General features: G+C 36.4%; 1 protein-coding gene across 1 annotated transcript; it reads left to right on the plus strand.

Annotated features, from left to right (window-relative positions):
- Positions 1 to 15394: 15394 nt before the first annotated feature.
- Positions 15395 to 34426, plus strand: LOC311086234 (5-hydroxytryptamine receptor 3A-like). Its single transcript, XM_084119016.1, has 8 exons — positions 15395 to 16291; positions 16386 to 16430; positions 16578 to 16687; positions 20181 to 20353; positions 23784 to 23950; positions 24253 to 24463; positions 32004 to 32135; positions 32609 to 34426. Exons 1-8 carry the CDS (start codon positions 16193 to 16195, stop codon positions 32824 to 32826), a joined length of 1155 nt encoding a protein of 384 aa, XP_083975142.1. The 5' UTR covers positions 15395 to 16192; the 3' UTR covers positions 32827 to 34426.
- Positions 34427 to 72089: the final 37663 nt, after the last annotated feature.

Genomic DNA, 72089 nt, shown 5'->3' on the forward strand with positions numbered 1-72089 from the left:
TTGTAATAAAATGTCCCAAAATCACTTGACCAGTGTTATATATTTCCTGCAGTTGTGTACTTACAATATCCCAAAAGTTCCCAAAGATTTTTAATTTAAGAGAAATTAAAATTTAAAATAATTGTCCGTCCCGGAAAAAATGTTCACTTGTCGCCTGTCACTGACGTACACAGCAAAAACTCCAGTGTTAAATTAACACTCCTGGGAGTGTATATGAGTCCACACTCAAGAGTGTAAAGTGTTCAAATATGAGTGTTAAATTAACACTCAAGAGTGTTAAAGTTAATGAGATAATTAAGTGATTAATTGAGTGATGATTGAGCATTATTGAAGACACCTGATGTTAACAAGCAGAATCACTGAAGGAGAAAATCTCAAATTGTAAGTTACCATTATGGTGATCAGTGTTTGTTTTAGTTGGGCTCTTGACCCTTATATGATTACTTTAATTTTTGTTTGGCTGTTGTATCTGAGTTATAACTGCCAGATGAACAAAGAAAAAAAGTGATTTGATGGTGTTGGTTATATTATGACAATCATCATTTGAACTTTATCACTGAACTCATTAAGATCCTTATTTCTGACGTAGATTTCTGTTGTTGGTTATACAGCATAACTGTGAATCTGCATAAATACCCAGAATTTTAGATATAATACAAAGGATTTCTTAAAAGTTGTTTTGAAAAAAAAAAAAAATCTTTCTTTTAGGCACACACAGACATCAAGATTCAGACTATGCATCTCAACAATGGTGACGAGCAGAATATTCAATTAGGAAAAGTAAATTACATAGACAATTCAGATCATAATTTATTCATACCGCAATGCATGATGGGAGCCATTAATGAGTTGTGATTGGTGGCAGCCACTGCAACATGCTTTATTATTGTCACCATTGTTGAGATTCACAGGCTGATTATTGATGTCTGTGTTTCTAAATAAATTATTTTGATAGTATTTTAATCAGAACAATGTTTATTAAATATTTTGCATTATATGAAAAATACTGAAAATCATATGCTGTAGAATCACAGAGCTGCTGTAATTGACACCTTAAACCAAACTATCTCAGTAAGTTTTGTTTTTCGGATCTCAACATGATTATGTCAAAACATAACCAACAACATCAGATCACATTTTTTCTTTGTTCATCTGACTGTTATAAATCAATAACAGCAGACAAGCAAAAATTAAAGTAAACATATAAGGGTCAAGAGCCCAACCAAAGCAAACACCCATCGCCATAACGGTGACTTACAATTTGTGATTTTCTCCTTCAGTGATTCTGCTTGTTAACATCAGGTGTCTTCAATAATGCTCAATCATCACTAAATTAATCACTTAATTATCTCATTAACTTTAACACTCTTGAGTGTTAATTTAACACTCATATTTTAACACTTTACACTCTTGAGTGTGGACTCATATACACTCCCAGGAGTGTTAATTTAACACTGGAGTTTTTGCTGTGTAATATCCTCCCTGGTTCCCGCTCATACTGCCATAGTAACCATGGCGACAGACGTGGACAACTGCGTAGTTCATAATGTCTATCTGTTGTTGTTTCGTTCAAACATTATGGACCATGGCAAGCAGACTTTGGAGAAAAAATGAGAACTAAAATGAGGATCAATATCAGCGCGGCGTTTTCGAGATGCTGAGAGCTCCACGTCCTTGACAAACTTCGACTTGACAGAGACGCCGCTCCTACATGTACACAGTAAATTCCCCAGTGTTAAATTAACACTGCTCAGAGCACATATGGTCCCACTCTACATGGTGTTAAAGTAACACTGAAGCAGTGTTAAAGTTAATGAGACAATTAAGTGATCAATTGAGTGATGATTGAGCATTAGTGATGAACACCTGTTGTTGTTAACAAGCAGAATCACTGAAGGAAAGAGAAACAGTAGAACTACACTCAAGATTGTTGAAGTTAATGAGATAATTAAGTGATTAGTTTAGTGATGATTGATCATTATTGAAGACACCTGATGTTAACAAGCAGAATCACTGAAGGAGAAAATCTCAAATTGTAAGCCACCGTTATGGTGATCAGTGTTTGCTTTAGTTGGGCTCTTGACCCTTACATTATTAACTTTAATTTTTGTTTGGCTGCTGTATCTGACTTAAAAAATACTCCATAAAAAAAACTTTTAAGAAATCCTTTCTATTATATCTAAAAATCTGGATATTTATGCAGAATCACAGTTATGCTGTAACCAACAACATAAATCAAAAACATAAAGTTCAAATGATGATTGTCATAACATAACCAACACCATCAGATCACTTTTTTTCTTTGTTCATCTGGCAAGGAATTAAAACGAACCTAACTAAATTGGATTCTATATGAGTTCATTGATTCAGGTCAAATGATTGTGAAATAATGATTATGTTAAAACACAACCAACACCATAAGATCACCTTTTCTATTTGTTCAGCTGGCTGTTATAACTCATGTACAGCAGCCAAACAAAACTTAAAGTTAATAATTTAAGGGTCAAGAGCCCAACTAAAACACACACTGATCTCCACAATGGTGACTTTAATTATGGTTTTCTCCTTCAGTGATTCTGCTTGTTAACACCAGGTGTCTTCAATGTTGGCAATAAAAGATATTTTGTAAATTTTACTCATTTTAAATGGTTAACTTTTAAGGAATTAATTTGATTAATTATTACTCAATTCTAATTTGTTAAATTTAATTAATAATATTGCTTGTAAAATGTTGCCACAATTTTATTGAGTAAATATCAATAAAATCAATGTATTCTTTTTGACAGTGTACTGTACCCCTATTTCTGACAGTGTACATCTCTCAAGATCTCAGCGGAAGGTCTTTTTGACAATTAACAGAGTTTTAGATGTTGATGTTTTATTGAAGTGATCAGTGTTTCTTTAAGTTGGGCAGTTTGACTCTTGGCTTTTTATGTGAGTTTGTGGTTTTAGTAACAGTGATTACCAAAAAACATAATTTGTTGCGAAGAAAGACAGAAACAAAGACAATCAGCTGATTTAGATTTAAGCATCCAAAAGTGTTTATTTGTTATTAACCTTTTGCAGTCTGAGGTGTTTTCTGGGCTCTGGAGGTGTTCTGACATGCTGACATTTGTGCTTATTTCTACATGACTAAAGTCTGATTACACTGTATTCAACACAAACTCTGCTTCAATAATATGTGAGCAGCATGTATGTAAATGTTTGTAGTTTTGAAAAAATGATGTTTATGCATGGTTTATAAAATAAAAATAAATAAAAAAATTAGGGCATAAAACCTATACTGATTATTTGTTCACAAGACTTTTGAAAATTGTATCATGTAGCCTAGAATTTTTGTTTCAAAACGATGTGAAAATCATGCTGCCCACTCATAAATCATTGTGAATATTGATGTGTTTCACACCTGGCTAGACAAAGACCCTCCCCTAATGGCCCTATCAGGTGGGACTGTGAGGGAACTTTAAACAAAGAATGTGAGGAGAATAAACGCTTTTTGATTGTTTGGATTTATTTACAACACAACATAATCCAAAGATACATAACGAAGGAGAAAGACCTGAACAGTCACACACCTTTGTGCCATTCCTGAAACAGTTCCTGTTCAACATAACTGGCGGCCTATAACTATAAATCATTAAAAAGTAACACTTCAATACACTACACTAGAGACAAATATATGGATTATCATATTTTACTTCAAATATTTTCACTCGTTATGACATTATGAAATGAGATTGGAGTAAAAATATGTAGCAGGCACTGTTTTGTGCGGATGGGCGGCTGGAGCGCATTGAGGGTTTTCTATTAGAACGGTGTCGTGTTAGCGGCCCCTAAGTCAATAATTAATGATCTTCGCAACAGAAGTGAATCAATCAATCAAAACTAACTTTAGCTGGACAATGACTTTATCCTAGAGCTGCTGTAAAGCCAAAACAATCTATTTTACTGTATTTCCTACATGGACTTGTTTCAATTGAACTATTATCAATGTAAAGCTGCTTTGAAACCATTCATATTGTTAAAAGCGCTATATAAATGAAGGTGACTTGACTTGACTATAATCAGTTTATAATGCTGGGTGAGATCAGTGAATCAGGCCACTACAGGATTGTAATTTCATCACTGAAACATAACCATCATGGGCTGCGTTTACCAAAAGCATCTTAAGCCTAACTTAATCGTAGAACAATCGCAACAAATGGTCTGCACGATCAAATTAGGCTTACGATGCTTTCGGGAAACACAGCCCAGGTCATAGATTCTCTTGCCACAACAAATGTGCTTTATAAATGCACACAGCAAAAACTCCAGTGTTAGATGAACTCTCCTGGGAGTTTATATGGCTCCAGACTCAAGAGTGTTAAAGTGTTAAAATATGAGTGTTAAAGTTAATGAGCTAATTAAGTAATTCATTGAGTGATGATTGATCATTATTGAAGACACCTGATGTTAACAAGCAGAATCACTGAAGGAGAAAGACGTTTTTAAGACACCGTTATGGTGATCAGTGTTTGCTTTAGTTGGGCTCTTGACCCTTAAATCATTAACTTTAGATTTTGTTTGGCTGATGTATCTGAGTTGTAACTGCCAGATGAACAAACAGAAAAGTTGATCAGGTGGTGTTAGTTATGTTTTGACATAATCATAATTTGATCTGAATTTGACAAATCTCATTTAGAGAGTTATGTCTACTAGGGATGGGCATTCTATTAAATTTTCTTATTATATCAATTAGATCTTATATCAATTAATCATTAATGTTTTTATAATAAAATTAAATATTTAACTTTTAGAATTCAAAACTGCAATGAATACAAAAATACAGCGTGTTTTTCCTCGATGAGACCTTTATTACAAGATCAACTTGTGGCAGACAGTTAAACTACGTTCACTTAGGCAAACCGAACATATATGCGCGTGCATATGCGGTGCTCTAAAGCAGCGGAACCTGCAGCTGCGAGCCGGCGTTCTTAAACAGAGACCTCATTTGTTCCAAAATAATAATAATAATAATAAACAATGTTAAACAATAACTTAAACAAAAAACATAATAATACTTAGATCTGACAGGTTTTGTGAAAATGTAACGCAAAACTATCCAAGCCAGAAGAAAGAGGGTGAGAGATATTAGCCTTCCTAACAATTAGGCTAACTTAAATTAGGCTACTTAAAGCCTCGTGAAAAATAACTAACTTTAGTAACTCGCATACAACTTCTGCACCAGTCTACTGATTTTTGTTGAGAAAGATAAGATCATGTTGACGTAATCTGGGGTCAGACGCGACCGCAACCTGGTGACTGTCAGTCCAGCCGCCGAAAACACCCGCTCTGAGGGGACTGACGTTACCGGGATGCACAGGTACCTCCGCGCTAACTTGGCCAGCCCGGGGAACCTTATTCTGTTCACTTTCCACCAGTCTGTAGGTGTGCAATTCAGGGGTGGGGGAGTCTCCCTCAGAAAGTTCTGGAGTTCTGCTTCGATGCCAGCCTTGCATTGAGTGGTATAGTGATCCCCAAGGAGTTGTGCCATAGCAGATGACTGGGAGGTCGCGACTTCAGTGTTTGCGCTCCTCTCGTCCGTGTCAGACAACGCAGCCTCGACTCCCCCAGCCTGTTGGATAGCCGCCCTATCAGTCCCCACCGCCTCTCCCAGTTCAACCAGTTTCACATTAGCAGCCAGTCTCCGTGTTGGTGTAAGAAAGCACAGGTGCTTGTGACGAGGGTCCAGCATTGATGAGATCATGGGGGCGAATGACACAAACTCACCAGACTCAATCTTTATAAATGTATGATGGGGAATCAATAATCAGAAAACGTTGTATTTTTTTGTTGTTTATTTTATGAATAAAATAAATATTAAAATTAATATTTTTATGGAGTAAGAGTAACAGTTTTATTCTTCACGGGGCTTATTGCTTAAATCTAAATAGGTAACGAATAAACGAATACATGTGTTATAATAATGTTATATTTTTTATTGTTTATTTTATGAATAAAATAAATATTAAAGGTCCCGTAATATGCCCCTTTTCACAAGATTTAAAATAAGTTTCTGATGTCCCCAGAGTGTGTATGTGAAGTTTCAGCTCAAAATACCCAACAGATCATTTTTTACAGCATGTTTAAATTGTCATTTTTTGGGGCTCAGAAAAACGAGCTGTTTTAGTGTGTGCCCTTTAAATGCAAATGAGGTGCTGCTGGACGACCCAGGGGGCGGAGCTTCATGAGCTCGCGCTCAGTCTGTCAGGACAAATTCATCTCACGGAATGATGATAATATCAGAAACTCTCAGTAACGGTGTTCATTTCGAGTCGGACAATAATGCCTACAGAGTCAGAGTGCTGTATAGAGATGAAACAGGTATAGTTTAGTAGTTTAATTACGGTTATTATAACGTATTTGTCATCTGCTTGTATGTATCCATTATTTATTAATAGCCTAGCTGCTACAAGTCTGCTGTCTGAATGATGATCAAACATATACTGATGAGTTTAATAAAGTTTATTGTACATCACACAAAAGATGAAGCGTCAGTTTTACTTCAGAAAATCACCGTAAGAGCTGAGTAAACACAGTAGGCTAAGTTATAAGAAGTGCGCAAGTAGCCAGTAGAGTTGAGGGAGCATTCCTGTGGGCGGAGGTTAGTCAAGAAACGGTTCTAGTGACATCACTAAAGAAGGAAGTAGAGGGATGTAGTCAACTTCTGTTAAATAAAATATCTCGCTTGGCATTGAACTTTGAGCTTTATCATTTTACAGATATTATTTATACTCTAACAGCAACATTACACACTAACTAAAGTTTGAAACATGGGATCACGAAGAACGGGACCTTTAAAATGAATATTTTTATGGAGTAACAGTTTTATTCTTCGCGGGGCTTATTGCTTAAATCTAAAAAGGTAACATGCAGATAACAGGAAAGTATCCATGTAATTATGTATATGTAAACTAAGATAAAAAAGTTTAGCTTACATTGATTCGTTGGATGAGAGAGAAACGCACTTTTGTCTTGAATTCGATGAGTGTGGGCCCATCTCCTTCACTAAGCATGAGGTGGATATTGATGAGGCCGAAGGTGACGGGATAAGTGTTCGAGATGGAGACGTCTTTCTCTGCAGACATAACCGTGGTGGCACATTTAAGTGCTGACAGCACGGGCTGTGTGTCCTCCATCAGCTGCCAGTACTCATCCTTCAACTCCAGGATCCTGGCATCTTGAAGCTTGGTCACGGTTCGGTCCGACAGCACAGCAACAACAGCCCACCGCTGCTCCACCAGCCGATCAAACATCTTGCACACGGAGTTCCACCGTGTTTTACACAACTGGGTAAGCTGGTAAGTTGTGAGGCCCATTTGCTCCTGGTTTTTTGCAGCGCTTTGGTTGCTGTAGTGCTGTGATTAAAGTGGCTAACGAGTTTACTAGCCGCTGATATTACCCGATAAAGATACAGTGCAAATCCGTCATTTATGGCCAACTGGAGGGTGTGTGCAAAGCAGGCAACGGAAATCCAGGGCACTCTGGTGGAACTGTTGGCAGCTACAATATTGGCCGCGTTGTCATGAACGCATGCAATAACTCGGCCTTCAAGTCCCCACTGCTCTACAGCTCCATTCATTTTCTCAGCGAGGTGGTCAGCTGTATGCCGGCCTAGCAGGCTATCTGTGAGCAGGACCGCTGAGTTCATTTGCCAGTCATCACTGATGTAGTGGCAGGTTATGGTGATGTAGCTCTCAGCTGTTAAAGCGGCCCAGCAGTCTGTAGTTAGAGCAACTCTCTCAGCTTTGCTCAATTCTTTTAACAGCTGCTGCTTTCGTTCTTCATAGTGAGTTTCTACGAGTCTGGTGATGGTACGTCATGATGGAATTTGATATGCTGGTTCCAATAAATGTATCAGTTCTCGAAAACCATTGCCCTCAACAATACTTAAGGGCAGAATATCCATCTCAATGAACTTGCAGATCCCTTGGGTAATTTTCTCTGCTCGTTGTGCATCACAGCTCCGAGTCCGTGCTAACGCCGACTTGATGCTAGGTTGAGACTGAGAGCAGGATGCACCGCCACCGACATTAACCAGGGACGGATGCACTTTGTTTAAGTGGTACATCATTTGAGTCGTGGCCATGTTGTACTTATACACGGCATCGCAATGTTTGCAGTGAACTATTTCGCTTTTTAAATCAAAATGGTCCCACGCCACACTTCGCCATGACCTCTTCATGATTATTCTTTTGATATCAAAACGGAACATCACAGATAACCAAGTATAGTGTCAAATATTGCCCCCAGGTGGTAAAATGTTTAATTGCTGCCACACAGTGAAATTCATTTAATTGCTTCAAGACTCACACTACGCAACCTGCATTAGATTAAAAAAAAATGCATTAGATTAATCGAAAACAAATTAACATGATCAACGTAATTCTTAACAATCAATTATTGATTAATAATGCCCATCCCTAATGTCTACCTTGTTGATAACAGCAGCCTGTGATTCTGCAGCAAGATTCTGTATCTTATATTGTAGAAGCAATGTGATGCTGTAATCAACAATACACATTTAAGTCAGAGATTAGACTCTAAATGAGTTCAGTGATTCAGGTCAAATTATGATTATGTCAAAACACAACCAACACCACCTGATCAACTTTTCTCTTCTCAACTGTTCATCTGAGAGTTATAACTCAGATACAACAGCCAAACAAAATCTAATCTTAACAGTTTAAGGGTCAAGAGCCCAACTAAAGCAAACACTGATCACCATAACGGTGTCTTAAAAAAATATTTTCTCCTTCAGTGATTCTGCTTGTTAACATCAGGTGTCTTCAATATTGGTCAATCATCACTCAATTAATCACTTAATTAGGTCATTAACTTTAACACTCTTGAGTGTTAATTTAAAACTCATGTTTTTATAGAAAAATGTGTGCATCAGTGTACATATGTGTCCACACTACAGAGTGTTAAAATTAACACTGAAGCAGTGTTGAAGTTAATGAGATAATTAAGTTAACACTGAAGCAGTGTTGAAGTTAATGAGATAATTAAGTGATTAATTAAGTGATGATTGGCCATTAGTGGTGACACCTGATGTTAATAAGCAGACTCACTGAAGGAAAGAGAAACAAGAACAGAAAAAAGAGAAACACAAGAACTACTGACTTCGAGCCATTATTGCACATGTTATTTTACCAGTTTGACTTTATTTCTGTCATACATCTACACACGGTCTTATTTAGATTTAACCGACGTTTAGATATTAATATTTTATGGAATGTTTCATTTCATGTCACCATTATGGTGACCAGTGGTTGCTTTAGTTGGGCTGCTCTTGACCCTTTACTTTTTAACATTAGCATTTCTCTGGCTGCTCCAACTCTGTGTTTATAAAGCACATTTGTTGTGACAAGAGAAACTATGACCTGGGCTGTGTTTCCTGAAAGCATCGCAAGTCTAATTTGATCGTATAGACCATTTGTTGCAGTTGGTCTGCGATCAAGTTAGGCTTAAGATGCTTTTGGAAATGCAGCCCTGGTTATGTTTTGATGATGAAATTACTAGTGACCTGATTCAATGATGTCACCCAGCATTAGAAACTGATTATCTAAATGTTTTAATAATTTTTCACTACAGTAGTTATTTCCTGCAATGTTTTAATGATCTGAAAGTTTTAAAATCACACACAGACATCAAGAATCTACATATGAATCTCAACAATGGTGGCAATCACACAAATGCTTAATGTTGCAGTGCATGATGGGAGCCACCAATCAGAACGCATCAATGGCTGACATCATGCATTGCAGCATGAATAAATTATGCAGCTGAATTGTCCTGTAATTTTCATTGTTTTTTTTCTGTTTGCTTTTATTTTGCTATTGTTTTGTTCTGACTTTAGTAGCTTGTTTTGTGATGTTCAGAGTTGATCTGTTTGTCACTAGTTTGTTTATTGTCACCATTGTTGAGATTCATATGCTGATTCTTGATGTCTGTGTGTTTAAACACAATAACTTCATTGCACAAAGTATTTTCAAAATTTTTCATATTGCTGTTGGATCTCAAACTGTAGAATCTCAGAGCTACAATCACCAATACTAAAACGAGACATCAAGCATATAGTAAAATATTTAGACTCTGAATGACATCAGTGAATCAGGTCATTACATGATGATAATGTCATTATCATCAAAACATATTGTGAGCAGGTCATGTTTTCTCTTGCAGTAACAAATGTGCCTTATAAACACAATGTTGGAACAGTCAGAGAAAAACTAATATTAACAAAATGAAAAGGGTCAAGAGCCCAACTAAAGCAAACACTGACCACCATAATGGTGACTTGAAAAGAAAAAATCCATAAAACATTGCCGTCTAAATTTCTGTTGAATCTCAAGAACTTTTGTCGATGTATGACAGAAATAAAGTCAAACTGGTAATAATAAGTGCAATAATGTGTAATGGCTCGAAGTCAGTTGGTGTTTCTCTTTTCTCTGTTCTTCTTGTTTCGCTTTCCTTCAATGATTCTGCTTATTAACATCAGGTGTCACCACTAATGGCCAATCATCACTTAATTAATCACTTAATTATCTCATTAACTTCAACACTGCTTCAGTGTTAACTTAATTATCTCATTAACTTCAACACTGCTTCAGTGTTAATTTTAACACTCTGTAGTGTGGACACATATGTACACTGAGGAGTGTTAATTTAACACTGGGGATTTTGCTGTGTACATATGTGCACTTTAAGGTGTTTGAAGGCCAAAAAATTGGATAACAATAGCTTTAAAAGCATGTTAGTGGGCAGTAGCATAAATTATTTGTCATGATGATAACAGATTCTTAAACATGAGAATGAGGATAAATGATGAAATGAATGATCCACAGTACAAAAATGAAATGCAGAATGTTTCTGCTTATTGTTGACAATCACATAGCCTATTCCAAACAGGAATGGCCTTAAATGAGAAATCTTTCAAGGATTATTTTGCATAGATGTTACATTTCAATCAAACAGCAGTGCAATCTTGTCCAAAGACAAATGAGCAATTTATATATTAGCATTAAAGATTGGTTTCAGCAACTTGTTCCTTTCTTGAGTTAATCAATGTTTTTGGCACTAATCAGTTCAATTAAAGTTCAATTATTCATTCATAAAGACAGTCAATTGTCACCACCTACTGGCTTAATGATGCAGGTTGCGCAAACAGACAAGCGGAGTGATACAATCGGTGAAAAGGCTGATACTGGTGAAATATTCCAACACATTCGAGGACCATATATATATATATATATATATATATGGTAATAATTATATATATAATGTATTTTTCACATTCAACATAAAAACAAAATGATCCATCTATCCATCCATCTTCTTCCGCTTATCCGGGGCCGGGTCGCGGGGGCAGCAGTCTAAGCAGGGATGCCCAGACTTCCCTCTCCCTAGACACTTCCTCCAGCTCTTCCTGGGGGACACCGAGGCGTTCCCAGGCCAGCCGGGAGACATAGTCCCTCCAGCGTGTCCTAGGTCTTCCCCGGGAAATCGCGTGGTCCCCAAACCTGACACCCTCCGGCCCCTGGCTGCACCTAGAAATTCTGTCCATAAAAATTATGAACAGAACCGGCGACAAAGGGCAGCCCTGCCGGAGTCCAACATGCACCGGGAACAGGTCTGACTTACTGCCGGCAATGCAAACCAAGCTCCTGCTCCGGTCGTACAGGGACCGGATAGCCCTTAGCAAAGGGCCCCGAACCCCATACTCCCAGAGCACCCTCCACAAGATGCCTTGAGGGACACAGTCGAATGCCTTCTCCAAATCCACAAAACACATGTGGATTGGTTGGGCAAACTCCCATGAACCCTCCAGCACCCTGGACAGGGTATAGAGCTGGTCCAGTGTTCCACGACCGGGACAAAAACCCTGTTCCTGCTGAATCCGAGGTTCTACTATCGGCCGTATTCTTCTCTCCAGTACCCTGGCATAGACTTTCCCGGGGAGGCTGAGAAGTGTGATCCCCCTATAGTTGGAGCACACTCTCCGGTCCCCCTTCTTAAAAAGAGGGACCACCACCCCGGTCTGCCAGTCCAAAGGTACTGTCCCTGACAGCCACGCGATGCTGCAGAGGCGTGTCAGCCAAGACAGCCCCACAACATCCAGAGACTTGAGGTACTCAGGGCGGATCTCATCCACCCCCGGTGCCTTGCCACCGAGGAGTTTCTTGACTACCTCGGTGACTTCAGCCCGGGTGATGGACGAGTCCGCCTCTGAGCCCTCAGCCTCTGCTTCCTCAATGGAAGACGTGACGGCGGGATTGAGGAGATCCTCAAAGTATTCCTTCCACCGTCCGATGACATCTCCAGTCGAGGTCAACAGCTGCCCACCTCCACTGTAAACAGCGTTGGTAGGGCACTGCTTCCCCCTCCTGAGGCGCCGGACGGTTTGCCAGAATCTCTTCGAGGCCGACCGATAGTCCTTCTCCATGGCCTCACCAAACTCCTCCCAAGCCTGATTTTTTGCCTCCACAACCACCCGGGCTGCAGTCCGCTTTGCCTGTCGGTACCCGTCAGCTGCCTCAGGAGTCCCACAAGCCAGCCAGGCCACAATGGAGGTGGAGAACATGGTCCACTTAGACTCAATATCTCCAGACTCCCTCGGGATCTGGTCGAAGCTCTGCCAGAGGTGGAAGTTGAAGATCTCTCTGACAGGGGATTCGGCCAAACGTTCCCAACAGACCCTCACAGTACGTTTGGGTCTGCCGAGTCTGTCCAGCTTCCTCCCCCGCCATCGGATCCAACTCACCACCAGGTGGTGATCAGTTGACAGCTCCGCCCCTCTCTTCACCCGAGTGTCCAAGACATACGGCATTTGGCCCATAGGCGCACACGACAGTGAGAAACCTATCCCCGACCCGAAGGCGCAGGGAAGCGACCCTCTCGTTCACTGGGGTGAACTTCAACACATGGCGGCTGAGCTGGGGGGCTATAAGCAAACCCACACCAGCCTGCCGCCTCTCACCATGGGCAACTCCAGAGTGGTGAAGAGTCCATCCTCTCTCAAGGAGTGTGGTTCCAGAGCCCAAGCCGTGCGTGGAGGTGATCCCAACTATCTCTAGTCGGAATCTCTGAACCTCACGCACAATCTCAGGCTCCTTCCCCGCCAGAGAGGTGACATTCCATGTCCCTAGAACTAGATTCCGTGTCCAGGGATCGGGTTAGCCCCAGACAACATAGCTCCTAGGGTCATTTAAGTACTCAAACCCCTCCACCACGGTAAGTTCAAGGAGGGGATGTGTTTTTCACATTTTTGGTCACAACATAAAAAAAAAAAATAATGACACGAGTCAGTTTTGATGACTTTGCAATATTGATAAAATGTTAGAATATTAATAATGAAAAATGAGTAGGGCTACGCCAAAATGTGTAACATTTATGTAGTCTACAAAGGAATACAAAAGCCCCAACATAGAGTTTTGACGCAGCTTTAATCTCCCTTTTGGTTATTTCAATACTTAATTGACGACAGAACACAATGTTAGGCTCATAGTTTCTTTTGCATGATACAGGGCGCACCGCATTTGCGCCGCGAGCAAACGGCTGACATGACAGGAAAGTTAGTTTTTCTGAGTTTTACTGACATATAGCCTGACAACATCTGGTCTGACAGAGGACTGTGCGGCGGTGCTGTCTGCGTTTTTTTTTTGTTTTTTTTTTAATTACTGTGAGATTGTTTGCTGTTGCGCAAATCCTGGATATATTCTAGGATAGGCTTTAATCACTCAAGTGGTGCATCTCTGTGTGAGACAGATTTCAACAATCACCAGTCAAAGACAGCAGCAAAGCCAAAGCACAATGAAATAAGGCAACTTATGATTTTGGGGGTTTACACAGGCTACTGTCCGGTTTCATATTTGTCAGTCAACTTTTCAAAAAACATTCGGGGCTGAAACCCCAGCAAGATCGTCTGACGCCGCCTCTGCTTAATTTGACTCAATACTTGAATAGATAATTACACTGTAACAGTGACACATTAAAATAAAGTGTAACCCTACACAGTTACTGCTCTCAAATAAAGCAACAGGCAGCATAACATCAGTATTTCTCTGCTCATCATTGACTGAAGCACAGACTCTACTCTCCAGCACAATGGTGACCCACTAAACAAATTAATTAAACTCATCTTGTGAAAAAAAAAACCCACATAAAACACTTCAAATTAATATTTACTCGCCTTATCAGTTATTGACTTCGCATAACTTTTTTCTATGAACTTTCACTAATATTTCAGTTAAATTAACTTCTTTCATTTATTAAATCGGACTGTTACATTTTACAGTATATTACTGTTTTTCCTTGACTTTACGGTAATCTACTGGCAGCTGTGGTTCCCAGTAAATTGCTGTGCTAAAGTGCGGGCGAAACACTGAAGCAGTGTTGAAGTTAATGATATAATTCAGTGATTAATTAACTGATGATTGAGCATTAGTGATGAACACCTGATGTTAACAAGCAGAATCACTGAAGGACAGAGGAACAACAAGAAGATAAAAAAGCGAAACACAAGCACTACAACTGACTTCAGCCACAGAAGACATTAAATCTCTCAAGATCTCAGCAGAGGAGGATTAAACAACTCCAAAAAATATCATTATTAATAATAATATAATTTGATGTTACCATTATGGAGATCAGTGTTTGCTTTAGTTAGGCTCCTGACCCTTGTATTTAACATACATTTTTAAGTGGCAGCTGTAACTGTGCTTTTAAAACATATTTGTTTACTGTTAAATCTCACAATCAAAATTACTAAACAAAAAAATTACTTTATGTGTTTTTGCACATAATAATATAGTGGAGATATGTTGGTGTGTAATGTTCTGATGGGATTTAAAGGGTTTCTGTTTAGTTTAGTGGGTCACCATTGTGCTGAATAGTAGAGCCTGTGCTTCAGTTCAGGATGAGAAGAGAAACACTGATTTTATGCAGCATGTTTCTTTATTTAAAGGCAGTGACTGTGTAGTTGCTGATGCATTGATTTAACTAGCAGGATTTAGGGGAGGGGATACACCGCTCTACAGTAATTTGAAAGTGATTGCAGTACCAGATTTGGCCACAATCTTACATACGGTTCCTTTAAAATAATGTTTCCAAAATCGTTTCAGTGATTCATCAAGTCGTAACAGGGTGAAAGGCACTTCTGGATTTGCTTTGCAGCCCTATATCTGCTATAACCACACTATACAAGTTTGCCAAACCAGGTCGCGTTTCTGTAGTTCGAATGAGACATAAGAAAACTACAAATTTGACTTGCTTTACGTCAAGCGTTACAAGTCATTATTTATGTTTTTCTTCATTTCTGATGTCGCAATACATAATACTTTCATGGAATCATGCAACATACTCTACCTTGTCTGTGGACATCGTTCATTCAAAGCCGGTGCTGGATAAACAGCGAGCGTGCATGCGACAGTAGACTGCGGGCAGCAAAATGATTTACGAAAGCGGTAATGGACAATTCCGCTTTTAACCTGTAAGGCGACCGAAGAGAAAAAGTTCCTTAGTGTTGCTTTAAATTGATGTTTCTAGGTAACTCATTTAAGCCTTTTTCTTAGAGGACTCAAATGAAATAGCTCACAGTATAAATATTTAATGGCAATTAACCAATCGATTTCCTCAAATGAAATGAGTTATGAGTTGTAAATTCACAGCTGCTATTGTTTTGCTGCTTTTACAGGTGTGCTGTATAATTTTACAGTATAATTGTAGTTTATCATTTACAGTACTCTTGTAAATTTACAGGCTTATTGGCAACCACAATTGCCAGTAAGTTGCTGTAAATTTTACAACAATTTTTTTTTACAATGTGGGGTTTTTGCTGTGTACAGTCACTTCTTATTTGTGTAAATATCAAGAACATTTCGATGACTCCCTAAGAGCAATAGTCGACGTTTGATTTACTTTGTGTTTGTGTATGTCTGACAAGAGTATGAAATGAAGAAGGATAAATGTTTAAACATGAAATTCTCTTTCATGCGTGCTTGGAGAATATATTCTCGGTGTTTCTGAATGTCTAATACACACAGGGCGGAGGTCAGATGCTGAAGCCTGCAATTCAAAACAAAATGCTGAAGCTAAAATTAAACTTTGGAAACGTCTTGGCTTAGAAGACAATAACTCTCAGAATGACAGAATGTGGCCCCTAATGTACAACTACAATTATGACCCCGACTTTGCCGACCAGCCTGCAGACACTTATGTGGACATATATGTGACCTCCATCACCAATGTGGTATGAGTCCAGCATGATTTATCTTCTCATTCAAGTCATCATGGGATGTCAAGCAGTTGTAGTATCATCTCTCAACACATCTTTTTATCTACAGAATGAAAAAGCCCAGAGTCTCACAACACTGGTCAAAATGATAACTGTAAGTGTTTAAAAAACCTATTTCATTCTTATTTCACAAAGTTGTACTCAAATTACAGAATATTGTAACATGATCAGAGGTTTTATTTAATTTTCAAGCATACATTATCTGTCTTATAATCATTCTGAACTTCATTTAACTTTCCAGGCATGGCCAAATTTTAATATGACGTGGGAGCCAGACGAGTTTTGTCAAATTGAAACATTTGCAGCCCCCAAAAATATGTTTTGGACTCCAGACATTGGCATTATGGAAAGGTATATATAAAAAAATAAAAAAATAAATAATGAAGGATTGAAAGGCTTTGTTTATACACTTAATCCTTGCTGTAAAAAAAAAAAAGCATGATAGCATGATATCCAGCAATGTTTCTGTAATCAGTTATTCTGAAGGATATTGAATTCATATAGGGAATTAACACATTTTGATTTTCTGATTGACTCAGACACACACAGACATCAACAATCAGCATATTAATCTCAACAATGGTGACAATCAAACGTTTCATGTTGCAATGTATGCTGGTTTCCAGGATTGTATAAAACTCCTAGCATGCAATGTAGCATAAATATATATTTTTTTAATTGCCACCATTGTTGGCTAGATAGTGGACAGGAGGCTTTAAGACGAGTGAAATACATCTAGTGCCTTTTCCCCATCATAGATAAAAGTTTAAAGCATTGCCAACTCTTTAGTACCACATTCATGCGGTATTTTGTTTACTTTATTTGACAATGTTTAAAAGAAATTAAGTACAAATAGGGATCATACTTCATTTCAAGAAAACTGTTGAGGATAATATACACAAAAAAGCCCAAGGATTATTTCCATTGTGGTCCTCTAAGTTTACAAAATGTAAGAACAGATCATATATGAGGGAAAACCCCCATCAAGTTCAGCATCTCACTCTACAACACTTTTAAATTAATGATAAATAAGCCATTTTTAAACTTCCTTTCTAAAAACACTTTGGACTTTTATCTGCTTTATACAAGGTAAATTGTTCCAGGCTATAGCACTAGTATATAGAAAGAAATTCATCCCTATTAAACTCTTAAATCTACAAGGATAGATGTCAGCGCTACTTCCTCTTATGGAATGACTATGCACTTTATTTACATGTACATTCTAATATATCAGGTACCTTGACACACTTTTCTTTATTATTTTAAACGGCAACACCAATTTAAGAAATGTTACCCTACACTGAAAAAAATGATACTTTGGATTAATTTTAAAAAATTGATGTAATTTGTTACAGCTAATATTTTTAGATTTTCTCAAATTGTATTTATGATTTAGTTAAAACCATAAATTTTGATTTAATGTCAAACTAAAATTTTTATTTTTTCCAACTCAACTCAACTCAACTCAACTCAACTCAAGAGTGTTAAAGTTAATGAGATAATTAAGTGATTAATTGAGTGATGATTGAGCATTATTGAAGACACCTGATATTAACAAGCAGAATCACTGAAGGAGAAAATCACAAATTGTAAGTTACCATTATGGTGATCAGTGTTTGCTTTAGTTGGGCTATTGACCCTTATATGTTTACTTTAGATTTTGCTTGTCTGCTCTTATTGATTTATAACAGTCAGATGAACAAAGAGTCAATATGATCTGATGGTGTTGGTTATATTATGACATAATCATGTTGTGATCCAAAAAATGAAATTTATTGAGATAGTTTGGTTTAACTTGTTAATTACAGCAGCTCTGTGATTCTACAGCATATGATTTTCAGTATTTTTCATATAGCCTAATCCAAAATATTTAATAAACATTGTTCTGATCAAAAGTCTTTCAAATGAATTTATTTAGAAACACAGACATCAATAATCAGCCTGTGAATCTCAACAATGGTGACAATAATAAAGCATGTTGCAGTGGCTGCCACCAATCACAACTCATTAATGGCTCCCATCATGCATTGCGGTATGAATAAATTATGATCTGAATTTTCTATGTAATTTACTTTTCCTAATTGAATATTCTGCTCGTCACCATTGTTGAGATGCATAGACTGAATCTTGATGTCTGTGTGTGCCTAAAAGAATGATTTTTTTTTTTTTTCAAAACAACTTTTAAGAAATCCTTTATATTATATCAAAAATTCTGGATATTTATGCAGAATCACAGCTATTCTGTGATCAACAACATAAATCTACGTCAAATAAGGGTCTTAATGAGTTCAGTGATCAAGTTCAAATGATGATGTCATCATATAACCAACACCATCAGATCACATTGTCTCTTTGTTCATCTATCAGTTATAACTCAGATACAACAGCCAAACAAAATTTTAAGTGAACATATAAGGGTCAAGAGCCCAACTAAAGCAAACACCCATCACCATAATGGTAACTTACAATTTGAGATTTTCTCCTTCAGTAATTCTGCTTGTTAACATCAGGTGTCTTCAATAATAGTCAATCATCACTCAATTAATCACTTAATTATCTCATTAACTTTAACACTCTTGAGTGTTAATTTAACACTGGAGTTTTTGCTGTGTACTTTGGGTTTTGGTAAAACGTTGAGTTGGAAAAAATTAAAATTTTGGTTTGACATTAAATCAAAATTTATGGTTTTAACTAAATCATAAATTTGAGAAAATCTAAAAAAAAAATAGCTGTAACAAAATTACATCAATTGTTTTAAGTTAATCCAAAGTATAATTTTTTTCAGTGATACACTATAAACTGAAAATCACAATTTTCCATTGGACCAATGGAAATATATGAATGAATTGCACTGATGTTTCACTTTTTTCAGTGTATTTTCAACTTTTAAAAAACAAGCTCTCTAAAATGTTCGTCATTTAGATGCAACTGTGGATGTGCTTTCAATATTACTGTATAACTTGGAAAATAACCATATTATGACAGATATTCTAAAAATTATAAATTGTAAGAAATAAAAAAAGCTATAATTTGAGACCAAAAACACAGCATGTAATCATAAAAATAAATAAAAAATAATAATTCAACATTATTTGCGGGTGTTAAAGTGATGTTGATTCAATGCAGTTAACATTGACACATTAACACTGATTTAAAGGGGTTATGAACTGGATTATTTTATTATTTTATAATGTTTCATGGGGTGCCCTTATAATGTTAGTATGATTTTTACATCAAAATTGTCATAATTTAGAAATAAGAACTTATGTAGACGTCTGACAGAAATAAAGTCAGTCTGGTTAGTAATAAGTGAAGCTGGTAATGCTGTTTGTGGAGTTGTTTAATCCTCCTCTGCTGAGATCTTCACAGATTTAATGTCTTCTTTTCTCTTCAGTTGATTTCATCTAAGGCTGTGTCTGAAGTCAGTTGCAGTTCTTGTGTTTCTGCTCGTCTCTTTTTTCTGTTCTCTTCTTTCCTTCAGTGATTCTGCTTGTTAACAGGCTTATTAAGGCTGAGATGACTCCATATTTAACATAAACAGATTTTGTGGCTCAGATAAGGTCCAGTTCTGGTTTATTTCTTTGCTCTTGGCTGAGATGTGGCATTGCTATGGCCTGCTTGTGGCCAGATCTGGCAAACAGGAGCGGTCCGCCCAAGGGCCGTCATTCCACGCTGCATGTGGGCCAGATCATCTTTCCATGTGTGCCAGATGTGGGCCGGATCTGGGCCGAAACAATGTTGCTATGTGGGAAATACTTTTGCATTTACATTTGATTCGAATAATTGCTTTCTCCAATCATCATGTCTTTAATAATCAGTGCTAATTTATATTTTATCAATTTAGCATCAAGACAGAGTTTGGAACAAAGGAGTCTCCATATGTGCTGTTGCTCTCTTCCGGCTATACAGTCTCAACTGATGTTTTAGCTCTGACCACGGCCTGTAAGATGGATCTCTACAGATTTCCCTTCGACACCCAAATCTGCAGTATAACACTTCAGTCTACAGCGTATTCAGGTACATCTGAAACACATGAATCAGTTTAGACAAACAAACACAAGATAACATGGACAGCAAAATCCCCAGTGTTAAATTCACACTGCTCAGTGTTTATATAATCCACACTCAGAGTGTTATAAGTAACACTGAAGCAGCGTTAAAGTTAATGAGATAATTGAGTGATTAATTGAGTGATTATTTAGCATTATTTAATACTACCTGATGTTAACAAGCAGAATCACTGAAGGAGAAAAATTGACCCTTACTTTTTTAACTTTAGATTTAGTTTGGCTGCTGTAACTGAGTTATAACTGCTCAGATGAACAAATAGAAAATGTGATCTGATGGTGTTGGTTATGTTTTAACATAATCATTTTTTGACCTGAATCACTGATCTCATTTAGAGTCTAATCTCTGAGTTAGATTAACTTCATTGATTAGAGCAGCACTGGTCTTGTACAGCATAATATTTTTTTAGCATTTTCAATGTAATCCAAAGGATTTCTCAAGTTATTCTGATAAAATAAAATAAAATAAAATAAAATAAAATAAAATAAAATAAAATAAAATAAAATAAAATAAAATAAAATAAAAATAATAATAATAAAAACTTTTTATTCATGCACACACAGACATCATGAATCAGCGTATGATTCTCACCAATGGTGATAAACAGCATATTCAGATAAACAGATCAACTCTGAACATTAGAAAACAAGCAACTAAAAAGTCACATAAAAACAGTAGAAATAAAATAAACCTCATTATTTATTCATGCAGCAATGCATGATGGGAGCCATGAATGAGTTTTGATTGGTGGCACCCAGAATGCACTGCATCATGCTTTATAATTGTCACCATTGTTGAGATTCAAAGGCTGATTCTTTATGTCTATGTGGCTAAATGAAGAAAAACAAAATTGAATTCAGAACAACTTTAAGAAATCTATTGGATTACTTTGAAATATAATATATTCAATGAAATGAACTTATCTCAGATAATAGGATTCTAAATGAGTTTAGTGATTTAAGTTAAAGGGATGGTTCGGAGTAAAATCAACCTAGGGTCCTTTGCACCATGACCTCGAGCCAAACACCCCCCAGAAGCTTTTTTCTCTTGGTTGAACATTATTAAAGTTAGAGCTTATTTAGAGATATCAGCCGAATGGCTTAGTGCAGGCGCTAATGGATCCTATTGTGACACTGCCACAGTAAAGCCCTGCACTATGCTCACTTAATTAAAAAAATAAAATAAAAAATGTGTGAGATATATGTATGTATGTGCCATGCTAATATGTTTATTGTTTATTTATTTTTTGGCGTGTATGTTGATTTTGAGCATTTGCCTATGCTTATTTTTGAGGGGGACTTTTGTTCGGCTCTAAGGACTCTTATTAGGATGAGCTGAGGGATAAAGGAAAAAGGGGGGCGGCCATTTTGAGGTGTGTGTTTGGTGAGGTGGCATGGTTCTTTTGGCTAACCTAGCTCTGAGTAAATTGTCCAAAATGATCTCTGGGAAGACTTGGGACTTGGTTTTTGAGACTTGGTGTATTAGACGTTGGAGCCATTTCATATGTGCACGCTCTGGTCTGGGATATACCTGGTGGACTATACCCTGGGGCCTATTTTTCAGCTGGAGGATAACCTGTTTTTGTGGGGCCTTGAACCAGTGGATTTATATTTTTTCTCTTTTTGGGGACATTGTTTTTTCATCAGGACTTTAAATTGCCTACATACACTGTAAAAAATGATCGTAATTTTAACGGTAAAAGACTGTAAAAATGCTACAGTGAAAAACTGTTAATTGGTTAACAGAAAGTTTCCGTACTATATACGGTAAATAACTGTGATAGATCTAACGGTACATTTAATGTAATTTTACTGTAACATATCGTTAAATTTACAGTTTTTGAAAGTGAAAAAACAACTCATTGTATAATTTACAGTGAAAAAACGTAAATTGACATTCCCACAATTCCCTGTGACACTTCACATTTGATGTATTTTTGTTGAAATAACTATGTTTGTTTCTTCATAGTTTTCTTCGTTTTTTCTAATCAGTTATGTACATTAGGGGTTTATGTTACATTTAATGTTGTTAAATTAATGTTTATTGCATTTTAAAATTTCATGTGTTACCATGATGGTGTTTAATGTTTGTGTGAATGACACTGTGCAGCTTCTATATATATTAGTATTAACTTTCTTGTGGAAGAACTGCTTGTGTTGAGCTTTGATTGATCATGTGACTCTCATCACTGCTATGATTGGTGGTTATCAGTGAACAAAACAGATATTAATACTTCAATAGGACGGTAAATTAACTTTATATCATATTACTGAAATTTACTGTTATATTTACTGGATTATACTGTAAAATTGACATGTTGTTCAGAATAGCACGTACATTTTACAGTTTAAACCAGTAAATATAACAGAACTCCAGTGTGTTATATGCTGGTTTAAACTGTAAAATGTACATGTTATTCGGTAAAAGCAATTACTGTTTTGTTGTATATTTTACGGAATTGTTCTGGTAACTCCAGCTGCCAGTTTTTTTCCGTAAAAACTACGGGATTTTTTTTACAGTGTACCTCAAAGCAGAAAAGGACTGAGACAGGACTGTTGAGTATTATTTTTGTTATTTATATTTTGCTTGCATGGACTTACTACTCTTGAACTTTATCTATTTGGACTATTTTGTTTGAGTTTTATACAAAGAGTCAACAGATTTATGTTATGTTTGCGTGTGCTTTACAATGGTCTAAGTTGCCTTTATATTTTCAAAACAATATTGTTTGGGGGTCTTTGATGTCTTTACAATCATGCTGTTCTGTGTAGTACCTTTGACAAAGAGTAAAAGGAAACAATAGTCAACTCCCTTTGTGATAATTATTCAACCTTTTATGAAGAGTTGTTATACTATGATGTATCTTAGTATCTTATCTCAAACTTCTACAGTCGTACAAATAGGTTCTGTACTCATAAAACGAGGCATTGGAAAGTTTGTAAGTACATCAGGAGTTAATTTAAATAACACTTGCCTGACGGCTCATGCTACCGCTAACCTGGACGTCGAGGTCACTTCTGTTATTTCGTTAGCCTCATAGCATAATTGCCTAAGAAATAATTAATAAAAAAATGACTTGTGGTTAGGGTTAGCATGTAAAAGTCCTGACAGAAAGCGATGCATAAGGATGTAGTGTAAATTTGTGATTCTCTCATTTAGTGATTCTGTTTGTTAACATAGTCTTCAATAATGCTCAATCATCACTCAATTAATCAATTAATTATCTCATTAACTTTAACACTGCTTCAGTGTTACTTATAACACTCTGAGTGTGGATTATATAAACACTGAGCAGGATTTTGCTGTGTGGTTTATTCTTCTAAACCATTTGGCTATATTAAAATATAAAATAATAAAATATTGATGTCTGTTCCCACAGATCAGGAGATTAAAATGGATACCTTTTCTAATGCTAATCATATTATTAACAAGTCAAAGGAGATCTTTCAGAGCCAGGGAGAGTGGGATCTCATCGATATAATTAACAGTGATCATACCATTTATGATGATATTGAATGGCGTAACATGTCTCAGCTGATCTATAAGGTACAGCACTCTGCCCAAATGAATATGGGATAGGCATTATGACCAAATTCATATACTGTATCACCAAATACGTTTTATTTCACAATATATCACATTATATGAAGCTCTTTAATTAAATTCTTACTAGTAAGAATTATGATTAGAAATGTATCTTATTCAGTTATTGCTTAAGAGACCCAACTGGTTTTTCTTTTAAACTGGTAGATGACGCACCCCCATTTAATTCATGTATTTAATTTATATTTCTCTTATTAAGTCCATTGTGATGCTAATGTCTCTCTCCCTCTCTCTCTTCATTGCAGATCACCATAAAAAGAAGACCTCTACTGTATGTCATCAACATTATAATACCAGTATTTTTCTTCCTTGCGCTGGATTTGATCTCCTTTTTTGTTGACTCAAGTGCAGCAGAAAAGCTGAGCTTTAAAGTGACTTTGCTGCTGTCTATTTCTGTGATGCTGCTGATTCTAAACAACACACTGCCCTCTACAGGGACAGACATCCCTCTGATTGGTGAGTCTAAAATTGACCTGATTATTTAATATTACTTAATTTTTAAGAATACAATTCAGTATTTGAATCTCAAATGAAGTTACAACAATCAAACAAAAAGGATTTAAACCTACAGTATTCCCTTAAAATTAAGTATAGTTGAGAATTTAAGGATTTAAGGTAGGGCTGGGCGATATATCGCATGACATTGTTAGGCACATCTCGTCAGTAAAGCCGGTTCCTTGATTAGTAGTAAATCGCCATCACCTGCTTTCAGATGGAGCGGCATTTACTACAAAGAGCCGTAGATCACTGACAAGCTGAGCCATATCGCATTAATATCGCGGACGTATCGGAGACAGGCTTGCCCTTGTACAGCGCCCCCCAACCTAGGTTGGAGGTGTCTGTGAAAATCACCATCCTCCTGGAGGCCACACCCATGGTCACGCCCGACTGGTAACCGTCTCGGGCTTTCCAGGGAACCAGGGCTCGTAAACAGCCATATGTGCAGGAGACCTGATCTCCACGCAGGGTCTGGCCCACGGCGCTTAAGCCAGTGCTGAAGAGGGCGCATGTACAGTAATTATAGGCGGAGTACTGAATATGCCGCGGCCATGAGACCGAGAAGCCTCCGAAACTTCCTGAGGGGCGCGCGCACACACCTACCCTGAAGGAGGCTATCAGCTACTGGATAGAGAGAGCGCACTCTGATGTGAGCTGCGTCGAGATAGTTCAGCACACGCTGTTGTCTCAGGGGAGAGAGCGCTGTGTCCATGCACTTCGTAAATGTACAGGGTGCCAGGGACAGAACCAAAAAAAACAAGTAAAAACCTTGGTAAAAATACAAGGGGGCCTAGTGAAGGGGGACCGATAACCTGTGTGTTGTGTGCTTAAAATATACTCTTTATATGCTTTATTTGGGTCGCTGTAAAAACAGCCTGGTGTGCAGGGCCGATGCCACCTGACTGGAAGCAGAAAACGCACAATGGCGATGTCAAATCGAGCCTGAGGTCTGAAACGGCCGCGGTGAGGATGTGCAGCAACTCAGCGTCTGAATTAGTCCTTGTAGCAGTAGAGCTAGCACCAGACTTTGAGAGGAGGGCAGGGTCCACTGAGCCCGACCACTCTTCTTAAGACACAGCAATGGAATCTGCCGAAGGAGACGAGACCCGCCGCTCGACGAGAGGGACGTTGGTCTGCCTTTAGTGAACAGGACTGGTGAAGGAGAAAGCGAAGCACACGGGGACGCGGCCAGCATGGGTTCGCTTAACTACATGTGTTCGGGCTGCCACTGGCTGTGGCGCTTCTTCTTCCACAGTTGAAGTAGTGCAGGAAAAAGAAGAGCAGGGAGAGTGGTGTCGCCGTCTTTAAAGAGAGCTAACCGCATCCGCAGCGTCGAGATCGGTAAACTCTCGCAGTGAGAGCAAACTCCGGCAGAGAGTGCAGCTTCAGCGTGGGCGGCTACCAGGCACGTGGCGCACTCTGTGTGTCCATCGGGCACATGCAGACAGCATCCCCACGAGGTGCATGAAGACCGAGGCATTTGCAAAAATGCCTCGCAAATTTGCTCTTTTAGAAACTGTAGTGTCGCAGCGGCGAGCACATAGTAGCAGTGAAAGTATATAGCGTTGTTCGCCAGATGGCCACAGGAGAACGGCGACAGAAGAGAAGCAGCTTCTAGGTGAGTGAAGAAGGCGCTGTCCGCTGTATGCAAAGCTCGTTCTGGCTGTAAAAGGCTTGTTTCCACAGCAAAGGCTTCAGAGGAGACAGAGACATGAAGTGTCGCTGAAGGAGATAAAATCTGGATATTTGGCGAAATCGGAGCCTATTTATAGACATAGGCCCCGCCCATTCTGGCGGGCTATGACGCGCTGATTGGGTCAAGCGTCAGAGGCGCTTCGCCATAGGGTGTGCAGTTGCCGCAGCACACCCAATAGGCGAGCTAGACGCTCTGCTGTGTTCGCTATGCAGCTGCACTGCGTTTTTAATATTGGCTCAATATTTCTTGAGGAAAGGAGTTTCCCCACTGCGTATTAGCTACGCAATACTTTGTTTTATTTGAACATACATTTTTATACATTTATCAGTGTTTACTTTAGTTGAGCTCTTGACCCTTTATTTTTAATGCTAGTTTTTCTGTGGCTTCTTCAACTTTGTGGTTGTGAAGCACATTTGTTATGGCAAGAGAAAACATGACCTGTATACCATAGAAAAAAATGCATTCTGGGTGATATTTGTTGTTTTCGAGAAAGTAGCCTACAGGAATATACTGTGAATTAACACTACTCAAAGTCGACACTAAGAGGCTGTGTTCCAAATCACACCCTATAACCTCATTCACTATTCCCTACATTAGCTCACTAATATAGTCCACTTGACAGAGTGAATAATGTCAATGTTAATTCAATTAATTTTCGAAGTTAATTTAGACACTGATGAAAACCTGCTGTTAACAAGCAGAATCACTGAAGGAAAGAGGAACAAGAAGAGCAGAAAAAAGCGAGGATTAAACAAATCCACAAACAGCATTAACAGCTTCACTTATTACTAATCAGATTTACTTTATTTCTGTCAGACGTCTATAGAAGTTCTTATTAAAAGGTGACAGAGGTTTAGATGTAATTTTATTTTCATTTGATGTCACCATGATGGTGATCAGTGTTTGCTTTAGTTGGGCTCTTGAGCCTTGACTTTTGAACATTAGTTTTTCTTTGGCTGTAATAGCTGTGTTTTTAAAATACATTTGCTAAAAAAGCTGAAAGAAAACAGGTTCCTGATGAGTTTCATGAAAATCATGAAAGATCATGCTGCAATGCATGTTGGGTACCAGCATAATACAATAAAATCATCCATGACTATATCCATTGCTTTCAGCCCCACAGCCTTGGGTGCTCCCCGTATCTGTAAATATATTTTTTTTGGCAACAAACTGTTGGATTTGGAAACTGTTGGAAAAGCATGCATTGCAGCATGAATAAATTATGCAGCTGAGTTCTCTGGCTATTTTCTTTAATTTGTACTTTTTGCTTTTATTTTTGCTGTTGACTTTTAGTGGAGTATTTTGTGATGTTCAAATTTGATGTTATATTTTTGTTGATTGTCACCATTGTTGAGATTCATTGGCTGATTCTTTATGTCTGTGTGTGTATAAGTGTAGCTGTAGATCACATTTTTTTAGTGAATGATGAGTTTATAAAATGCTTCACAACTGATTGCACAGCACTGTTTGATCTTTTTCTGTAGTTTCACAGTGTAGTAATATACAATAAAGCTGAAATAAAACAACACATTTTTGATAAGGGATTAGACACAGACTGAGATCAGTGATCCAAACATTATGTGATGACATCATAATCAGCAACACCTGATTTCATTTTTGTTTACTTCGTTTCTGCCACAACACTTATGTATTAAAAACCCACAGTTAGAGCAGCCAAAGAAAATCTAATGTTGAAGTCAAGGGTCAAGAGCCCAACTAAAGCAAACACCGATCACCATAATGGTAACGTCAAATGAAACAAAACAACATCTAAACCTCTGTTAATTCTCAGTAGGAATTTCTGTAGACGAATGAAAAAAATAGTCAATGTGGTTAATAATGAGTGAAGCTGGTAAAGCTATTTTTTTGAGTTGTTTAATCCTCCTCTGCTGAGATCTTCACAGATTTAATGTCTTCTGTGGCTGAAGTCAGTTGTAGTTCTTGTTTCGCTTTTTTATCTTCTTGTTGTTCCTCTGTCCTTCAGTGATTCTGCTTGTTAACATCAGGTGTTCATCACTAATGATCATCAGTTAATTAATCACTGAATTATATCATGAACTTCAACACTGCTTCAGTGTTACTCCAACACTCTGTAGTGTGGACACACAAGTGTTCATTTAAAACTGAAGATTTTGCAGTGGGATTAAAAGGGTTAAATGTTCAAATAAAAAAAAAAATAAAAAAACAGAGTGAAGCTTATTTTAACAGTAATCAACTGTAAATTAATTTACGGCAATTTACTGGGAACCACAGCTGTCAGTAGATTACTGTAAAATCAAGGAAAAACAGTAATATACTGTAAAATGTAACAGTCAGATTTATTAAACGAAAGAAGTTAATTTCACTGAAATATTAGTGAAAGTTCATAGAAAAAAGTTATGCAAAGTCAATAACTGATCAGGAGAGTAAATATTAAACTGAAGTGTTTTTGCACAAGATGATATAGGAGAGATCTGTTAATTTAATTCATTTGTTTTTTGGGTCACCATTGTGCTGGAGAATAGAGTGTGTAGTATAGTCAATGATAAGCAGAGATATACTGATGATATGCTGCTGGTTGCTTTATTTAAAAGTAGTAACTGTGTAGTTGCTGATGCAGTGACAATCTCCTTGCTAAGTAATTTAGCACGTGTGGTAAAGACTGTACCACACATGGGCTAAAGACTTTAGTTAATGTTTTTAAATAATTCACTATTACTCATTAGGTGTTTGCTGTTTAATATTAAGAGATATTCATTTTCAGTGGACTCAAATTAAGTAAGTTCACAGTACTATCAGTATAAATACTAGTTTTTGAACTCGAACTGTTTAAAGCAATCGGTTTCCCAAATTATATGAGTTACCTTCCATGGTATTTTTACGGTAACATACTGTAAAAAAGGAAAGCTGTAAATTAACGGTACATTGCTGGCAACCACAGCTGCCAGTAGATTACCGTTATTTTTCAGCATACTTTTTTACAGTGACTGGCAACACAATTTTTTACAGTGACTGTTGCCAGTAGTTTACAATAAAACGTTTTTTGTTTTGTTTTTTTGAAAAAAGAGAAACACAAGAACTACAACTAACATCCAGCCACACCGAGTGTGAAAACATTTTACAAACCAATTTAAAATGATTTCTTTCATTCAAGTATAAAAGTTCTTGTTGAGAATTAACAGATATTTAGTTGTTGATGTTTTATTGAATATAATGAAGTTTTTAGTCACCATGATGGAGATCAGTGTTTGCTTTAGTTGGTCTCTTGACACTTGACATTTTACATTTAGTGTCTCTCTGGTTGCTGTAACTGAGTTTATAAAATAAATTTTTTATGGCAAGAAAAAGTCAAGAGGAAGTTGATCATGTGTTTTTGGCTGTTGTGATGATGCCATAATCATGTCGTCTTCTCTGATCTCATCTTGTGTACAAGATTTTAACTTTTGGTTATTTAACCATATATCTGTGAATCTACAACATGAAATTCAGTAATGATTCTGTAATCAGTTATTCTGAAGAATATTGAAGTCCATTAAAACATTTTGATCTACTTTCATCAGACGCACACAGACATCAACAATCAGCAGATGAATCTCAACAATGGTGACAATCAAAAGTTTCATGTTGCAATGCATGCTGGGTTCCAGTATAAAACTCCCAGCCAGAGCATGTGAGCGGGGAGCGGGAGCGGGCGGATCTTGGACAGAGCGCAGAGCGGCATTTTTAAAAGGACGGCGCGACGCCTTATTTCCTGCTCCAATTTCGCTCCGCTCACACCACGAGTCTGAAGCATGCTCAGTCAAACCTAAACCAGGATCCATCTGTCTTGCACAGTCATCAACAGTAGACTATTTTCAGTCAAAACTCGGCTCAATAATGGAGTTCAAAAAGTAGGCTACACAGGTCAGGTGTACTATTAATATAACTAACTAACAATGATAATGTGGTACAAGAAAACGAATGTGGAGACATCGTTTCAGTCAGCAAAGATTCATTTTGGAATCTCAAAAGACACATGGGAACGCTGGGAAGAAAACAAAAGGTTAGCAAATTGAATACAGTAACTTGTAACAAAGTGTAAATTAAATATAGCGTAATATTCAAACAAATTCGTTTTTTCATTCAAGTAGACCTAATGGTTCGTTTTATTTAGCCGAATTTGTGTCGTCCGTAATAATATTTATATTATTAGGCCCATTTATTTGTTTAATTTTACAGCAGTTTGTGTGTATGGAAGCCAATTTAAATTTTAATCGTGCGCGTTGCGCAGAAGTTCACTTATCAAAATTCTGGCCTTATAGTTAATTTACTTTTAAAAAATGTATCATATTTTTGTTTATATCATTTTTATTTAGATTATTAGGCCCATTTATTCGTTTCATTTTACAGGACTTTTTGTGTAGGCTATATTCCTTCTTACATAGGCCTGTAATTTGAAATAAAACATTTATATTTGAAAAATGTTGTTGTTACTCATTAGTTCTTTAGGAGGTAAGGCTGTGGTCTAAGCTAAAAGTGATATACATGTAGATTTTTTTCCTTTTTTGGAGCGAGCGGGGGGCGATTTGAGTGGAGCGCGAAGCAAACCTCGTTGAGCGCTGAGCGATAATGAGCGGAGCAGCCTGATGTAGCTTTGAGCGGGGGAGCGGCGGGGTGAACAGTTCCGTGAGCGATGAGCAGAGATTTTCACCGCTCCACTCCGCTCACATGCTCTGCTCCCAGCATGCACTGCTGCATGAATATATATATATATATATATATATATATATATATATATATATATATATATATATATATATATATATATATATATATATATATATATATTGCCACCATTTCTAAGAGACTCTCTGTATTTCTACAAGAAAGTGTAGCTCTGTTTCTTTGGTTGTGCATGATGTGTTAAAATAAAATTGACACTCTAACTCATTGCTGTAGTTTCACAGTGGTGGTAATGTAACACTTTTGATACAGGATTAAACTCTGAATGAGATCAATGAATGAACAGGCTTTATGATAGTGGTGGGCAGATCGAGGCTTTGTGGAACACGGAACTTTTGAAGTAAATGTGCAGTATCGTGTCGAGTCTTCGAAACAATCTGACACCCATCTCCATGGTGACCCCTAGTGATCAGAACAGTATAAATGCAACAAAAACCTGGGCCAAACATGCATAAAACACCTTTTTCAAATTTATTGCAATTTTTTTTATTGAAAGTAAAATATTTTTAAATGCAATTATCTAATCATCTAATGAGATTATCAAGTGTCCTTTATTAGTTGTCAAGGTTTGTTCTATGAATGGCTCTAAACAGGCCAATAAGAGACTATTAACTACCATTATTCATTTTAATTAAACTAATGTCTAACTGAAATGTCCACAAATGCATAAAACTGATCAGAGATCAGATAAAACCCACAGACACTTGACAGAGATTATCACCCCCAGTGGTGAACCATTGAAATTTCGAAGTGTTTCAAAACAGTTATGACATAATGAAGCCTCATTTACTGAAATCACGTGAGTCTGGCAGTTTGATACACACTCCGAACCATTGATTCGGAACCAAAGATTCGTAAAGGTTTCAGAGCTTCATGAAGAAGTATTTTGAAATGGCCATCACTACAATTAACATTAAATTACTGGCAACAGTGGGGGTTTTTTTACAGTAATTTACTGTAAAAAAAAAAGAAAAAAAAAAAAAAGCTTGGTACAGTCTAACAGTGTTACGTCTAGAAATCTGTGGATGTTTTGCGTTCTCAGAACCAACACTGAATATTTGGAGTACGTTCTTGTAACAAAACTGTTTTTTTTTTTCACAGGGGTTTTCTGTGGTGCGATCTTCTGTCTAATTGGCATCAGCATTTTGGAGACCATCTTTGTGAATTATCTGAAGATTAAAGGAGCTAAGAAGAGATCAGTGGAAACTACAGCTGCTGTTACTGGACAAGATTGTAAGAATCGACACAACATCAGATTATGAGGAACTTTTTCGTGTATTTTATACTTTTACTTCACAAATTAAGGTTTATTAGTGAAATTCAATTTAAGATTTGTTTGCTTTATAGCTTTGATACATATAAAAAGAAAACCTAATAAAATTAATCTTTGAGTAAATTATATTCAGTGGAAAAAAGAGAAAATATATACATGTTCCAGCATGCTTGTGCCTCTAAAATTCGACAACTGGTTTAGATTGATGGATGGATGGATGAAAATAGCATTTGAAGTCTGCACTTAGCAAATGTAAAACCAAATGTATTAAATGTGCATTATCACATATTTGAACAAGCCACCCCAAAACCACATGTGAAATTCATTTGTTTTTCTATAATAGTGTATCAGCAAAGATTCCCCATCGAAAAATCGTATGTGAGATTATGCAGACAAAACATTTATACAGAGCTATGCTTTTTTCCTCTCACAGATAGTGTAATAGACCAGCAGAACCCTCCAGACTCAGTTAGAGATCAGAATGAAGAGCAGTATTGTACTCCCGACAAGATCCTCACTGGGTGCCGTCAGAAGACACCTCTGTCCTGGACCAGAGTGACAAGAATCATAGATGTGACCTTCTTGGTTCTTTACATGATCACTATTATTGTGTTTCTGTCTATGCTTTGGAAGGATTGGTATTATCCATAATGCTTAAAATACTTAATTCGTCTGAGTAGGGTAAACTAAAGTTAAAGGTCCCATTGCATGAAAATTTCACTTTATGAGGTTTTTTAACCTTAATATGAGTTCCCATAGCCTGCCTATGGTCCCCCAGTGGCTAGACGTTTTGATGGGTGTAAACCAAGCCCTGGATATTTTTGAGAAAATGAAAGCTCAGACAGGCGAATCTAGAAATCTTCCCCTTATGTTATCATAAGGGGAAAGGTTACCTCCCCTTTCTCTTCTTTTCCCGCAAAGAGAATTTGGCCCGCCCATGAGAAAATGAGCTGCGCGAGCGCGATATTGGTTTTTCCTTGAGAGACATCATGGCTTGCAAACGAGCGAAGCATGGCAGTAGCTCAGTACGTGTTTGGATGTAGCCTACAAATGAGCACAAAAATATTTTTTTTGTTCCTTCATCCGAGCCTCTGAAGAACCAGTGGGTTATGTGAATTTCTGATGTGTAATTGTTCAAGTTCAGACAGATATTCTTTCTCTCAAAGTCGTTCAATACTGTTTATGCATCAGTAAATCAAGCCAGTGACTAAACGATCAACTTCACGTTGTTTCTCTTAGTAGGATGAAAATAATCTTACTTAAACTGTGATTAAAATATATACAGAATGCGATCAAAGAACAATCCCTTTCCAATCGCCCAAGCTGTCAATCACACAGCGCAAGTTTATCTGGACACTTGCCAAAACTCGTTATGAAATCACTGATGCTGTTACACTGCACAACGAAGTTCTTACTGTACTTACCTCATGTTTGCATTGGTGAAATCATTAGTGAGAGTGCAGAAACTGCGTTGCAATAAGATCTTCATTCACACGATTAAAAGGCTGTCATCTGCTCAGTGCTCATCACTGCAACCTTTTATGTGATGGGAATAGATCTAAATACTTAAAAACTTCTCACGATTCGTTAATCCCGATAGCTGTAATAGTAAAAACGTATAATAGCTGTAATAGTAAAAGTTTTTGAGAGAGTTCCACATGTAATGATAGCTATTTCATATGCAAGCATGTCAGCCAATCACAGCAGTGGCCGTTTACACTGAAGTCTCACAGCAGACACGCCCCTTCAAACAGAGCGTTCAAATCAGAGGCTAAAATCAGGCTAGGAAAAGGTGCCTTTTATTTCTAAATTATAACAACTTTTGATTTAAAAAACATATTAACATTATAAGGGCACCCCAGGAAACATTCTAAAATAAAATAATCCATGCAATGGGACCTTTAAATAAGTAGTTCAATCAAATTAACTTTTATGAGTATTTAGAACTTACTTTTTAGAACTTTAGTTCACAGAACTAACACATTTTAAGTAATCTGAATTGTTTCATTTAATTTAGACAAACTTAAATTTAACTAAATCTGTGCTGGGATTATATAATGTGTTATAAGTAATGTATTATGTTATGCAAGATTAATGTTAAGTGGGAAATGTTTAATGTTTTGCTAATTTAATATAATTTCTGTTATGTTGGAATTTTGGTTACCATTATGGTGAAGAGTGGAGCATGAGCTTGGTTTGAGAACAAGTATATGTAACCCATGCTAATAAATTCTTGTAATTTTCACTTTCTCCATTAAAAAAAAAAAAAAAAAAAAAAAAAAAAAAAACTATTCAAACTGAAAAAAATATTGATCTACACCTACCTGAAGTCAGCAGAGTCAGCAAAGTAAATTTTGAGAAAGATCTAGTTGAAGTTTCCTGAAGGTTCCAAAACATAATCATTTTGCAACCAAACCTTAAAACATACGCTGATAATAACACCAAATTTGGCACACACCAAGTAAAAAACAAACAAACAAAAAAACATGTCTAAAGGGGAAATATATGTTCAACTTTATTGAAAATATTTATATAACGAATATTCAACATTGTTACTGATTTTTCTGCTAAGCAGTCAGTTTGAGAAGCGTGTCATTGGTTAAAGGGATAGTTCACCCAAAAATGAAAATTAGCCTATGATTTACTCACCCTGGAACCATCCTAGATGTATATGACATTCTTATTTCAGACGAATACAATCAGAGTTATATATAAAAAAAATGCCCTGGCTCTTCCAAGCTTTATAATGGGAGCGATTGGGTATATTTTTTGGAAGTCCATCAAAGTGCATCCATCCATGATAAAATTTACTCTTTTGGCATAAGTCGACTTGCGTACGGCCGTCTGCAGGAAGCTAGTTATTTTAGTTTGCTAAAGTTTTAAATATGGATATTTTTTCTTACACAAACGCATCGCTTCACTTCAGAAGGCCTTTATTTAACCTACCAGAGCCGTGTGGATCACTTTAATCATGGATGGATGCGCTTTGATGGACTTCCAAAATTCACTGCCATTATAAAGCTTGGAAGAGCCAGGACATTTTTAATATAACTCCAATTGTATTTGTCTGAAATAAGAATGTCATATCATCTAGGATAGCCTCATGGTGAGTAAATCATGGGCTAATTTTCATTTTTGATTGAACTGTCCCTTTAAACTTTAAAGGCTACCCATGTAGCAATCAATATACAACATTATGCAACAGAATATCAATAACAACAATAAAATATAGCTGCAAGCAGCAATTATCGGGGTTCAAGTGGTTTAAGGCCTTTAAGCCCATGCATAAAAAGATAATGTTTTATTTAGCAAGCCTGTTACCATCTCAATCATAGACAGAAATGACCATTTACAGCCAATACAGTAAATTTAACATAGAAAATATATGGATTTAAAGTTTTTTAACAGTTAACGATAAATAATTGGCCCATGGCGGACATGTTTTTTGAGATACGTCAAACAACATTACCAGCTTCACTTATTACTAACCAGACTGACTTTATTTCTGTCACACGTCTACAGAAGTTCTTATTGAGAATTAACAGAGGTTTAGATGTTGATGTCTTATTGAAAATGTTTCATTTGAGGTCACCATCATGGAGATCAGTGTTTGCTTTAGTTGGGCTCTTGACCCATGACTTTCATTTAATTGATGCTTTATCAGCAATTGCAGGTGTTTATGGATAACATTTCTGCATTGATAAAGCAGATCAATATGGCTGTTATAATAACATCTAAACCTCTGTTAATTCTCAATAAGAACTTCTGTAGACGTGTGACAGAAATAAAATCAGTCTGGTTAGTAATAAGTGAAGCTGGTAATGCTGTTTGTGGAGTTGTTTAATCAGATCTTGAGAGAGTTAATGTCTTTTATCTTCAGTTCAAGGCTGTGTCTGAATAAAGTTGTAGTTTGTGTTCTTATTACTCTTTCGAAAGATGATTGAAAGAATGTTTCAGGAACATCACACTAACCTTTAAATAACATTCTAGTAACATTCAGGAAACTGGATATTTTTATGTTCTTTGAATGTTAGAAATCAACGTTGCTAGAATGTTGAATTTTAAATCAAAATTAAGTTGAAAGAACATTTGAGGAACATTATACCTTTTAAAACACATTCCTCTAACATCAAGAAAACTGAACATTTTTCACGTTCCCAGAACCAACACTGAATATTTGGAGAACGTTCTTATAACAAAAGTCTGTTAGCTGGGTTGCAGAATTTCCACTACTAAATCCTGTCTCGTGTCTGATTGTTGTGCTTCAATGCTCATAAGAGCAGAACTGGAGTCTGAACAAACCAACAAATCTTTTAATTCTGTCTCACTTATCCATCTTAATGCCATCATTACTGCAATTAACTCCCCTGAAAAAACGGATAATTTATTTGAGATCCTTACTTTTTTGGATATTTCAATTTTTGGAATGACAAACGCTACCCCTACGTGTTCATTATCTGGGTTTTTTGATGCATCTGTATTGTAGCATCTGGGCTATGAATCATTCTTACATTTGTTATGAATTAACAAATTCTGACTCTGTGTTTCTGGACACATTCTTTCATTCCGGACTAGATCTTGATAACATGTGCTTTCTCTCAGGAGAGCTTTTAGACCGGTGATACATTCATTGTAACTCACAGCTTTGGTGCCTCGAGGTCTGCCCTTGTGACACCTTTAGGGGATCCTTGAGACACTCCAGGACTTAAAACTAACTTTCCTGCGGTGAGCTTCAAAAGAATTCCAAACCCCCTCTCTCTCAGCCAGAGAGATAACGAACTTTCTACGTGACATTCCAGACACACACACACATACACACCAATGCACACACACATACACGAACTTTGGACATTAAACTTAGAATATAAGCATGTCATATGTATATCATATACTCCTGTGTGTTTCCCAGTTTATATTCGCTTTGTTTATGATCTTCTAGGTGAAGGAATGAACTCATAAGTGCTCATATTTATGCATAAATAATGTAACTTTGTATTCCCACGGGTTTTTCTTGCTGTTCTTGGTATCCATGTAACCGTCTCAGTTTGACTGAGCCACTCATACATAGGAGATTACAGTAAAATGCATTATTCTGTGTGTACCATCTTTCTGGGTAGAAATGACGAATTCTAAACACCGTCATAAACTATGCAGATGTACCTTCCTGACAGGACAAAGGAACTTTTCCCGCTTCAGATTCTCGGACGGTCATTGGTTGTTCGCGCGAACAGAGGCGTGAACCCATCCTCTCTATAAGAGACTGACACAGTAAGTTTCTCCAGAGCACTTCGGCTGTGAGAGTTGTCCCACGACTCCTTAGGGAGTTTTCTCCGTTTTTCTTTTCTTTAATCTGTGTCTTTATTTTCGTCTTCGGACTTTTCCTACGTTCAGTGAAGTGAACAGCCGGCAACTTTAACTTTGAGTAGACTTAAACTTCCCGCAAACTCCGTTTACTCCGGAAGCCCGAGAAGGACGCCCAGCTCCAAAAGGACACATACACGCGCCTTCTTGCCTCAGCCACACAACAGACTATATGCAAGTATAAGCTTAATCGAGCTTTTAATGCGTTTAAGGTTGTCTGCCCCTGCTTAAGGTGATTTGATTTCTTGTTGTCTCTCTCAAAGGTTACCTTGTCTGTGATTTTGCCATACTGTGATCATTCTGTGATCTCTCCCTATTCCTCTCTCACTCGCTCTCTCTCTCGTTCCCTCTCAATCTCTCTCTCTCTCTCTCTCTCTCTCTCATCTGTTATTCGTCATCTCGTATTGTTTTCGTTTGTTTTCTCTGGTTGTATATACATATATTCCGTGTGTAAATGTAGAATTCTGTATTCGTAGTTTCATTTTATTAAAACCATTATATTATTGATTGCTTCTTTCTGCTGCTCACATTGCGAAGTCCCTTAAATGTTTGATCCAAGCTACAAAGCTTTACAATTTGTTACTATTTCAGTAACCTAATTTTTTATAAGAACAAGAAGGTGATTTTCGTGGCCAGAAAATAACTTTCTTCGAATTATAAGAAAGAGATCATTTTTGTTGAAGAATTGATGAGTTAATCTAACGGGCGTTTGCTGGACAAACAACTGTTTGATAATTACATTAATTTCCATTAAGGGTTATCTCATATAATCGATCTGAAATAAGACTATTGATATATGAATGAGGAATTATAATTCGTTGTGATTGATTATTCATATATACAATCGATCTATTTTCAACTTCGATAATTTAATGTAACTGTATATGCGATACATGAATCATACCCCTGATTATTGATTCCCTATATCATTTGAGCTAAATTCGTTAAGTATATACTTGTGTTTTATGCCCATTCTTCAACCACAGGTATTCTCTTTCCTGGATTTCTTCGAGTTCACTCTTATTGTCTCAGTTCCAGCATCCGAAAATCAACTGAAGGCTGTGGCAAAATCCACAAAGGGACTGCTGGTAAAGCCACTCTTGGAGTAAAGCTCAACTCTTTTATAGCCAACTCCTTTACTTAATCTCCAACCCTCCATCCAAAACTGTCACACTCTCTTTTTCCATACTCCCAATACTGCTCTAGTACCCTTAATGTAGGATGAGATTTGTCCTGTCCCATTAGATTTGCCCAATATACTGCAGTTAACTGTTGTCTTCTTAATTCGAGGGGCATGTCCCCTACTTCTACCTGTAACGCTGATACAGGTGATGACAGATACGCCCCACAACAAATCCTTAATCCCTTTGCTTGAATTCGCTCTAATATATCTAAATGAGTTTTTGCCGCTGATCCATATACTATGCTTCCATAGTCAATTACTTATCTGATTAATATTATGTAAATAGTTTTTAATGCCAGCATGTATGCCCCCTGAGCTACGACATCATTTAGACACACAGATATATAAAAAAAAATCAGCACATGAATCTCAACAATGGTGGGAATAAAAAAAGACCATTTGGCTGCATAAGTTATTCATGCTTCAGTGCATGCTGGGAGTTTTGTGCTCTGCTGGCTAGTGATGGCAGTCTGACTCTGAAGCTTTGATACGTGCTTCAAACCATTAACTAGAACCACTGTTTCAAAGGTTGCTTTGGTGCAGAAAACTCACGTGATATATGACGTCCAAAGCAGCAACTGCTTCATTCTCTGAATGAATCACCTGAATGGTTCACAGCGTCACCCCCACACGTTCGTTCCCTCTGAACAAATTTTCTCTAAATGTTGAGAGGTTGTAAGCAAAAAAAGAAACAGGCTCAGTCCAGAAAGTGTGCAAAAAATATTGTTCCTTAATAAAAATCTTTGAGTGTTCCCTATACCACATACCCCCTGGCCATCGTTACACGAGCACACCTATAACTGTCCCAACTATTTCAAACCAGCCCTGCTACAGAAGAATGAGGGGGGGAATCAATCTTGCACTCTACCCTACCGGATACTGTGTTCAGGGTATGCATGAATCGACAAAAGACAACAAAGAAAAAAAAAATTCTTTTCTCGGCATATATTGAATTTTTACAAAAAACAATTCACCATAAACACCAAACTCAAACATTAAATAAATCACACAAAAAGTAATGGTGTGAGTGGATGAGTGTGACACGTCCCATAAAGATGTTGACGAATAATGGTAGTTGATAAAGTGAGCAGTCTTTAGAATGAAATGAACTCTTATCTGCAAATGGTAGGGATTGATGAAAGGAAGTATTTGTCCTTCTGGCTGTAGCCTGGGAGTCTTTGAATAAAATCCTTGGGCAGTTGCACCCATGCACCCAAGCAAACTCACAATCCAGCACTCAAGGGCAATGTAAGTCACGTGTCATACAAAAATCCTCTACAAAAGAAAACAACTCATTAACATTTTTATAAATTCTTCACCAAAGCATACACAAAAGATGAAATATAAGAAGAACTACAAACTCACGACTGAGCAGCAAACTAAACGTTTCTCAAGCCAGGATTATTAGTGAGAACAACAGATACCATGTGGTTACTCAAACTGAATCTACCTTTTACTCTTCTACTTCCTCTTTTATCCATAAGGTATAGGTGCTACTGTTGTCCCCTAGTGGATGGGATGAACATAGCACTGACAATAAGAACAAGTAAACCATGTGACAGACAGTGACTGTTACACACCCAACTTGTGCTATATTTTCCCAGCGCATCCTCTGTTTCCCCAAGCACTCTCTCCCCAATACCCAATAACACAATACACAAATTCATTAATCTTTATTTGTAAAAATAGTGATATCCCATTCTTAGTATACATGTGCACTGTGCACAGTAAATTTCCCAATGTTAAATTAATACCGCTCTGTCTTTATATGGGAACCACCAGCAGGGTGTTAAAAGTAACACTGGAGCAGGGTTAGAGTTAATGAGATAACTAAGTGATTGATTGAGTGATGATTGTTCGATTATTGAAGACACCTGATGATAACAAGCAGATTAGCAGTTTGACTCGATATATTTTTTTATGTTAGTGGTTGTGTTTGAAACAGTGTTTACTAAAACACATAATTTGTTGTAAAGGAAACCATAAAGAAATATGATCAGGTGATATATATTTAATCATCATAAAGATGAAAGTGTTTAATAATGTCATTGCTGACCAAAAGAGATCAATACTTTTACCATCAATACATTTTTTTCCACAGATCAAACGTTCAGAATTTTAATTTCTAAATACATTGCGAGAAAAGAAAACGTAGAGACCAGTGATGGGAAATAACGGCGTTACTTTTTTCAGTTACGAGTAATCTAATTGATTACTCTTCCCATCTTAATAACGCCGTTACCGTTACAGTAACGGTAAGTACAGTAGTTTTTCATCAGACCAACTAGATCTCTGATGCCGGTTTTGGCTTGAAATGATCGCGGCACTGCTGCTTCTGCTCCTGCTACGTGCTGCCGTGCCGCCTCTGCGTGCGGTGTGAATGCTCTAATCTGTTAACATGGGTGCCGAAAAAAAAATGTGCTGCTTATGCTCTGCTAACGCGTGCAGTGTGAAACCGGCGTGAGCCGAGAGGCAAATACTTTTTTTTACTGTCCTTCCTTGGTTAGTGGGCAGTGCACGAGACAAGCGCATAAATGCTGACGATTGGCTGAGGTTGAGTAAAAACTTTTTATGGAGATGTTTGATGTATTACCTGTTTATATTTGGATTCCTTAGTTTTGCTATACATTGCACTTTTCAGTTACATTGAAAGCACCTCATATTGTTACACTCTTCTACTTTTTCAAGGAAGAAAATACTTGAAGTACAGTATATCTACCAATTATCTGAAGTTTTTTTGTTTTTGTTTTTTGCACTACAAAGAGTGTATATATTTGTTATTTCTTTTTGGTATAGTGCTTAACAAGCATAATTTAATTTTGCCCAGTTGTGGCCTGTTGAGGGGCAATAAATATAAAAAGTTCCAAAACATCTATTGTGTTATTTGTATCGATCCACTATAATATCTACATACATGGCATTTGATTGGAGGCTAGTCTCACTTTGTCCCACAGCAACATTAAAATAGTTTAGATTTTTGTACATTGTTCCTGTTAGTAATGTATTGTATTAGGTGTCCATTTCATTATAATATTCAGATTTATCATAAATAATTGAACATGCACATGTATTTTAAGTTCTGTTAAAGAGGAGTGGAGGTGGGGTAACATTTGAGCATTTAATTGAAAGCAATGCAATCATTACTTTCTGAAATAACTAAAATAAGTTACTTTTATAATTTGTAACTGAGTAATTAATTTAGTTACTTTTTGGGAAAAGTAGTTGGCAACTGGAACAAATTACTTTTTAAAAATAACTTGCCCAACACTAGTAGAGACACAGAATAACATCAAGAATCAGCTTATGTTTCTCAATAATGGTGACATGCTTCATGCTGCAATGCATACTGGGAGCCATTAGTATGGTGGCTCCCAGCATGCATTGCTGCTTGAAGCATGTCACAGTTGTTGAGATTCATATGCTAAATCTTGATGTCTGTGTGTCTACAATAATTTGCCCCACAATTTATTTGAAAAATAACAATTTAGAATGTCTGATATGTGGTATAAAATTATTGTTGGAGAAAATAATCTATTAATAACAAATAACCATTTTTGATGTTGATCTTGAGAGATTTTTTGTCGTTTTCTATCTTAGTCTTCTATCTTTGTCGTTAGTTGTAGTTCTTGTGTTTCTCTTTTCTTCATTTCTTCTGTTATTATTAGGTGTCTTCAGTGCTCAATCATCACTCAATTAATCATTGAATTATCTCATTAACTTTATCACTGCATCAGTGTTACTTTTAACACCCTGCTGGTGGTTCCCATATAAACACAGAGCGGTGTTAAATGTAACACCAGGGATTTTACTGTGTGGTAATCCCGCAGAGCTAAAGTCTTTCCAACTGGATGAAGATGCTATCTTGAAATGGTGGCGTCTGAGTGTGACTGGTTGGAGGAGGTGGTGGCGGCGCTGAGCAGAGAGAAACCGCTGTGACTCGACTCCAGGCTGCTCATGGAGCCTCTGATGGAAACACACATACACACACCTTTAAAGAGACCATTGGGCTTTCCAAAAGATAGTTTATCATTTCCTCAGAATGGAGCCATGCAGTGACAACCTTCATCCCAAAAGAACAAAATTCCTGCAACATCAACCAGTTTAGAGGCATTGCACTTCTAAAAGTGGAAGGGAAAATATTTATTTTTTCTGTGGTGGCCAAGCGTTTAACCAACTACCTCCTGAACAACTGCTACATCGAAACCAGTTGCCAGAAGGCAGGCGTCCCAGGGCTGAGGGACTCGTCGGATCCATCTGTGCAGAACAGCAAAGCCCCAGTCCGAACAGGTCGCAAGTGGAGGGCAGAACTAGCAGTCGACCAGGCTATCAGCAGGCTAAAACACCAAGAGATTGTTGGCAGGACACAGTCAGGGAGAACTGGCCTGGGGTGGGGGACTGTTCTGAAGATGTGGTCCAAAGCCACAAGGAAGGAGAGGAAAGAACTAGTGATTTTCGAGGTGGTCAGGACAGAGGAGGAGAACTATCAGATCACAAACCCTTAGCCAATGCCAGCAAGGACGCTGGACAACCTGGGAAGGAGTAATAAGCAGGACCGCAGGTTAGGCCGACATGTGGAAGATCCCCCAAGCCAGTCTGAGTTTCCTCATAAGGTCCACCTACGACACCCTCCCAAGCCCCAGCAATCTCTGTCTGGGGTATGGCTCAGAGGAAAGTTGCCAACTTTGCAATGCCCCAAATCCGAGGGCAGAATCAGTAGGGAGCGCCTACCACTGACTTCAAGGTGGCCGATCCACTTCGTCAGAGAGGGAGGAGGGGCCCCTAACATCATGCAGCCACAGAGATCGGCAGCTCAGGTTTCCAACAGAGATCACCACAATCAACCTTCGACCGGACATCATTCTCTGGTCTCCCACAGCCCGGGCAGTAATCTTGGCAGAGCATACTGTCCCCTGGGAGGGAGGAATGGAGGCAGCCTTTGAGAGGAAAAAAGACCGGTACCTCGACCTCACAGCCGAATGCAAAGAGGCTACCCGGTGGAAGTCGGCTGTAGGGGGTTCGTGGGAGCATCCACCCAGCGCTTCCTGAAGAGCATGGGAATCACCAGGCCCAAACTGACAAAGACCTGGCCAAGGAGACCGAGCAGGGAAGCTTTTAGCTTTGGTTCAGAAGGAAGGACCAGGCGTGGGGGAAGCAAGGGTCAGCTGCAGAGGTGGAAAGTCCAGGGGTCAGAAAATAAAAGTCCTGCCATATGTTTATTCTACCCATGAACTCACACAGCAAAAACTCCAGTGTTAAATGAACTCTCCTGGGAGTTTATTTGGCTCCAGACTCAAGAGTGTTAAAGTTTATGATATAATTAAGTGATTGAGTGAGTGATGACTGACCATTATTGAAGACACCTGATGTTAACAAGCATGAAATACATGACTTTGCATTTGTGTGAGGAGACCTGCAGAAAGGCCAGAACATCATCGATACGCGGCCGACTGGATGAAGTGCATGTTGGAGTGCTGTAAAGACGCCACTGCAGGATGTAGAATCCAGGCCAGCGCGTCACATGAGAGCCCTGATGGGAAATGAAAGTAGAAATAAGTTTGTCTCTGAAGACTAAAAAAATACTGTTTAATGTTATTTTTTTATTTATTATTTTTCTTTATTTATTTTCATAATTATTTTATAATGTATTTTGTCAAGTCAGAGTATGTTTGTACACAGCAGAATCTCCAATGTTAAATTAACATTTCTCAGTGTTTGTATAATCCACACTCTCAGAATGTTATAAGTAACACTGAAGCAGTGTTAAAGTTAATGAGATAATTAAGTGATTAATTGAGTGATGTGATTGAGCATTATTGAAGACACCTGATGTTAACAAGCAGAATCACTGAAAGAAAAAAATCATAAATTTTAAGTCACCATTATGGTTAGCAGTGTCTGCATTAGTTGGGCTCTTGACCCTTACATTTTTAACTCTGGATTTTCTCTATAATTCAGTTATAACAACCAGATAAACAAAGAGAAAAAGTGATATGATGGTGTTGGTTGTGTTTTAACAATCATTTTTTATCATTTAGAGCCTAATCTCTGAGTTAGGTTTACTTTATTGATTATAATAGCACTGCTCTTGTATTGCTCTCCCTCATGATCAATCATCACTCAGTTAATCACTTAATTATCTCATTAACTTTAACGCTGCTTCAGTGTTACTTATAACACTCTGAGAGTGGATTATATAAACACTGAGCAGTGTTAATTTAACGCTGTGGATTTTGTTGTGTATAAGATGGAAATAAGTACAGATGTGCACTTTAAACAGAACTAGACTAACAGTATTTGTCTTCCACACTGCATGTCTTCATAAAACCAACAGATGGCACCACTTATTAACTCACTGTATATGAAAGTGAACTTTGCCCATCTGAAGTAACCAGTTTGTTGAGTGTTGTGAGTGTATGAGCTGTACCTCATGTGGAGATCCCTTCAACACACTAGCACTCTTGTAGATAGATTCATTCCCCAGTTTAACCTCCTCGTTTTCCAGATCCTCAGCCGTACGGTACAGAGACTTGGGAACCAGACCTTCCTCAGAACATCACACTGAATTAAACATGAGAAACACAGACATTCAGATTAGATTAGAGTCATATTTTTGATAATTTCAAACATATATCACAACAGCATGGTCTCATGTCATGATGCTATTACGTTATTTTAGTCTCACATTCCAGGAGAAAAACAACACATCACAATATTGCTATTTTTGTTATAAGTACTCTTTTGCTCAAGTATGCTGAAACATACTACTGTTTACAAGGGTATAATGCCTGTTAAAGTGCCTTAGAGGAGCATATTTTTGTCTCAAACCAATGACTTTTTGCGATAAATATATACACAAAGCAATATTTAAATAGAAGCATGCAAATTAATATCTGGGAATGAGTTGTTGGCCTAGGGAAGGTGAGTGACATGTCCTGTCACTTCTAAACAGAGTTCAAGCTCAATGATCCCATATGTATCAAAAAAATAGGGAAAAAATACTTTCATAGAGTGAAATCTCACTCAGTGCTCGCTCGGCACGATGGGTGTGTTCCTATGGAAATGCTGGCATTTTAATCTCATAAATGTTGACTGCTTTGGTAAACAGAATTAATAATTAAAGACTTTTTTTTTTTTTTTACATGTATGCTGTATTTGGGAGTTTTCAGAAGGTTATGTACAAAAATTAACTGTATCTTTTGTTGTTTAAATAGCAACATTGTCACGTCCCAGATCCAGCCCACATCTGGCACTTGAGGAATACTAAGGAATACCGGCCCACATCTGGCACACATGGAATGATGATCTTGCCCACATGCAGTGTGGAATGATGACACTTGGGCGGACCGCTCCTGTTTGTACACTATTTTATACTGTAAATATATATATATATATATATATATATATATATATATATATATATATATATATATATATATATATATATATATATATATATTACAGTTGTGGAAACTGTTTAGCTTTAAATTTCTCAAGCAACTATATTATATTATATTATATTATATTATATTATATTATATTATATTATATTATATTATATTATATTATTATACACACATTATATATATATCAGTGTGTGCTTCAGTCCAGGATAAGCAGAGAAACACTGATGATATGTTGCGTGTTGCTTTATTTAACAGACAGTGACTGTGTAGTTGCTGATGCAGTGACGTGTAGTCACAGTAAATCATACATGTAGTTCACTGTAAGAGGTTAACTTTTTACAGTGAATGTGTTTGTTAGTAACAATTCAGGAAATTTATGTGAAATAACTACTTTTATTAAAAAGTTTAATGACGATTTCTGCAGAAGTCTTTTGCACTTTCTTTAAATTGGGATATTTTACATTAATTTTACGTTTTTTGTATGGCAGCCATTGTTGACAGTCATTTGACCGTTCTTTTATGGGTTTTGTGTTTGATTGTAATAATTCAGGAAATAGCTGTAAAATAACAGTATGTTTCTGTAAAACATTTAAGGACAATTTCTGTAAAAGTTACTTTATTTAAATTAGGAGATTTTACTTTATTTTTATGGTTTTTGTTTGGCATCCCGTTGCTGACAGTCATTGACCGTTTAAAAAAAAAAAAAGATTTGATTTTTTACAGTGTAGGTCAACACAATTTAGTTGGTTTAGGTCAAATTAATTCACAAAAAAATAATTCACAAAATATTTTTTAACTTAATTTCATTTAGTCAAACTAAATTGCTACTTAGGCTCAAGATGCTCTTGAGCCCTGTGGATCTGTAGTTCCCACACAGTAAATTCCCCAGTGTTAAATTAACACTGCTCAGAGCACATATGGTCCCACTCTACATGGTGTTAAAGTAACACTGAAGCAGTGTTAAAGTTAATGAGATAATTAAGTGATTAATTGAGTGATGATTGAGCATTATTGAAGACACCTGATGATAACAAGCAGAATCACTGAAGGAGAAAATCTCAAATTGTAAGACACCGTTATGGTGATGGGTGTTTGCTTTAGTTGGGCTCTTGACCCTTAAATTATTCACTTTATTTTTTGTTTGATTGCTGTATCTGACTTACAACTGTCAGATGAACAAAGAAAAAAGTGATCTGATGGTGTTGGTTATATTATGACAATCATCATTTGAACTTTATCACTGAACTCATTAAGATCTTTATTTCTGACGTAGATTTCTGTTGTTGGTTATACAGCATAACTGTGATTCTGCATAAATACCCAGAATTTTAGATATAATACAAAGGATTTCTTAAAAGTTGTTTTGAAAAAAAAAAAAATCTTTCTTTTAGGCACACACAGACATCAAGATTCAGACTATGCATCTCAACAATGGTGAGGAGCAGAATATTCAATTAGGAAAAGTAAATTACATAGACAATTCAGATCATAATTTATTCATACCGCAATGCATGATGGGAGCCATTAATGAGTTGTGATTGGTGGCAGCCACTGCAACATGCTTTATTATTGTCACCATTGTTGAGATTCACAGGCTGATTATTGATGTCTATGTTTCTAAATAAATTATTTTGATAGTATTTTAATCAGAACAATGTTTATTAAATATTTTGCATTATATGAAAAATACTGAAAATCATATGCTGTAGAATCACAGAGCTGCTGTAATTGACACCTTAAACCAAACTATCTCAATAAGTTTTGTTTTTCGGATCTCAACATGATTATGTCAAAACATAACCAACACCATCAGATCACATTTTTTCTTTGTTCATCTGACTGTTATAAATCAATAACAGCAGACAAGCAAAAATTAAAGTAAACATATAAGGGTCAAGAGTCCAACCAAAGCAAACACCCATCGCCATAATGGTAACTTACAATTTGTGATTTTCTCCTTCAGTGATTCTGCTTGTTAACATCAGGTGTCTTCAGTAATGCTCAATCATCACTAAATTAATCACTTAATTAGCTCATTAACTTTAACACTCTTGAGTGTTAATTTAACACTCATATTTTAACACTTTACACTCTTGAGTGTGGACTCATATACACTCCCAGGAGTGTTAATTTAACACTGGAGTTTTTGCTGTGCAGCATGCTTTGCAAAGGAATGCATTAGGTGTGTATATTTAGGGATTGAGTGTTATTTAATGTGTTTTTCAGTAAAGGGAAAGATGTTGGTTAATGTTTAATATTCAGTTTTGTTGAACATTTAGAGCAGTTTCTGTTACTGAATGTTGTGGTTACTATTGTGCTGAAGAGTATAGCGCTGTCAATTGATTTTCACTTTTATGCAACATAATGTGTTTAATAACTTCAAATCGTAATTTACCATTTTACTATGTAAAAAAACAACTTGCATCACAATAGGTGTAATTGTGATTGTCAAAACATTTGGTAACTAAACAGAATTGTATAGGCTACTGTTTTTGTTATTGCTTTATACAATTTTCACGATTTCAAATTCATTTCTTGGGATTTGATTTCAATCTTGATTCAATATTGACTCATTTGGATAAATATTAGGTAGATAGCCTACATGTAAATTTTTCTCAAGAACAAATATATCTCACATAGACATACTAATACTCACTAATACAACATACAGAGAGGCCTATCAGCTGGTATTATTAAAGGTTAAAAATAACAAATTAAAATAAATATAATGCGATTTTCATTATAATAACAATTATTTAATGACACAAGTAAAAATATAATAAATATGTAATATAGTGCACCTATTTAGCAAAATACTCCTCTCTATAGCTAACTATGGTCATTATGACTTTCCTGAGGTAAATCGTAAATGTAACGTTCCGTGCCATAATTGCTAATTTATTTACCTCTCTCCGCGGTTGAAAAACACTGATTGATCGATATTATGTATGAGGCATTAATACCTTTCGGTAAGTTGTACTGTATCTTTAAATATAAAGAAACAGATGATCGGTTTACTTGAACTGAGGCACTACAGCGATCTGTCACGTCACATTTACAAGCGCCAAAACGGTATTTATTGTCTGAATTTCGTAATAAAATGGACAGAACCCGAGAGTTGAGAATTAGTTTAATTTCAAAAGTAACCTACTCTTTCTAGTCTGTCGGTGTCAGTGTCCTCTTTGCTCCATGATTTTTCTCTCACGCCGTGAAAATGGATGTGTGGGTGTGGCGTATAAGAGCGTGTGAAAAGTGTCTCGCGCTGAATGAGTGAAAGTTGGCAGCCCTGCATGTTGTGTCCAAAAACAGTGTTCAAACAAATATGCAGAGACTTCCATGGCAGCTTTAGTGAAACTCTGGCACTGTGCCTGGCAGGTAAACAGAAAAAAAAATAATCAAACATCGGTCAGATGAAGACATTCAGAGGGAAAAAGAAACCAGAGAGACAGAGAGAGTTTAATCATCTAAAACTTTGTTTTGAACTTTTTGACTCAAAAGTGTAACTTCCCACATAGCAACATTGTTTCAGCCCACATCTGGCCCACATGCAGCGTGGAATGACAGCCCTTGGGTGGCTCGGATTCTTTACTCATCCAGGGCTTTATCTTTGAACATATAATGAGGTGTTGTTCATTTTTTATTACTTTTTATAGAAGCCTTGTGATTCTACAACATGGAACATTAGTGCATTATGATAACTAGTTTTTATGAATTAACTTAAAGATTCATAAACCATATTGAGCTGATGCATTATTAGGACACACAGACATCAATAACTAGCACATGAATCCCAGCAATGGTGGCAATCAACAAAAATCTTGTGCCACAATGCATGCTGGGTGCCAGCAGAGAACAGAACCCATCATAGACTCCCAGCATGCATTGCAGTATGAATAAATTATGCAGCTGAATGGTCTTAGTACTTTCTTTATTTGCTTTTATTTTTTCTGTTGTTTTTGGTGTGATTTTTTTTGTAGCCTGTTTTGAGATGTTCAGAGTTGATTTGGTTTTCTGAATATTTATTAAGTCAAAGCGGACGCGCATGGACAATTTCACTGGCGTGGAAATAAAGCAAGATTAGATTTATTCGATTTATTTAAGATTTAATTAAGATCCTGCTGTACATAAAGAAGTATTTGTTATAGATTTGATATTGTTCCAATGTTGATTCAATGTAAATAAGTGATTTAATTTAAGTTGAACAAATATAAGTTTTATGTCCATCTTGATTTTTCATAATTGAAATAACATTATTTCATCTGATGCAATTATCACAAAGCATTTAAAATGTTGCTAATATGTGCATATAACAATATTAATGCATATTCTGATGGTCTATTTATCTTAACATTACTGTTGGATTATTTTAATTACAGGTTTAAACGAGCGCAAAAAGTTCTTATGCTCTTCAGTTGACATAGCCTACACATAAGAACATTTTGAATTTATAAATCCGGACTTGTTACTCATTATTGACTGTTACGACCCGTGAGGTCTGTGTGCATGTTTTGTGTGTTGCTGTGGGTGTTTTCTGTCTCTCTTCTGCAGGTGTCTTGAATATGGCGCGTTGAGAATCCCGCAGCTGAAGCGGATCAGTGGCAATTAGTGGGGTGTATAAGTTGAGCCAGTGAAGTGCTCTCGTCTCTTTCACTTTTCCTGGGCGGCTCGCGTCAGACTGTGTGAACTCCTGTGTGGATTACTGTGTGGTTTGTAGCGCGATCTGCTGGGTGCTGATCTTAGCTTCTCCCCGCGCCGTCTGTCAAGTGACTCTGTGGAGACAGCTGTCGGAGCGGGGTTCCCGATCAGCTGGGAGTCGGCGTGGTGAGCGGCGGGCAATCTCCGCATGCGTTTCAGTAACGCGGTGGGAGCCGTGGAGACTGTATATTGTTGCACTTTTTTATTGAGTATTATTTTTGTAGTTTACTTTACATAAGGCTGAAATAAATAAATACATGAACTTGACACGTTTTGAGTCATCCTTGGTTTTTCCATCCTGGGTATATATATATATCTGTTTGTTAGTCCCAGACCCCTAGACAAGCCGGGGACTTAACATTGACATAGAATACATGGAATTTAGGATCAAATCCTGAATGTATGCATTTTTTCAAATGTACACAGTAAATATGGGAACCACCAGCAGGGTGTTAAAAGTAACACTGAAGTGTTGGAGTTAATTAGATACTTAAGTTATTAATTGAGTGATGATTGTTCAATTATTGAAGACACCTGATGTTAACAAGCAGAATCACTGAAGAAAAGAAAAACACAAGACATTTATCTCTCTTATTACAAACCAGACTGACTTTATTTCTGTCATATGTCTACAGGTCTTTTGGAGAATTAACAGAGGTTTAGATGTTAACAATTTATTGAAAATGTTTGATCACCATTATGGTGATCCGTGTTTCCTTTAGTTGGGCAGTTTGACTCTTTGCTTTTTGTCTCAGTTTGTGGTTTTTGTGATAGTGTTAAACATCACATACTTATTTGCAAAAGAAGATAACAAATTTTAATTTGGGAAAAATAAAAAAACAGGAAGTAGGCCACATATTTAAAACCATCACATGAATGTACAGTTATTTGAAGTACAATATTTGCTCTTATGGGCATGGTCAGTAAACAGTGAGTGTGATGTTTAAAGAGAAACTGAAACTCTGAATTATTTGAATAATGATAGATGGCGGAAGAACTTCTGTGGTGTAGCGAAATGCCCATTTGTTTGCTTCTCATTTTTATTTACATTAATATTATTACTTTCTTCTGTTTTATATTTATGTTATTCATGGTGGCTGTGTTTAAATTTTTTTTTTTTTTTCTGGAGAAAAAAAAAATAGAAACATGAAAAATCATGAAAACATGAAAAACGTTGAAAAATCTTTTTAAAGGATTAGTTCAACTAAGAATGAAAATTACCCCATTATTTACTCCATTTTAGGTGTACTGGACTTTCATCTTTCAACAATTATTTTTTTTTTTTTTTTGTCATATTTTATTGGCCAAAACAGAATTTAAATATGAATTCAGTGGGTCCACGAGCCCAATCTGACGGAACACTAATCACCATCATGGTGACTTCAAAACAATTACAGCGGTAAATAATTAAATTTATTACAGTGGCATGATTAAACACAACCAGGGTTTGAAATTAACTTTTTTACTCACCGGCCAATTTGGCTAAAAAATGTAAGTTACCAGCCACTTCTAATAGCCTTCTACCAGAACTTCTACACTTCTACACTATATATATATAGTGACAACATAATATATGACAACATAATTGTTAGATTAAAATACCTCAGTGAATCAGATTATTTCATGATGATTATAAATCCATCAACAGGAAACCATCATCACCTGATCTCATTTCACTTTAGCTTTCTTTGCTGCTGCAAAACACACAAACACACTGTCACAGCAGCCAAAAAAGACAAAAGATATAATAAGAGTGAAGAGCCCTACTAATGGAAACACTAATCACTGTTATAGTGATTTCAAATGAAACACATTAGAGTTAAATCCCTGTTAATTCTCAATAAAACTTTTGTAGGCGTCTGACAGAAATAAAGTCAGTCTGGTTAGTAATGAGTGAAGCTGGTAATGCTGTTTGTGGAGTTGTTTAATCCTTTTCTGCTGAGATCTTCACAGATTAACCCCCGGTTTCACAGACAAGGCTTAAGCCTAGTCCAGACTAAAATGTATGTTTGAGCTGTTTTAACTGAAAGCAGCTTGCACTGATATATCTTAAAATATGTCAGTGCCATTGTTTTGTCTCAAGATGCACACCATTAATGTTTTTTTTTTTTGTTTGTTTTTTCTAAAGCATGTTTATAAAAAAAAACTAAGGTCTAATCCTGGTTTAATCTAAGCCCTGTCTGTGAAACCAGGCCTTAATGTCTTCTTTTCTCTTCAGTTGATTTCATCTGAGGCTGTGGTTGAAATTACTCCATATTTAATATACACAGATTTTTTGGCTACGATAAGGTCCAGTTCTGGTTTATTTCTTTGCTCTTGACTGACATGTGGCATTGCTATGCAGAGGTGTAAAGTCCAGGTTCAGAAAGTAAAAGTCCTCCTCGGTATTTTGTTCCAATCACCTGGATTTGCTAATTCAGCAGGAGAGAGAACTAATTAGTGAAATCAGCTGAGTGAGTTCATGGGTGGAATAAACATATGGCAGGACTTTTACTCATTGGCCCCTGGATTTCCCACCTCTGAGTAAAACAGTAAGTTACTGTGATGTCAGCATCATTCTGCTGACCCAGAAAATGACCCATGCATTAATTTCACAGTTAATTTCTGACTACAGTAATTTATTGTAAAATAATACTCTTTAATCCTGTAAATTCCTGCCAATTTTTTACAGTGCCCCACTTATACTGCCGTCATCCATCCTTATTCACATTCTTGCATATATAGGCTATATATATTTGTCCTGAGTTTAATTGAGGTATGATAGAACTGTATCATTTAATTTATTTTGACAACTAAGAGAATGTTGAGCATTCAGTGTTTACTTGTTCAGTTGCAAGTTTGTGAAACAGACCCACAATTTAGAATTGTTGAAGAGTTCATTGATTATATAAAATTCAATGAATGTTGACTTTTTGAATCATGTTCTTATCTGTCTCTTCCACAACAATGCAATAACGGAGAACAAGCTTTTGGAAGTTTTGAGAAACAGATCCAAGCTGACTGGGCAAAATAACTTTAGCTGGCATGTGAGATTCTTTTCTATTAATAGTGAGGAATAATACAAAAATTGTCAAATTCACTCACACTGTAAAAACTTTACTGTAATATTTACCGTAACTTACTGGCAATTGTAAGCCTGTAAAATAACAACAGTACCACAAATCATCAACTACAATTATACTGTAAAAACACAGCATAATTGAAAAACAGCAAAAAAAGAGCAGCTGTCTTTATTGTAATATTTACAGTATGTTACTGTAATAATAACATGCACTGAATTAAAACATTGATTGATTGCCATTAAATATTTTTACTGTGTTAGTAATGCCAGTATATTAAGTGAACTTATTTCTTGAGTGGGCCTCAATGACTTCCATATACAGTCGTGCTCAGAATTAATCATACCCCTGGTAAATATGACCAAAAATGGCTAAAAAAAAAAAAAAAAAAAAAAAAAAAAACAGGCACACCAGGGGGACTAGGAACATGAAATTGTCCAGCTATGACTTCTTGTTTCACAGGAGTTTATATATGAGGAAACACAAAGGCCAAATTCCCTTAATCATCCATCACAATGAGTAAAACCAAATATAGTTCTGATGTGCATCAAAAGATTGTTGAACATCACAAAATAAAAAGTGGCTGTAAGAAAATAGCTAAGAATTGAAAATCCCCATTTTGACCATCAGGGCAATAATTAAGAAGTTATAATCAACTAAAGATGTTACGAATCTGCCAGGAAGAGGACGTGTGTCTATATTGTCTTAATGGACGGTGAGGAGGAGAGTTTGAGTGGCCAAAGACTCTCCAAGGATCACAGATGGAGAATTGCAGAGATTAGTTGAGTCTTGGGGTCAGAAAGCCTATTAGAAAAATCAAACAACCCCTACATCACCACATGTTGTTTGGGAGGGTTTCAAGAAAAATCCTCCTCGCTCCTCCAAGAACAAACTCCAGCATTTTCAGTTGTCAGACACAACTGGAACTTTAAAAGGGACTGGTTTCTGTGGTCAGATGAAACTATAAAAAGAGCTTTTTGGCAGCAAACACGCTAGATGGGTTTGGTGCACACAAGGATAAAAAGTACCCCATGTGTACAATTTAATATACCACTGGACCTTTAATGTTGTGGGCATATTTTTCTGCTGGAGGTCCTGGACTTCTTATTCAGATACATGGCATCGTGGATTCTATCAAATATCAACAGATAAAAAATCAAAACCTGACGCCTTCTGCTAGAAATCTTATAATGGGCCGTGGTTGGATATTCCATCAGGACAACGATCCAAAACAAACATCAAAATCAACACAAAAATGTGTTAGGGAGCACAAAATGAAGCTTCTGCCATGACCGTCCCAGTTCCCTGACCTGATGAGTGGAGTGAACTGAAGAGAAGAAGCACCAACATGGATCTGGGAATCTGAAGGATCTGGAGAGATTCTGTATGGAGGAATGGTCTCTGATCTCTTGTCAGGTGTTCTCCAAACTCACCAGGCATTATAGGAGAGATAGGAGAAAGCAGTTATCTTGGCAAAAGGAGATTGCAAAAAGGTATTTAATAAAAGGGTATCAATAATTGTGGCCAACGTGTTTTGGAGAAAAACATTTATTTCATAATGTGCTTTCCCCCCAAATTTCAATTCTTTTACTTCAATGAAAGGTTAGGATTTTGCCAATTTTTTGAATGAAAGATCAAAAGTATAAACGATGCAGATTTATTTTTTACAGCCATTTTTGATCGTATTTACCAGTGGTATGATTAATTCTGTGCACGACTGTATATGGAAAAAAGTCAATGGGGCCCATCAAATATTTGGTTACCAACAATCTTCATAATATTTTCTTTTGTGTTCAGCGGAATAAATAAACTCATAAAAGTTTAGAACAACTTGAGGGTGAGTAAATTATGACAGAATTTTCATGTTTGGGTGAACTGCCCATTTAAGTACAAGTTGTATTTAGTTGTGTTGTAGGCACTAAAACAGTCCAGCACTTTGTTGTCAAACTCCTTTCTATGTTGAAATAATGAAGATATCTGTGACACCCGAGGCTGGTTTACTGGCTCTTCTCCTATTAAAATATCCGGCTCTGCCACTGGTTGAGAGTGAGAATGTGTTACTCACTCACAGTGTATAAATATGACCAAATGATTGACTGTTCAAGAGTGACTCCTCATCCTACAGCAGAAGTATCTCAGACACTTGAGGGGTTTTTCTTTTCAATATTGACCATGCACCTGTACTGGCTAATATTTTTTCTTGCCTCAATGGGTAAGTAAATATTGTTTAATGATAAAACTTTACAATAATTTTTAATTGTCATCATTATTAATGCATTAGGCATTAATATTATCAATGCATTAGGCCGTCTTCCATCCTTATTCACATTCTTGCATATATAGGCTATATATATTTGTACTGAGTTTAACTGAGGTATGATAGAACTGTTGCACTGTTAAACATTTTAGTGTGAAATGAATTACAGTGTGTTCCAGGTTTATAATTCCTTTACTTTATAATTTAATTTATTCATCACTGTCCAGAAGCTATTAATTGTTGTTCGTATGATGTTGTTCTGTGTCAAGAAAGTATTTGTTGGTGAAAATCTATTGACAAATAATAACCAGGTCAGGGATGAGTTTAGAAACTAGTGATGGGAAGTCTGACTCTTTTCAAAGAACCAGCTCTTGGGGCTCCCAAATGTCTCTTCATTTAGTATCACTCGGAGTCTTCTATTTTAGCCCAATTTACTAGCAATTGTTAACATTTAGACACTTTAGCATTTAGTGCAGGTTGGCATTCAGACATATTTCTTTCCTTCCTACCAACGCACTTGCATTTAAATCCGGCTCCCCCACCTCTCTCTATCGCTCTGTGCATCTGGCCTGTACCACTACACTCGCTATCTTCCTTCTTTCACATAATGGTATGATCCTAGTCTGTCCTCCCATGTGATTGGCCGCATGGTGTGCCCATCCAAATAAAGTCCCACCCCTGCCTGCGGCTGAAGATTCGGCTCTCCCTGTTGGGAGTCAGCTCTTCTCGTTCGTTACAAAGAATCGACTCTTAGAGCGTCTCTCATTTGCGAACGACTCACCACTATTAGAAACAAAGAAAAATAGTTTAAACATTGTAGAATATGTCATAGATATTCTGGAATATGACACAATATGACACATATGACACAATATCACATGGAATATGACACAATATGACACATATGACACAATATTACATGGAATATGACACAATATGACACATATGACACAATATTACATGGAATATAACACAATGGAATGACTTTGCCAAGTTATGTAGATCCAACCCTCAATATGTGGTGGGTGGATGGCGCCATCTAGTGGAACTGGTGGGAAAAAAAACTCCACAGAGTAAATTAAAGGATTAGTTCACCCCAAAAAGAAAATGTCCTAATAATTTACTCACCCCAATGCCATCCAAGATATCCATGTCTTTCTTTCCTCAGTTGGAGAGAAATTATGTTTTTTGAGGAAAACATTTCTGGATTTTTCTTCTAACAATGGACTTTATTGGTTACCATCGTTTTTAAGTCCAAATCAATGCAGTTTCAAAAGTCTTTGAAGTGTTTAAACGGGCTGTACGCGATCACAGCTGAAGAAGAGGTTGTTATCTAGCGAAACGTTAGGTCATTTTCAAAAAAAATTATAATTTATAGACTTTTTACCTTCAAAAGTTCGGACTGAGCTGATCAACAAATGGACAGGGAACTACGTCATCACGTTGAAAGGTCACGCCGGCGCCAGTCACACAGTCACACTGTAAACCCTAACGCTCAAAATAATTAATTGGTTTGATTTGGACAAACTAATTTAGTTCAGTCAAACTAACTTATATGAGTATTTAGCACTTTATTTTTATTTCAAGTTCACAGAACTGATATATTTAAAGTAAACTGAACTGTTTCATTGTTTTGAGTTTTATGAAATTATTTATTTTAATTTAGACAAACTTAAGTTTAACTTTTTTGTTTGGCTGTTGTATCTGAGTTATAACTGCCAGGTGAACAAAGAGAAATGGTGATCAGGTTATGTTTTGACATAATCATAATTTGACCTGAATCACAAATCTCATTTAGAGACTTATGTCTACCTTGTTACATTTATATAACAATATACATTTAAGCCAGACATAAGACTCTAAATATAACATAACCATCACCACCTGATCAACTTTTCTCTTTGTTCATCTGGTAGTTATAACTCAGATACAACAACCAAACAAAAACTAAAGTTAAACATGTAAGGGTCATGAGCCCAACTAAAACAAACACTAATAACCACAATGGTGACTTAAAATTGTGCTTTTTACGCAAAATTAAATTAAATTACGCAACCGGCGTTTCTGAAAATCCTCACCCTGGCAGGGGTTTTCAAAAATGTTCGGTTTCAGTGACCTGATACTGCGTTTCCGTGTGGACGAACGGCCGAACAGCGTAAAAAAAGTCACGGTTATAAAAATACCCGTGTCTGTGTGGACAAGCCTAACACTCTTGAGTCTGGAGCCATATAAACTCCCAGGAGAGTTCATTTAACACTGGAGTTTTTGCTGTGTATTTTTGAAAACGGAGAGGGTAAAATGTCCGTTTATGAAAATAGCCGGCCATGTGTAAATGTAGCCTAAAACTCTTTGGTTCTTAATGAAGCTCAAACATGTGCGTAACACGAGATTGAACCTCATTGGTTCCCTTTCGAGAGGACTCTCGTGTTGCGTAAGCCTTAGCTTACCCCTTTTCTCGAGAAGATTGAAGCCAAAAAGTATCCTTTAATTTGATGAGCTAACAAAATCATTGAAGGCGCCGTTTTCCGCCAGGCTGAAAACTTCAGTCTCCTCGACTTTAAAGGTCCCATTCCATGGATTATTTTTATTATTTTATCATGTTTCCAGGGGTGCCCTTATAATGTTAGTATGTTTTTTAGATCAAAAATTGTTATAATTTAGAAATAAAAGGCATATTTCCTAGCCTGATTTCATTCCCTGGTTTGAACACTCTGTTTGAAGGGGCGTGTCTGCTGTGAGACTTCAGTGTAAACGCCCACTGCTGTGATTGGCTGACATCCTTGCATATGAAATATCTGGCATTACATGTGGAACTATCTGGAAAACTTTTACTATTACAGCTATTATACGTTTTTACTATTACAACTATCGGGATTAACGAATCGTGAGAAGTTTTTTAAGTATTTAGATCTATTTCAATCACATAAAAAATTGCAGTGAGCGTTGAGCAGATGACAGCCTGTTGATCGCGTGAAAAAAGATCTTATCATTGCAACGCAGTTTCTGCACTCACTAATGATTTCACCAATGCAAACATGAGGCATATAAATACAGTAAGAGCTTCGTTGTGCAGTGTAACAGCGTCATTTATTTCATAACCAGTTTTGGCAAGTGTCCAGATAAACTCGCGCTGTGTGATTGACAGCTTGGACGATTGGAAAGGGATTGTTCTTTGATCGCTTTCTGTATATTAATCACAGTTTAAGTAAGATTATTTTCATCCTACTAAGAGAAACGATGTTAAGTTGATCGCTACTTCCATATTAAATCACTACTTACCGCTTGCTGGAATATAGTTGAAATTGCCCCCTTCGTCAGTATGAAACGCTGAGAGAAGCCTGCTTGATATTATCCCAGGTTACAAAAACAGTCCGTGGTGAAATGGACAGAGCAAACTAACAACTTCGAATTAAACTTTTGCGGTATCCGATTATAGATAAACATCAACCGTCTGTTGACATTTCGCCATCAATACGCCTGTGTTCCTGTGGGCGGAGGTTAGTCTAAACACGGTTCTGGTGATGTCACTAATGAAGGAAGTAGAGGGGTGTAGTCCAATCGAGCCGTTTTTTGTAGTCAACTTCTGTTAAATAAAATATCTCGCTTGGCATTGAACTTTGAGCGTTATAATTTTACAGATATTATTTATACTCTAACAACAACATTACACACTAACTAAACTTTGAAACATGGAATCGCATGCAACGGGACCTTTAAAATCCCCATAAATCATAAGCACTGTCTCAGATCAAGCCATTCTCAGATTCAGGCAATGTGACGTACTTTTGCACAAGCCCCTCCCACGACTGTTGACTGACACTGCAGTTTGAGCATAGACCCGCCCTGAGTGAGCCTTACACAGTGCGCCATTGTTTCGACGCCGGAGCAGCTGTAGACAAGAATGTCTTCTAAGCGATTGAGGTGTTTTGTTACAAGATGTAAGAATGACCAAAACAGTCTTCATTTACTCTCGTTGTTACTCGAGGATGGAACTGCTCTCGTGATCCAGCTTACAGTCTCCTCAGCGATAGGCCTGACGTTACTGATCATGGCAGTAATGGAACGGAGAGCGCACACTTTATTACAGTTCATAGGAGTTGTTTTACGGATATAAAGTTGACCAGTTTATTAAGCATCACCTGAAAAGGTGTGTATATATTTGTTTACTGTTAGTTGTAACAAGTGTTTTGTGTAATTGTGTAATCTACAGCAGGCTTGTATTAATAGTGGATAAAAGCAGATGACAAACCGTAATTAAACTAAACAGTGCCTGTTCTATCTACACACAGCAAACTCACTGCTGTTAAATTAACACCGCTCTGTGTTTATATGGGAACCACCAGCAGGGTGTTAAAAGTAACACTGAAGCAGTGTTAGAGTTAATGAGATAATTAAGTGATTAATTGAGTGATGATGGAGCATTGAAGACACCTAATGATAACATCTAGATGCCCCCCATCAATTTTTTTTTCTGTTTGCAGCATTTACAGCATCAGACATAAAAACCCCATTCCTCCTGCATGAGAAATCTTCCTCAACTTCCATTACAGGTAAGAACACAACACTTGTAATACAAAAATGACATTTAGCAGTTTTAGAATGCTACAAAACTGTATAAAAACAGTAATATAGTGGCCATACTGTTGCCAGTAGTTTAACATAAAAACCAAATGTGTTGCTCATGGTTAGTTCATGTTAGTTAATACATTAATAATAAACAAATGAACCTTATTGTAAAGTGTTACTATGAAATCAAAGATATAAATTTCTTATAATTTAGAGTTGGACACGGACTTAAGATTTCATTTCAATGTATTTCCCCAAGCTAATAACACTTGCCTTGGATAAAAACGAATGACATTGTCAGAATCAGAATGCGGCTGAAATCGAGTTATACTTTTATTTTAGTTAAGCATGACACGCATGCTGCCGCAACTTTTACAGTAGCATGGTAGGATAAATGTAACTTTTCCATATTAGCTTAATTTTACCTGCTGCTCCTGTAGTTTGAAGACTTGTGGCGAACTGCTGCGTATATGTAGCGCTGCAAAGGAAACTCTATGGGATGATTATAGTATCAAAATGATTAACACGTGCAAGCACACTTATCAATGAACTTGATACATGTTGCAGAAATGTTTTATCCATGTCTTTCAACTTGCGTGTGCAAAATTCAAAATTGAATTAATGTGAAGCAATTTGTACAAATAGAGACATTTTTGTGAATACAAATGTTTTCCTTTGTATTAGTGTATCATAATTTGCGCATGCAACAAAGAAGATGTGCATGTGTGGATCAGGTGACACGCGTCCATTCATTGACGGCTTTTCTGAGTCAATCTCATTTGATTCATTTGGATTTTGAGACTTTCATTTTGCGGTTTTTAAGCATTTCACAACCCACACACAAACAACTACAAATGAATAGGCCTGGTGCTAATTATTAATGTGTGCACAACTACCCATCTATTTGACAAATTCACAAATGTGCGTCACTACATTTAAACTAATACAATACAACTTGTGATGAGATCGACTCAGAGAAGACGTCAATGAATGGACGCGTGTCACCTGATCCACACATGCACATCTTCTTTGTTGCATGCGCAAATTATGATACACTAATACAAAGGAAAACATTTGTATTCACAAAAATGTCTCTATTTGTACAAATTGCTTCACATTCATTAAATTTTGAATTTTGCACACGCAAGTTGAAAGGAATAGATAAAACATTTCTGCAACATGTATCAAGTTCATTGATAAGTGTGCTTGCACGTGTTAATCATTTTGATACTATATTCATCCCATAATACTCCGCCTACCTCTTCACCTCCGCCAAATGCTTTCTGGCAAAAAAAAATATATATATATATATATATATATATACAGGTGCTGGTCATATAATTAGAATATCATCAAAAAGTTGATTTATTTCAGTAATTCCGTTAAAATAGTGAAACTTGTATATTATATAGACTCATTACATGCAAAGTGAGATATCTCAAGCCTTTATTTGTTATAATTTTGATGATTATAGCTTACAGCTTGTGAAAACCACAAAATCAAAATCTCAGAAAATTAGAATATTACATGAAATCACACAGTAATTACACAGTAATCCCATGGTCATTGAACCAGGTTTTGGTTCTTTTGGCAGTGTGGGCAGGTGCAAATCCTGCTGGAAAATGAAGGAAGCATGAAGTGCTCTGAAAATGTCCTGGTAGACGGCTGCGTTGACTCTGGATTTAATAAAGCACAGTGGACCAAAGTCCTCTTTTCTGATGAGAGCAAATTTTGCATCTCATTTGGAAACCAAGGTCCCAGAGTCTGGAGGAAGAATGGAGAGGCACACAATCCAAGATGCTTGAAGTCCAGTGTGAAGTTTCCACAGTCTGTGTTGGTTTGGGGAGCCATGTCATCAGCTGGTGTTGGTCCACTGTGCTGTCCACTCAACACAGCCGTCTACCAGGACATTTTCTGAGCACTTCATGCTTCCTTCAGCAGACAAGCTTTATGGAGATGCTGACTTCATTTTCCAGCAGGATTTGCACCTGCCCACACTGCCAAAAGAACCAAAACCTGGTTCAATGACCATGGGATTACTGTGTAATTACTGTGTGATTTAATGTAATATTCTAATTTTCTGAGATTTAGATTTTGTGGTTTTCACAAGCTGTAAGCTATAATCATCAAAATTATAACAAATAAAGGCTTGAGATATCTCACTTTGCATGTAATGAGTCTATATAATATACAAGTTTCACTATTTTAACGGAATTACTGAAATAAATCAACTTTTTGATGATATTCTAATTATATGACCAGCACCTGTATATATAATTTTTTTTATTTTATTATTGTTATTATTATTATTATTATTGTTGTTATGTGGCAATAGTGTATAAGTGTATTGTTATCTATTATAATATTTATAATAATAATTATTATTATTTACAATTATCAGAGAGGGGCACAATATGGTTTAGGGTTGTGTTTAAAAGTATCATTCTTTCCAACATTTCATATTTGTATATGCAAAAAATATTTAAAACAATCTCATAACATTATTTAATGCAGTTGTAATTTTTCACTGTAAATTGTTTAATTTTGATTGGCAACAGCCATATAGTGTCGTCTTATAATAATTTAATGTATTGACCAAATTTAAGAATTTAAAATGAAAGATAGCATATATTTAAAACGATTAGGGAAAATGCTCTTTATAAAGGTTAAAATATCATAAATATGCAGATTTAAATATGTCAAAGCTGACTGATGAGTATATTGCTTCAGAATAAATTATAATAATTTAATTTTACAACACACACACACACACAAAAAAAAAAATATTCTGGACAAGCAAATTTTTTACTTGGACAAGTGAATGACCGATTTACTTGTTCGGAGGACAAGCACATGAGAAGGCTTAATGTCAAGCACTGAGTTATATTTTATATAGGTAGTATTACGGTTATGTGGCGAGCGCGAGCCTGAGTATAGTTTTACACATCAGCCCAGGTATTCTGTAAAGTTAGTGATACGCAGAGTCTGGGTTTTTTACACATTAATCTGACAATAAATGTGGCAAACTCAGTTTTTCTTATACACACCCAAAAACACTTTTCTGACTACACCAGTGCTCTGAGGACGGTTAATTTAACACTGGGATTTTTGCTGTGTACAGTCACTTCTTATTTCTGTAAATATCAAGAACATTTCGATGACTCCCTAAGAGCAATAGTCGACGTTTGATTTTCTGTGTGTTTGTGTATGTCTGACAAGAGTATGAAATGAAGAAGGATAAATGTTTAAACATGAAATTCTCTTTCATGCATGCTTGGAGAATATATTCTCTGTGTTTCTCATTCACACAGGGCGGATGTCAGATGCTGAAGTCTGCAATTCAACACAATATGGTGACGCTAAAATTAACCTTTGGGAATATCTCGGCTTAGAAGACAATAACTCTCAGAATGACAGAATGTGGCCCCTAATGTACAACTACAAATATGATGACTACTATAACGACGAGCCTGCAGACATTTATGTGGATATATATGTGTCCTCCATCACCAATGTGGTATGAGTCCAGCATGATTTATCTTCTCATTCAAGTCATCATGGGATGTCAAGCAGTTGTAGTATCATCTCTTAACACATCTTTTTATCTACAGAATGAAAAAGCCCAGAGTCTCTCAACACTGGTCAAAATGATAACTGTAAGTGTTTTAAAAACCTATTTCATTCTTATTTCACTTTTCTTTTTTTTTTCTTTTTTTTGAGTTTTACTTAATTTACTGAATATTGTAACATGATCAGAGGTTTTATTTAATTTTCAAGCATACATTATCTGTCTTATAATCATTCTGAACTTCATTTAACTTTCCAGGTGTGGCCAAATATGAATATGACGTGGGACCCAGACGATTTTTGTCAAATTGACACATTTGCAGCCCCCCAAAATATGTTTTGGACTCCAGACATTGGCATAATGGAAAGGTAAAAAAAAAAAAAGGATTTAAAGGCTTTGTTTATAAACACTGTTAACCCTTGCTTTAAAAAAAAAAAGATAAAATTCTGACAGTATCACACCATTTTCCACTAAAACAGTAATATACCGTAGAAAACAATGCATTCTGGGTAATATTTGTTGTTTTTGAGAAAATAGCCTACAGGAATATACTGTAAATTAACAGCACTCAAAGTCGACACTCAGAGACTGTGTTCCAAATCACACCCTATACCCTCATTCACTATTCCATACATTAGTTCACTAATATAGTCCACTTGAATGAAAAGAAGAGAGTGAATTCAGACACTGATGAACACCTGATAAGCAGAATCACTGAAGGACAGAGAAACAAGAACAGAACAAAAAGAAACACAAGAACAACAACTGACTTTCAGCCACACCGAGTGTGAAACCAGTTTGCAAACCAGTTTAAAATTATTTCATACATGTACAAAAGTACTTGTTGAGAATTAACAGAGAGTTGATGGTTTATTTAGTTGTTGATGGTTTATTGAAAATAATAAACGTTTGTAGTCACCATGATGGGGATCAGTGTTTGCTTTAGTTGGTCTCTTAACACTTGAAATTAAAAAAAATGAATTTTTCTCTGGCTGTTGGAACTGTGAGTTTATAAAACGTGTTTATTATGACAAGAAAAAGTCAGAGAAAATTGGTCAGGTGTTTTTGGCTGTTGTGATGATGACATCATTCTGGACATGTCTGATTCACTGATCTCATCCTGTGCATAAGATTTGAATTTATGGGTGTTTAAAATGTATTTATTATATATATCTGTGTCTCTACAGCATGATATACAGCAATGTTTCTGTAATCAGTTATTCTGAAGGATATTGAAATCATATAGTGCATTAAAACATTTGGATCTCCTGATTGACTCAGACATCAACAATATGAATCTCAACAATGGAGTTCCAGGATAGTATAAAACTCACAGCATGAACTGCAGCATATATATATATATATATATATATATATAAAGCCACCATTGTTAAGATTCATGTGTAGGATCTTTATGAAGTGAGAAAAGCTGGAGAATGATTTAAAAAAAAAAAAATAATTAAACCTCTTCATTGAGACAAACACAAACCTCAAGAATCAGCGCGTGAATCTCAATAACTGTGACATGCTTCATGCCGCAATGCGTTCAGTTTTTCATCAGTGGCTCCCAGAATGCATTGTGGCATGAAGCATGGCACCGTTATTGAGATTCAGACGCTGATTCTTGATTCTAAGTGAAACAGCAATTCAAAATATTTATTTATTTTTTATTATACATAATTTTTTATTAAATCTCTGTTGGATTAGTAGTAAGTTTGGATCATTTTATGACTTGAATCTTGTTCATCAAAATGAACACATTTTTATTCCAGTCATTTTGTTTATTTTGTTCATTTCAGCAGAATGTATTTAAAGTGTTATATGTTAATAGCCAAATTCCCCAAACATGTCAAATGCTGATCACATTTAAAATAAGAAAAAAATTGCAATGCAAGGAAAAGGCCAAAGTATGAGAAACAGAAACGATTAAATAATGTATCTGGATCTTCAGTATATGCAGTCACTGTAAAAACTGCGCTGCAATATAATGGTAATCTACTGGCAGCTGTGGTTGCCAGCAATGTACTGTATACAGCTCTCCTTTTTTTACAGTTTGTTACCGTAAAAATACCATGGAAGGTAACTCATATAATTTGGGAAACAAATTGCTTGAAACAGTTCGAGTTCAAAAATGTATACTGATAGTACTGTGTACTTACTTAATCTGAGTCCACTGAAAATTAATATCTCTTAAAATAAAAATGTAAACACATAATGTGTAATAGTGAATTAATTAAAAGCATGACTTTAACTAAAATCTTTGCAGCTCGCATTTAGTGAACATCTGTATACGTGTATGTGCTAAAGTACTTAGCAAGGAGATTGTCACTGCAACAGCAACTACACAGTTACTGCTTTTAAATAAAGCAACCGGCAGCATAACATCAGTGTTTCTCTGCTTATCATTGACTGAAGCGCAGGCTCTACTCTCCAGCACAATGGTGACCCACAAAACTAATGAATTAAACAGATCTCTCCTATATCATCCTGTGCAAAAACGCATAAAACACTTTAGTTTTATGCCGTAAACTATTTTACAGTTGATTACCGTTCAAATTACACTTCACTCTGTTTTTTATTTTAATTTGACACAATTAACCCTTTTACCCCCACTGCAAAATCTTCAGTGTTAAATGAACACTTGTGTGTCCACACTACAGAGTGCTGGAGTAACACTGAAGCAGTGTTGAAGTTAATAATATAATTCAGTGATTAATTAACTGATGATTGAGCGTTGGTGATGAACTGATGTTAACAAGCAGAATCACTGAAGGACAGAGGAACAAGAAGAAGATAAAAAAGCAAAACACAAGAACTACAACTGACTGTGGTGGCAAACAATTTTCTACTTACTGAATAAGAGACAAACATGTATCAATTGCCTTTAAAGATTATTTATTCCCTTGCAAGGAAAGGTCAGCAGTCATACAGTCATAAGTGCCTGCAGAGTGTGACAACGAGTGGGGGCTTTCTTCATTCTTTATAGTTGTTCCTCCCCCAAGGTTGTTTTCCTGAGGCTACATGAAGATACATCTTAGCCATAACTAATACATTGTTTATCATATGCTACCCTTGAGTGGAGACTCTCTGTCTCGGTCATACATTCAGTCACATTAACTTTTGTCCGGTCATATACAAGGACATACACATACATATATTAATAAGAATATGTATCGACACCACATTAACCCTCAGACGGTCCTCGGTCATTTCTGACCGATAAATTTTCTGTTTTGAATTTCTAAAAATCACAGCTTCATCGGAATGTTATGAAACTTGGTGACTTTTGTGGCATTAGGTATGTGAATACAAAAAAAAATTGAGGTCATGATCCGAGCATGCTAAGTGGTCGTAAAAAAAATAGTGACGATTTTGGTCTTCGGTCAGAAATGACCGACCCATAGGAAATGAATGGGAAATTGACAAAAAAATAAAAAATTCTCCGAATTTTTGTGTGTACAATCTACAAATCGGCCTCAATCCTAAAAAAAAGTACACCGCTGTAAAGGGGTGACACTCTACAACATCAAGAATACAAAAAAGACACACCCACCCACACACACACACATACACACACACTTTTATACACATAAACACCAATAAATTTTGATTACAAAAAATCTATTTTGAATTTTTAAAAATCACAGCTTCATTGGAATGTTACGAAACTCGGTGACTTTTATGGCAATAGGTATGTGCACACACAAAAAAATTGAGGTCATGATTCGAGCATGCTAAGTGGTCGTAAAAAAAATAGTCACACTTGTGGTCTTCGGTCAAAAATGTCCCCCATAGAAAATGAATGGGAAATTGAAAAAAAAATGAAAAAAAATAAAAGAAATAAAAAAATGTAATATTATTTTACAAAAAGTGTTATAATTGAATGAATTGCATTTTTTGTTACAAATTCTGTACAAAAAAAAAAGTAAATGTGTCCATAAACAGCTGGGGAATTCACATGCCTCTCCATAGAGAACTGTAGATGCCATCTAGTGGTTACACCCTGCTCCTACGCTTTTCCTCCATACTCTCACCAGATGGTGCTAATCTGCTTCAAACATTTTTTTTTGAAGGCCTAGACTCTATATTAAACTAAAATACTGTATAATTTTTTTTTAAAAAAATACATATATTTATATAAATTTTTTAATTATTTGCAATGGCAAAAATAGACCATAAATATTGCATAAATATTAATAAATTCAATAAAATGATCTCAAAATACTAAATTAAAAAGAATAAATATTATAGAACAAAAATAAATTGCATTGGTTTTACTGGGATGGAGGAAGTTTCATTTTTAGGCCTCCGGTCACTTCTGACCGGGAAGGCCCAGCATGTGACTGGAAAACGAAGACCGTCTGAGGGTTAATCTAATTACCATCATATTTCTAAGATTCTATGAATATAATTAAGTGCAAACATAATAGAACATTACATTTCTTCCACAAGCCACAGAAGACATTAAATCTGTGAAGATCTCAGCAAAGGAGGATTAAACAACTCCGCAAACAGCATTACCAGCTTCACTTATTACTAACCAGACTGACTTTATTTTTCATATGTCTACAGAAATTCCTATTGAGAATTAACAGCGGTTTAGATGTTGTTTTGTTTCATTGGACGTTACCATTATGGAGATTAGTGTTTGCTTTAAATGGATAGTTCACCCAAAAATGAAAATGCTGTCATCATTTACTCACCCTCATGTTGTTCCAAACCTGTATGAGTTTCTTTTTTCTGCTGAACACAAAAGATATTTTAAAGAAGGTTGGTAATTAAACAGTTGCTTGTCCCCATTGACTTTCATAGTATTTTTTTTTCCTACTATGTAAGTCAATGGGGTCCATCAGTCATTTGGTTACCGACTTTCTTCAAAATATCTTCTTTTGTGTTCAGCAGAAGAAATTAAGTCATGCAGGTTTGGAACAACATGAGGGAGAGTAAATGATGACAGCATTTTCATTTTTGGGTGAACTATCCCTTTAATTGGGCTCTTGACCCTTGACTTTACAATTAGTTTTTTTTAGGCTGTTGAAATTGTGTGTTTTTAAGACATATTTGTTGTGGCAAAAACAAAGCCAACAAAAATGAGATCAGGTTTTGCTGGTTATGATGTCATAATATAATGTTTGGATCACTGATCTCAGCCTGTGTCTAATGCAGGGATGGACAAACTCTATTCTGGAGGGCCACAGCTCTGCAGAGTTCAGCTTCAACCCTGATAAACTCTCCTGTCTGTAGCTTTCTAGTAATCCTTTAGACATTGATGAACTGGTTCAGGTGCGTTTAATTAGGTTCCCAGATCGATAGTAAAAAAAAAAATCAATGGTAATGGCATTGAATCAATGTTACAGTGTGATGTTTGTTCAACCTCATGCTTGCACTCTCAGCGAATGAAACACAACAACTATAACAGCCTGAAATCAACTGGAAATAAAATAAGACAATAAATCTCTCAAGATCTCAGCAGAAGGTCATGACTCCATATTTAATATACACAGACTTTGTGGCTCAGATAAGGTCCAGTTCTGGTTTATTTATTTGCTCTTGGCTGAGATGTGGCATTGCTATGGCCTGCTTGTGGCCCAGATCTGGCAAACAGGAGTGGCCCACCCAAGGGCCGTCATTCCACGCTGCATGTGGGCCAGATCATCTTTCCATGTGTGCCAGATGTGGGCCGGATCTGGGCAGACGCAATGTTGCTATATGGGAATTACTTTTGCATTTACATTTGATTCGAATAATTGCTGTCTCCAATCATCATGTCTTTAATAATCAGTGCTAATTTATATTTTATCCATTTAGCATCAAGACAGATTTTGGAACAAAGGAGTCTCCATATGTGCTGTTGCTCTGTAACGGCTATACAGTCTCAACTGATGTTTTATCTCTGACCACAGCCTGTAAGATGGATCTCTACAGATTTCCCTTCGACACCCAAATCTGCAATATAACACTTCAGTCTACAGCGTATTCAGGTACATCTGAAACACATTAATCAGTTTAGACAAACACACACAAGATAACATGGTTTATTCTTCTAAACTATTTATATATTAAAATATAAAATGATAAAATATTCATGTCTGTTCCCACAGATAAGGAGATTGAAATATATACCTTGTCTGATGCAGATAAAATTACTAACAAGTCGAAAGAGATCTTTCAGACCCAGGGAGAGTGGGATCTCATCAATATAACTAACAGTGATCATACCATTGATGATGATCTTGAATGGCGTAAAATGTATCAGCTGATCTATGAGGTACAGTGCACTGGATATGGAATGTAAACCAATATTGAATATATAAATACAATTATTTTACAAAACAAAAACAACTAGTTTATGAGTTTGTAAAAAATAAGTGTAATAAATTTAATTATTATATTTTTAAACATTTCAAATATCTTCTAAATTAACCATTTTATTATTTGTTTTTTGTTTGTTTTCAATTATACACCAAACTGTGAAATCATACTATAATATATTATAGTATACATTATTTAATCTGTTATTTAATGTTCAAAGTCAACATGTAAATTATATTTGTTGCTCAAGAGAGTATATTCTTTAATAATATGGTTTTCACACCAGAGGTTGAACAGATGATGCATGGAATCTGTGAATGTGAAGGGAGATGTGTGTATGTATATCAGAATGAAATTATTATTATTATTTTTCAGCATTCAGTTAATTTTTTCTTTTTGGAATAAAGCATTCATATTGATAAATAAATATATACTGTATATTCAAATGATATTGACTTTTCACAGTGGCAGAGAAGTGCAAAACAAATCACAACAATGAAAACATACACCCGGCGCAATACGGTGCCAGGCACGACGCAAGTGTCTTTTGCTAGTTTCAGCCCGACGCAGTTATTATTTTCACGTCCTGCACCACGTTGTTTAAATAGCAAATGTATTTGCGCCCATGGGCGTGCTGGTCTGATCCGCGCGAAAAGATCAGTTTCCTCTCTAGAGAAGTGTTCAGTTTTTCCACCATCAAATTCCATCATGTAAATAGCGAATCTGCCATTGTGCGAGTGCAACTGTCTTTTAAAGGGAATGTGAGAAGAGACTTTGATTGGTTTATTGCACGTTACGCCCAAAACACATCCATTACTCATTAAGAGAATAGGGACCACCCTTTTAGACCATGCGCCGGGAGTGCCGACCATTTGTCCCGTCGTTAAACTAGCAAAAGTTAGAGAATAACACTAGAGAATACCCATAATGCACTGTGAGAGTCATCTGCTAAATGAACTCAGTTTCCGATTTAACTCACTCGTTTTCCTTCACTCCCTCAATTAGACTATATTAGAGGAGTAATGTGGGAATGAGGGTATAGGGCACAGCCTCTGTCTTTATAAATGGGTCACTGAATCATTGACTCGATTCATTCAAACACGCAGATTCATTTAGTAATGAAGCACCGCTAGAAAAGGAATGTTGCTTTTGTTTATCCATTAACATGTGCTTATAAAACAAGACAAACATGGCAAAAAATATCCTGAGTTTAAGTTTACAATTCTCACTGTGTACAATACTCTCTCTCATTGTGATGAGGGATGACACTATGACCTCTTCTCTGTAACCAGTGTGCAAAGTTAATCTCCACAGGGTGGAAAACAAGTATTCTCCTTCATCACCACCCACAGATTAACAAGAGATTTACATGTTGAGTTTGACAATGTAAAATAAAAGATAAAATGGGTAGCTCTTTACAATAAGGTTTCATTAGTTAACACATTTAGTTAACATGAGCAAGAAATTAACAATACTTCTACAGCATTTATTAATGTTGGATAATGTTAAT

Source organism: Abramis brama (assembly GCF_963993115.1).
Source record: "Abramis brama genome assembly, chromosome: 1".
Taxonomy (NCBI): Eukaryota; Metazoa; Chordata; class Actinopteri; order Cypriniformes; family Leuciscidae; genus Abramis; species Abramis brama.

What these genes read in the sequence shown, in the direction of transcription:
- LOC311086234 (XM_084119016.1), top strand. Translation starts at nt 16,193, where the DNA reads ATGTGGCCCCTAATGTACAACTACAATTATGACCCCGACTTTGCCGAC. An exon ending in GACATTGGCATTATGGAAAG is followed by an intron (nt 16,688 to 20,180) that starts GTATATATAAAA and finishes TTATCAATTTAG; the next exon opens with CATCAAGACAGAGTTTGGAA. An exon ending in TCAGTCTACAGCGTATTCAG is followed by an intron (nt 20,354 to 23,783) that starts GTACATCTGAAA and finishes CTGTTCCCACAG; the next exon opens with ATCAGGAGATTAAAATGGAT.